Below are 72,089 nucleotides of genomic sequence, written 5' to 3'. Positions count from 1 at the left end.
TATGTCTACACAAATCATCACTGCAGCATTATCGGTGATAGCAAAAAAGAAATAAATTTGGAAACAACCTAAATGTTATTGATAGGAGACTGACAAAGTAAATTATAGGGCATTGATACAGCCATACCAGATGGAACATTGTGCAGTCATTTTTAAAATAACAGCTCTATGCATACTTATAAGAAAAGATAACTAAACCTTCTGTTTAAAAAAAGGGCCAGTTTTTGCATTATATGTGCGCTATCATTCCACTTGTATAAACATATAGACTTTTATAAATGTTTACAATATAAAGTATATTAATGTATGGTTTTACATAAATATAGTTGTATAAACATATATGATAAATGTATGTGTGTATATATACATAAACAAATACATGCATTTGCTCATGCATAGAAAGTTCTTAAGGCGACGTGTTACATCTTTTTCAAGTTATGACTCACATAGCAAAAAAACTGTCCTACACTCTGGGACAAACTAGAGAGGACTTAGAAGCATCTACATGGAAGTCGGTAAAAAAAATTATGATATTTTCTTTATAGTACAACATTATTGTAAAATCTATACAGTATTTGGAATGATATTAAATACTAAATTTAAGCTTCAAAAATTATTTTCAAATATTTAATGTATTTCTAAGGTTTTTCTTGCTAATACAATTTTTTAATATATGACTTTATACTTGAAATGTCTACATGCAACCCAATCAAGACCTTTAAAAATGATTGAAGCTAATTCTTGATGAGCACCATTTATGAAAAACTTATTCACACTAATATACAATAAAATTTTTTTATTACTTTACAACTGTGCAAAAATTTTAGCATAAATGAAAGTCTGTTTTCAATTTTAATGTCTTTTTCTTTTCTTTCATTGGTAAGTGTAATGATAAAATTTCTTTGGTGATGTGAATGGATTTCCAACTTTATCAAACACTTCCATAACAAATGTTTCACAATCTAAATAATCTCAAATTTGCAAAAAGGTGTGTGCCTTGCTACAGCAATCATCCTCAAAGTGGTCTGAATGCCCCAAGAAGGCTTGTCAGCCCCCAGTAGACAGAATTATACCTGTCGTGTCCTGGGTTGAATAATGTCCCCCCAAAATTCATGTCCACCAGGAACCTCAGAATGTGACTTTACTTGGCATAAGGGTCTTTGCAGATGTAATTAATGTGAGGTTCAAAATAAGATCATCCTGTATTAGGGTGATCCCGAAATCCAGTGAGAGTATCCTTAGAAGAGACAGAAAAGGAGGGGACACAGGGACACGGATAAGAAGGTGATGTAAGTATAGAGGCAGGGATTGGAGTGATGCATCTACAAGGCAAGGAAGGCCGGGGATGGAGGGCCACTGCTGGAAGCTGGGAGAGAGGCAGGGAGTGGGTTCTCCCTCAGGGCCGCAGGGAGGAACAACCCTGGGGACACCTTGATTTCAGACTTCTGGCCTCCAGAACTATGAGAATATACTTCTGTGACTGTAAGCCACCCCATTTGCAGTAAGTTGGCATGGCATCCCTGGGACACTGATGTACACGGGTGCCCCGAGCGACCCCCCACTGGGATGGGACGGCTCCTGGCCAGGCTGCTCCCCAGCTCTCTGTGCTCTGGGGATGGTGGGATGCACGGAGAGGCAGCCTGGATGACTGAGATCTGGACTCCCTTGAGGGGCTGGGGCTGTGAAGGACGAAGCTCCCTTTCCTCAAGGTGAGCCAAGGCTGCAAACCAACACCGAAAGTCCATTGGACTCAGCTCCACACAGGCCAGTCCACCGCCCCCACACCAGCAGTTCAGAAAACACCTTGTAACAACACTGTAAATCAGCTACACTGCAAAGAAAGTAAGGAGGAAAAAAGAAAAGAAAATTAAGAAAGAAAAAAAAGAAAAGAAAAAGAAAACACCCTGTGAGTGAACACTTAGAGGACCACTGAGGAAAACAAGGTCCTCCCTTAACTCCTGTTACAGTGTGTAACACATCTTACATTCAAGAATGAAGAAAATGATCAGACCTTTTCAGAGAAACCAGCATCTTCAACAGAGAAAAGTGTACAAATTGTAAGAAAATGTTAAACACACAGTGAATGTGAAGAAAAGATATATTTGAAAAATACCTTCAAGAGTATCAGTGCATGAGAATCTCAGTCACTTAAAACTGGTGAGGTCACGGTCTCCAAAATGATTTTGTAAGAGAGTCTTCCCAAACAAGGAGTAACTGATGAAGAAGTGGAGAAGCTGGTACGTTACATGTTGCAGGCAGGTATTCTGAGGAAACAAGAGACTCAGCCTTAACCACTTGATAGACCCCGGTGGGTTAGATGATAAACTGCTATATTACAACAGAAATGAAGATGAAGTTATAGGTGTTTAATTCTCCAGAAGATCTCTGAGAATGACAATTTAATTAAAAGATACTTACACATTTTAGAAGATGTGGTACACATATACAATGGAATATTATTCAGCCATAAAAAGGAACAAAATTGGGTCATTTGTAGAGACATGGATGGACCTAGAGACTGTCATACAGAGTGAAGTAAATCAGAAAGAGAAAAACAAATATTGTATATTTACACATATATGTGGAATCTAGAAAAATGGTACAGATGAACCGGTTTCCAAGGCAGAAATAGAGACACAGATGTAGCGAACAAACATATGGACACCAAGGAGGGAAAGAAGTGTGGGGGGGGGGATAAGTTGCGAAAATGGGATTAACATATACACACTAATATGTATAAAATAGATAACTAATGGAAACTTGCTGTATAGCACAAGGAACTCCACTTCCCTGTACAGTAGAAATTAACACAGCATTGTAAAACAACTATACCCCAATAAAAAAAATTCTTTTAATCTAAAAAAAGAACGCAATAGGGAAAAAAAATACTTATACATTTTAAAGGGAAGATATAAACCTGGGGCTTAGAGAAAGGTATCGATTTAGGGCACTCTGTAATATACAGTAAGTTCTAAAATGAAATTTGGGTATTTGGGGTAAATTTGCCCCCCCCCAAAAAAATTGACAGTTAAAGAAATGGAGAAAACTATGTGTTAAAAAATAATTTGCACAATTCTGGAAGTCAGTTTTAATACACTGCTTTGTTCTTGTGGTTAAAAGTTTTGTGTTAAATGTTAAAAAATAGTCCAATCTGGTGAATGTCTAAACCTAAACCGGTCCACAAATGTCTGCCTCACACCTGAGTTTATGACCCTTGTTTCCATTCCTTCACTGTGTTCTTCCATCTGGATGGTCTAGCAGGTAATTAAACTCCTCTGTCCAAAACTGTAATAGTAGTAGTAGCAGCAGTAGCAGTAGCAGTAATAATAATAATAACAATAATAATAATAATATACATGGAGACAAATTGGGGGCCACAGCACCAGCCAAAAGCCTTCACCAGCCCCCACACCCCCCTCCCACGCTGCTCTGCATCAGGCCCTTTGGAAACAACTGCTGCAAATTTCACATCAGCACTTCTCTCTCTTTCTTTTACTAAATTCAACTTTACACCCTACATAAAAAATAACCACAATAATGTATTTAACCCTCTCCTAATGTCTATTGCATGTAACACTGTATCCCTGAGATTTCCACCTTCTTTTGTTCCACAAAGATTGAGAGGAAGCTGGAGGTGGAATCTCAAGTTACAGCTGAAGCCTGCGGGCTGTTGCTCCCTCTGGTGGAAATTTTTCACATTACACGTGCTTTTTTTTGTTTGGGGTGTTTTTTGTAGTTTCTTCTTTTTTTTTTTTTAATGCAGGAGCACTTCATTCACAAGCCAAGAAACATCTCGTAAAGCCAAAAATAATCAGGAAGTCATCGCAAATGATCCCTGAATGATCTAAAATGCATGAATCTTATGTAGCATGAATTCACCAGAATTCTTGTCAGGGCGCTTGTTTAACAGAGATGGCTTGATAATAACTTGGAGTGGCAGATAATATTGCAAAGGACTGATCAGCAATAAATGTTTTTTTAAATATTTGTTCTGATTGATAAAGGATGGGGAGTTTGCATTTGGGAATTGGAGAGAGAGAAATCGCACCCTCACCCTGGGGGACAGGGTAGCATGGTACAACAAAGGCCACAGAAAACACATGCTAAATAAAGAGAGTTTGCTCTGAGCAATCTAAGATGCTGAGTCCCTCCCCAGACCCTTTAAATCTTCAGCAGAAACAATTTGTCAGTCTCCTGTGGAAAACAGTAAAGAAGCTGAATTCTATGTCCTGGGTGGTTTGAGGGGTGAGGGGGGCGGGGGGCTGTGAGACACAGACCCCAAGTCTGAAGGGACAGCTGAATGTAGAAGCCCAGTGTTACCAGGAGAAGCACTGTGGTCCTTCACTGGAGGGAGGTGTAAATTCATAAGCTCAAACACATCTGAGTCAACACTACAGCAAGTGGTTGAAAAGAGGCAAAAGCAGAGCTACAGGTCAGTGTTTCCCAACAAGGTGAGCACAGGAAGTGGTGACGTGTGTAGCTTGCTGACAGAGGTGCAGGGCCTCTGGCCACCCCAGACCTTGTGTTGCTTCCCAAGAGCTCAGAGGTGTCAGTATCTCAGCACCTGTGTGGCCTCCTGAGTGCCCACAGGGGAGGTTGTGCCGTAGGTTGGCTGCATGTGGGCCAATGAAGCGCCCAGGACTGGTCAACAGGAGTGACAACCAGCCCTTGACAAGGCCAAGGTCTCAGGCCTGCACCTGGTCCTCCACGATGGCTAAAATCAATCCCTCTGGTCCTCCTGTCCTGTGTCATCAGGTCATACAGGAATCTAGTCTTTACTGAACATTCCCTGGCTACTTCCGCAGAGCTGCTAAATTCTCTGCATTGACTCAACCGCTCTGTGTTCAGGCACAAGTGAACAGAACTTCACTGCTGCAATTTTGGGGGCTGTTACTCTTTATTTTTACCCTTGCTCTACCTGGTGATGTTTCCCTGTCTGAGTACTTCACTAACAAACAAAGACGGTAACACATTACACAGCTGAGAACCAGGAAGGAAGCATGAAGGGAGAAATGCCTGTGAAGAGCAGAGCTGTGTCTAGGAGTGGTGCGATGTTCGCATAATTCTGAAGCCACTATCTGAGAACAATTCTAACTTCTCTTTTTAAAAAAAAAAAAAAATTAAAAAAAAATTTTTTAACATATACACGTATCTATCCTTTTTCAAAGTCTTTTCCCAGTTAGAAATTCTAACTTCTCTTACTGCGATGACAGAGGGAAAACCTCAGCGGCTTTACGCATAAAAAGGGCAGCTTCCAGGGAACCATGCAGTGATTATTATAATCCTCCATTTCCTTAGTTATACTTCTTAGTCCACTGCACAAGGGCTCTGTCACAATTTCAGAATGAGATGAAAAGGACTCTTTACTCCCAGGATCAGTACTTCAGGACCAGGGCAGGGAGGCCTTGAATGCTTTTAACCTGTGAATCGTGCCATCACATCTCCAGCTCTCCTGCATCCCCCAAGTCCTGGATGTTCAGGCAGAGCCTCCAGATTCCCTTTGGTCAAGGACACATGAATGGGAGCATCACGTGCCAGATCCAGTTAAAAGCTTTAAGACCTGAGGGACTTCCCTGGTGGTGCAGTGGTTAAGAATCTGCCCGCCAGTGCAGGGGACATGGGTTCAATCCCTAGTCCAAGAAGATACCACATGCAGTGGAGCAACTAAGCCCGTGCACCACAACTACTGAGCCTACGTGCCACAACTACTGAAGCCTGTGTGCCTAGAGCCCGTGCTCAGCAACAAGAGAATGTGCCACAATGAGAAGCCCGCACACTGCAACGAAGAGTAGCCCCCACTCGACGCAACTAGAGAAAGCCCACGTGCAGCAATGAAGACCCAATGCAGCCAATAAATAAATAAATTTTTTTTTTTTTAAAAAAAGGCTTTAAGACCTGAGCATGATTTGTCAAATGGCCTTCCCCTTGTGTGACAGCAGAGACTGTTCCAGAGGATGGAGGTGGCCTTAGTCGGCGTCTCTGAGTGAGGCTAACATGAGACAGAGACCATCTCCACCAATTCATCGTCACCCCATGCTCTCTAGGCACCACTGAGATATGAGGACACTTTGTCACCAGAGCACTGCCTTTCCTGACTGAGGTGTATACACAGGCTAATTGTACATATAAAAGAACCCCATATCAACGGGCACTGTATCTTACACGTAGTCATAAGAACTTAGATTATCTAATGTTCAAGATTACAATAAAATAAAAGGTCGTGACTTCTGTAGGCAGATCTAAGATTGTCTTTAAAAGGAACAGCTGCGGGGGAAAAAGGAACAGTTGGTAGAAAAGAGAATACAGTTGACCCTTGAACAACACAGGTTTGAACTGCACAGGACTGAACCTAGATGTGGATTTTTTTTCAGTGAATAGGTACTATAGCTATAGTACTACACGATCTGCAGTTGGTGCTCAGATTCAGAACCACAGATATAGAGAGTGGACTGGAAAGTTACAGCAAATTTTCAACTGCATGGAGGGTCAGTGCCCCAGCCCCTGCTTTGTTCAAGTATCCATTATAACCATAAACTATAAAAAGCAGAGGGGAGGCAGTGATATAACCAAGAGTTGTTGTCAGAGAGCCACCAGCTCCATCCACCGCAATCATCTCCGAGGTAATCAGTGATATCATCATGTTACTCCTGGACCATCTGAACCCAAGATCTCCCCTCGGCAAAACCAGGAGAGGAGACTTTACTTCCGTATTCTTTTATGTCAACCACAAACATTTAGATTCCAGAATATATAAATGTCCAGTCCTGCTTTTTAGAGATGAGCCGCCATACAATAAGGGGCCACATTTAAAAATAATGGCTATGTGAGTCAGAAAGAGAAAAACAAATACCATATAGTAACACATATATGTGGAATACAGAAACATGGTACAGATCAACCCATTTGCAAGGCAGAAATAGAGACACAGATGTAGAGAACAAACATATGGACACCAAGTGGGGAAAGCGGGGCGGGGTGGGGGGGGATGAATTGGGAGATTGGGATTGCCATATATACATTACTAATAAGAAAAAAAATCAAATTGTACACTTTAAATATATGCAGTTTATTGTATGTCAATTGTATCTCAATAAAAGTTCTTAAAGAAAAATAATAAAGGAAGAGATTTTCAGATTAAAAAGATAAAATAAAATAAAATAAAAATAATGGCTACATCTTAGGACTTACTGCTTACAACAAAAAACAACACTTTTCAGAGAAAGATGACAGAATTCAGAGCTCCTATAATGTATTGTTTACAATATCTGATATACAAATAAAAAATATTAGATACACAAAGAAGCAAGAAAATGTGGCCTGAAATTTCTAAAAGGTTAAAAAGCAGTTATTATAAACAGGCCCTGAGATGACCAGATGTTAAAATCAGCAGTCAAGGATTCTTAAGTATACAAGAGAAATATGTTAAAGAATCTACAGGAAAAGAGAGACCTACTGGGTGAAGAGGTGAGAAATTTCAGAGAGAAGGGAATTCTACAAGTAAACCAGCAGAGAGTTCCAGCCCAAGAGGGCAACACAGGAGGTTCCATGGACACCTCGAATCTGCAGCTCCACACAGAACAACTCCCTCTGAAAGAAAGGCAAACCTAGCTAGATAACTCCTACACATCAGGCAAATGAGAAAAAAATCCACAACAAAACAGGTAGGAAAGGCTGCACCTTCCATTGTAGATCCAGCCCCGTGCAGTGACTGACACACAGTCAGAAGGGAACTCACAACTCCCACTGTTCCCTGAGCAGCAAGGGGTTTGGACCCAACACCTAGTGCCCCAGCTTTTAAAACTTCCACCTAAGGGATGGGCCCCCAACACATCTAGTTCTAAAAGCCAGCAGGGATTACATCCATGAAACTACAAAGCCATAGCAAAGAAAGAAAGAGTTGTTAATGCGCTTGTGAGGACTCATCCCCCCAGTGCAAGCACAGAAGCAGCGGACAGAAATGCCCATCTCCCAGTCTACCTAAAAGAGGTCTGTTTGCATTCCTTACAATCTGCAGCCTGAGGGTCAGGCCCCTGACTTAGCACATGCCGAGGGGCCTCCTCCTGTCCTCCAAGGAGACCCAGGAGTCTGATAGGAGCCATCTCTAGCATCTCCCTCCGCCCGCCTGGAAGGAGCTTGTACACACATCTGATGCCTGGCTTTTGCAGACGCGACCCAGGAGAGGCACCCCTTTATTGCCTGGCCCTGGTGGCCAGTGGGACTTGCATTTGCAGGACCTATTGGACTGTAGCTAAGAAACAGCTCGCAACTGGCTATCACCCCAGGGCTCAGTGCAGAGGGAGCAGACACAAATGCCCATCTCCCAGTCTTATCCCTGAAAGAGGTCTACTTTATACTTTCAATTATAAGATAAAGTCTGAGAATCTAATGTAAAATATGGTGACTAGTTGATTGTGTTCCATAACTGAAATATGAGACTTGAAGTCCTATTCTAAGAGAGTAGAACTTAAATGTTCTCACCACAAAAAAAAGGGTAAATATGTGAGGTGATGGATTATGTTAATTAACCAGACGGGGGGAATGCTTGCACAGTGTATACATATAGCAAAACATTAAATTGTATACTTTAAATCTATTACAGTTTTATTTCAATTAAAAGAAAAAGAATTTGTACAATGTCAGTGCAATGAGGGTGATGAGGAGAAGAGAGATTTTGGAGGAGAAACCAAAAGATTTGGTAAACAAACTGAGGCTAAAGGGAAAAGAGGAATTAAAAAGGACTCTGATTTGTAGCTTATGGTAAATGGCAAGAAGCTATAGAATAAACAAGTTCCGTGATTTCTTGAACCCCCTCGACCACTTTGAGAATAAAAAATAGTCAGAAATGGAAAGGGAGTGACGTACTTCTGATCATTTCTTTGGGGAAGAATGGGAAGAGATATTATAGCTTCCATCACAAGATAAAAAGAGGGACCATATGTTGTGAATGTCACCAAAGTTGGTTGATACTTTCATTCAAGTTAAGATGTGAGTGAAACAACACAATATACATAGTAACTCAATGAAGGACTTCTGTATCAGTTAGTCATTTTCAAATACTGAAAGAATGTCCCTTTTTTTTCCCTTTTGCTATTCACAATATAGCAGCTACAGACACAGCACACTTTTAAGTCTTAACTGCCTTGTAAACATTTTCTCCACCACATTCTTTAATTTAGAGTAGGCAATGAACAGAATAATGAATCAAGGTCTTATGTGTGGTATTTGCCAATTTCTGAGGTGTAAATACTCCCACCACAGTGAATTTCAAGCTACCAATATATTGTCACTGAACGGGCATTTGGAAAGAGGTGTACTGTAGTAGGCCATTATATGCTATTTCCACCATGTAGATACAATAGATATATAAATAATAATAAAGTGTATTTAGCATAGATAATAGATAATAAAATGTAGAGCATAGATAATAATAAAATGTATTTAAATAATTTGGAAATGATTTTGAGGATTACATTAGTTTTTAATATTTCATTGTATAAATAAATTGTATAAATAAACCATTTATTTATAATCTACATTTCATTGTATAAATCATTGAAATATTTCAATGATTTCATTGTAAATTTATATAATGTAATTTTTTTTCTTTTTTTATAGTTGATTTACAGTATTGTATTAGTTTCAAGTGTACAGCAAAGGGATTCAGTTATACATAGATACATGTATATATTTTTTTTAATTTTTTTCCCTTATAGGTTATTTGAAGATATTCACTATAGTTCCCTATGCTATGCTGTAAATCCCTGTTGTTTATCTATTTTATATATGGTAGTGTGTATCTGTTAATCCCATACTCCTAACTTATGCTTCCTCTCTTCCCCTTAATTTTTTTTTTTTTTTTTTGCCACACTCGAGGCTTGTGGGATCTTAGTTCCTCGACCAGGGATTGAACCCGCGCCATGACCATGAAAGTGCCAAATCCTGACCACTAGCCCACCAGGGAACTCCCTCCAATCCTACTCTCGATTATCTGTAGGAAACGGCACGGTGGGTGTCATCTCCATGTCACTAGTCGGTCCAGTCTCTTGTCTTCAGCCTCCCTCTCTATTGCCTACGTGTGCTCTGAATGTTCTCTTTTCCCCACTGAGCCCTTCCGTGTTGGTTTTTCTGAGTATTCTCAGTCCTCACATCTTATCACATCTCACACTGCCTACCACAGGAAGACCCACCTCCTCTGCTATCACTCATGGGCTGTCAACACCAAATCTGTATCTCCAAACCAAAATCCTCTCCTCACCTCCTACTATCTAGACCCACATTTGCAATTGCTCTGTGACGTATTTTCCCCCTAGTGTCCCACATAAATTTCAAATTCGAAATGTCCATAATACTCTCTTCCCTTGTGATTTGATGACTATGTTTAGTGTTATGTTTGGAGTCCTTTTTGCGTGTGTGTGTGTGTGTCTGTATCTATTACAGAGTTTCGGTTCCCATGAGGTTTATATACAGCAACCTATAAATATACAGGATTATTTTAAGCTGATGATCACCTAAGTGATCTCTTTTTATTTATTTATTTATTTGTTTGTTTATTTATTTATTTATTTATTTATTTATTGGCTGGGTTGGGTCTCTGTTGCTGCACGTGGGCTCTTTTTTTTTCTTTCTGTAGTTGTGGTGAGCAGGGGCTACTCTTTGTTGCGGTGCGCGGGCTCCTCATTGTGGTGGCTTCTATTGTTGCGGAGCACGGGCTCCAGGCGTGTGGGCTTCAGTAGTTGTGGCATGTGGGCTCAGTAGTTGTGGTTCACGGGCTCTAGAGCACAGGCTCAGTAGTTGTGGTGCATAGGCTTAGTTGCTCCAAGGCATGTGGGATCTTCCTGGACCTGGGCTTGAACCCGTGTCCCCTGCATGGGCAGGCAGATTCTTAACCACCAGGGAAGTCCTGAAGTGATCTCTTCTACTAAAACTACTGGGGTAAACATTTCAGGATGTATGTAAGTCAAATCATTATGCTGCGGTCTTCTCTGGTGGTGCAGTGGTTAAGAATCTGCCTGCCAATACAGGGAATACAAGTTCAAGCCCTGGTCAGGGAACATCCCACATGCCTTGCAGCAACCAAGCCCATGTGCCACAACTACTGAAGCCCATGCATCTAGAGCCCGGCAACAAGAGAAGCCACCACAATGAGAAGCCTGTGCACCACAGCGAAGAGCTGCCCCTGCTCACCACAATGAAGAGCTGCCCCTGCTCACCACAACTAGAGAAAGCCCTCGTGCAGCAACAAAGACCCAAAACAACAAAAAAATTTTTTTAAAAATCATTATACTGTACCCCTTAAATTTATACAGTGCTGTATATCAGTTATATCTTAATAAAACTGGAAGGAAATAAAGCAAAACAAAACCACAAAATGTCCATAACAAGCTCATTTCTTTCTTTTGAAGTCTGCTTCTCCCTTTCAACTCAATAATTTACAGGAGGCGCCATTTGCCAAATTGCCTAACCAAAATCCTCCATGTCATGCTTTACTCCTCCTTCTTTCATATATTCCCCACGTAAGACTCCAGCACCAACTGGCTCTGGTCCTAATGTAACACGGAAAAGCTAAATTGGACTCCATGTTGGATCTGTTTCTTTGACTTTTGCTTTTCATTACTTTTGTTATTATAATTATACACAATGGACTGCTTCGGGGAACCCTACCCACCTGTGAGTGGCTGCAGAAAAGAAGAAATCAACACATCCTTTTCCAGAGGCTAGTCATCCCAGGAGATGTTTTATAAGACATAATCCTTGTTACTTTACTTCCCATCCCTCTCTCTCTGATACTATAAAAGAAACTGGCACCCAGACCCTGAGAAGATGATTTTTTTACAGAGACACTAGTCTGCCATCTTCACTGTCTGCCGGCTTTCCAAATAAAGTCATATTCCTTGCCTCAACACCGATTTATTGGCCTGTCGTGTGGCGACCTGAGCGAGCTTGTACTCTAATATCTCTACCAATTACTGCTTTCTCTTTGCTCACTGCCACTGATGAAACTTTAATCCTGGAAGTTCCCTGGCGGTCCAGTGGTTAGGACTTGATACTTTCACTGCCGAGGGCCCAGGTTCGATCCCTGGTGAGGGAACTAAGACCCCACAAGCCACGCAGTGGCAGTGGAAAAAAAAAAAGGATTAAAAAAAAAAAAACCCTTTAATCCTACGCACCCCTCTGTTGTGATAACCTTCTAATTTCATAACTGATTCATCTTACACAGTGATGCCTCTGTTACCCTTCTAAGTCGCAAATCACTTAATGGTTCCCAATTGCCTTAGAGCAGCATTTCTCAACCATGGCTGCACAATAGAATTATCTGGGGGGTGGGGGTGGGGTAGAGGTTCAACCAGTTTTATAAATGTATGATTTACATATAATAAGGTATACCCATTTTAAGTAAACAGTTCAATGCGTTTTTAACACACACACACTATCATCACCAATAAAGATATAAAACATTTTCATCACCTCAAAATATCTCCACATATCCTTTTCAGTCAAATTCCCCAAGTTTATCCTTCCCCAAAGAGTTGACCCCAAGCAACCACCAGCTTTCTGCCAGTAAAGATAAGTTCTGCCTGTTCTAGAATCTCCTATAAATTGAATCAGACAATGTTTACTCTTTTACATCTGGCTTCTTTTACTCAAGATAATGTCCTTGAGATTCAGTCATGGTGTGTGAATCAGTAGTAATTCAGTCCTTTTTACCGTTGAGTCGTATTCTGTGGTATGAATTTCTCAAAATGTTATGTATTCATTTGTTGACGGACATTTGGACTATTTCCAGTTTGAAGCTATTATGAATAAAGCTTCTATGAACATTTGGGTACAAATATTTTTGTAAACGTAAGTTTTCATTCCTCTTGGGTCAATACTTAGGAGTGTCAATGCTGGACCTTATGATAACTGAATATGTAACTTTAGAAGAAACTGTCTATTTTCCACAGTAGCTGCACCATTTTCCATTCCCACCAGCACTTAGGAGAGTTCCAGGCAGAAAACCAGGACAAACATAGCTCATCTAGCTTCTTCCCCTTCTCTGGCACAGCACAGATCTGTACTGCCTGCAATTCAATGTCTGAAAATAATCATTTCATATATTTTGTCTAGTTTTTTCATTGTTGGGAGTGGAAGGGGAAATCCAGTAGCAGGTACACTGTCATGACCAGAAGCAAAGTCCACTTGGGAAGTGTCTTTAAAAATATGATACTTGAGTGCCCTCCCATATTAATTAAATCTGAGTTCCTGCAGTGAGGAGGGGAAAGGAGCTCTAATGTGCATCAGCCTTGAGAACCACCGGCCCAGAGGGTAATATTCAATCTCTTCACTAAGGCAAGACCCTTCAGCATCTGTCCTAAGCCTGCATCTCGGGTCTAGATCCGCACCACACTCCTCAAGCCCAAACCATCTTTTCTCATTTCTCCTAAGGTCCAACCATGCGGTACTTTATCAGCATGAACAGGGTATTTCAAACCCAAGCCTCTCCCTGTCGTCCCTTTTCGTCCAAAGTTTACCAGGAGCACTTATCCTTCAAGATTTGCCCAAAATGCCATTGGCTGTATGCGATATAAAGAAGAGCCAGGGATTTCTAGGGCAGAATGTTGTACTAAAAAGAACATCAGGTCAACCAACAGATGCAAGGCTTAGAATCCGGTACCGTCATTTACAACAGGGTGAGTTTAGCCGTTATTTGTCATCTGCTTTCCTCAGGTATTACACGGTAACAATACTTACCTGACAGAGAAACAGACGAGATGACACATATAACCGAATGCACCCAGAACACGTCCCTTCACACCCCACATTCCACTCGTAACATTTCCTGCAAAGCTCTACTGCAAATGGCACTTTATGATCTGTTTACACCTCTCCTTCCTCCACTAGATTGTGAGTTTTATAATGACCAGGACTATTTCCTTTTACCTTTGAATCCGGGGGCATAAAAGTGCCTGGGATAAGACAGGAGTTTAAATAAATCTCAGATGAATGAAGAGAATTTAGGACTCTCTAGTTCTGATCGCAAAGAGAGTTTACGGGGTTCTTCCTCCTCAGCATCAATTCACGCTTTGGGGGCGACGTACCACCCAGTCGTTGGCAGGGAAATGAGAGGATGTGACAGAGACTGGAAAAGTAAGGTGGCACTTTTCATCAGATGAAACAACCAGAGTACATTTTCACTGCGGGGTTAAAAGAACCCCCAAGACCGTGCTGCCCTCCAGGGGGGCCCCAAGGACCCTCCCGGCTTACGCAGAAGCTTCCCCGCCGCGAAATTCTGAGCCAACTTCCTTTAAGGAAAGAAGCGGCACCGCGACAGGTGGGCAGGCGCCGGAAGAGAGGCGCGCAGGGCCCGGGGGAGGCGGGGTCGCGCAGGGGCCGCCCCGCCCCGCGGTTGCCAGGCAACCGGTCCCGGAAGTCCCGGGAGGCGCATTGGTGGCGGCCCCGAGAGCGGGTGAAAGATGGCGGAGGGCGGCGGCGGCGGCGAGGCGGACCAGGAGGAGCCGAGGGCGGCGGGGCCGCGGCCCCCGAGCGCGCAGGACTTGCAGGTGCGGCGGGCGGCGGGCGGCGGGGCGGCGGGGCGCCGGGGCGCCGGGGCGCCGGGGCGGGGGCGCGGCCGGGGGCGTGTGGGGCCGCCCCGGACGCGGCCGAGCTTCCCCAGACCCGCTTGGGGACCGAACTGGGGCTCCGGCGCCGCGGGGCTCCGCCGGGCAGCGCGCCGGGCAGCGGCGAAGATGGAAACGAGTGTCCGAGCCCGGCGCTCCCGGGCCGCCCTGCCTCGTTTCCCCTCCACCCCACTTGCAGTTGAAGAAGCAGCTGTTGATTTGGAATGGCGTTTGGCTGGATCAGTTGCGTGCTTCACGGGTCGACCTTCCGGTCAGGCTTTGTGCGGAGGAAAACTCTGCGCCTGGCCGTGGGGAAACCGAGACACAGCGGGGCTGGGTTGGTCTCGCTTGGCTTGGAGGCTGTTTCTGGCTTGATTATTTACATGTAAAAAGGGTTCCTTTTTATCAGATAGCTTTTCCCTTTTAAAGGAGTGAAGTAAAAAGTATTTCATCCTGCGGCTGCGCAGCCTAGTTGTAACAGCTTACAGTCTAGAAAACATTGCACATAAGAAACAGGGAAATAAAACTTCGTAATGTTACAGGACATTGACATTAGTTAGCTAAATACCAGCGCACCAAATCTTGCTCTATCAGATGCTTCACACTACTCATTTTAGGGCTTTGAGGTTTTTTTTTTTTTTAACTGTCTCTTTGTAAGATTCAAAAAGTAAGTTTAATTATAGGGACCCGCAATTAAACATAAGTGGCACTCAGTCCACAAGCCTTGGTAGAAAAGTTCTGTTAATTCATCGTTACACCTTCATTCTGTTTCTTTGAACAAACATATGGACCACCTGCCATGTAACATACTGCTGAGCTCGGGAATGCAGAGGTAAGTAGGTCATCAGATCCACAGTTGGTGCAGGGGATAGAAGTGTAAAAGGCATTTCTACCTATTTTTCTCAGAAATAAGCTACGGATATATTTAACGCAACATTTTAAGTTGGAGTATGATTGGGTGCCAAGATAAGGAGTGCGTAAAATTACGAATTTGGAGAATGGAGTGATCAGTGTCAGGCTAGGAGACGAAGTCAGTGTAAAATAGTTCCAGCGTTCATAAGTAAATTCAGTAGTAGGAAACAAAATCAAGAAGTAGGAAGGTCTCATCCACCTCATCTTTTCTGTTGAAGACCAGTATCACTAAGAGGCAGCGTGGGCTGTTGGGGGAAAAAATGGGGTTTCTGATCAAAACAACTTCCGTTTGCATCTTAGCCCCACCACTTAGTAGTTATGTGAATATAGGAGAAATGTCTTAACCTCTCTGATCCTCGGTGCCTTTATTTGTAAACTAGAGGTGATGGTGGTGTCAAAGATGAAATAGAGAAATGTCTCTGAAGTGTCTGTTCAGTCCCATATTATCCTGGCCCAGACTTGCTTAGTAAATATTTGGTTCTTTTTCCCTTAAAGGAGAAAAATACTATAACTTTTCGCTGACTAGTCCATTCTAATGCTATTAAACTTAAAACTATGTGACTTAATATCGTTTCTCTGATTTAAATGTTTCTTCTTTTTATGTGAAAAATGAGAACGGCTTGGTTAATGATCACCCAAAACTTGACAAATTTAGACTTAATCCACTGGATTAAGATATGATTAGTTGTTGGAGATATGGTGGTAGATGTCGCTAATTATAAGAACGCCTTCCTTTCCACCATCAATTAGAAAATAGGGTGTTTTTTTTCATCTGTCTACTTTCTGGTTGGTAGTTTGGGGTAGATAACTGATTTTTTTATTTATATATCAAATACAGTAAAGTACTGATAATGCTTCCTTTAGAATTTTAATAAGAATATGAAGAATTTTCAAAGAAACCTGAAAACAACTGAAGTGATGAAATATGAAGAAATAGCATGTGTATCAGAGGTTTAAAAGAATTGAATAATGTTCTCCCCAGCTGGTTTCTTGGATATTGACTATTTTTAGATTATCTTATTGTTTAATCTAGCCATGCTTATTTTAAGCGTTACCCAGTTGGTTCAGTTTTCAGTAGATATTTCTTACTTTCCTGACAACTTGATCTAAGAGTCTTTCACAGTATCCTCAAGGAGAAGGGTGACCTGTTACTAATTGGGACAAGCAAAAGTACCACTAGGTGCCTGTTTCTTAGCTGCCGTGCAGTGTACGGTGTGTCGGCATCTAAAGCAGGAGACGTTTCCTCATTTACCATGAGAGGAGAGATGGATAATCATCTCCCAAAAAGCCTCCCAGCACCGTGAGCCTGTGACTCACAAATTCAGAAATCTCCCACAAATCTCAAACAGAGGCGATCTTTGCTCCCTTCCCTCCAAAATTGGGAACATTCACTGGGAAAGTTTGGGACAGGATTGTTAGTGGCAGTCCTCACCCCCAAAACCTCAGTGTCCATTAGTGTTTGTAAACATTTCAGAACCCTTTGTCTCTTCTGGTGCCCTTCAGTCAGTCCACACACATGGGGTTGACAGTTCAGATCTTCTGTCCCAGGTTTCCTCCAGAGTAATATCCAAAGAAAAAGATTTCTGTTTTTATTTCTTTGTTTATGTAGTTGGGGAGAATTGGGGCTAACTTCAGTACTTACTAGGGTTTGGAGTGAGCTTTGGGTGGGGCAAAGAAGGGAATTCTATCAGTGAGAAAAGAGTACAAATGTCTGGTACTGTGTTAACACTCACTCCAAGTACCCTCACCCTGTTGATATCAGTGTCCAGTATCATTGGCTCTCCATTTTAACATACATCAGAGTCACCTGGAAGGTTTGTTTAAGCACAGACACCGGACCCCATCCCTGAGTTTCTAATTCATTTGGTCTAGGGTAGGGCTTGAGCTCCTACAGTTTTAAAGGGTCCCCAGGTGATGCTGATGTTCTTCTAGATTTAAAAATCTGTATTATACCTTCTGGCACTTGTCCCTCTAAGACTGGAAATTCCAGTACTTTTAATCTTTTGCTATGTATTTGATGTTCTCACCCACAATTTCAGGTTTTTTTCACACATTTTTCAGATTTCAAATTCTAGAGAAAAGATTATCAGTGCTTAAATAGTTTATTCTCTCTGTGTAATTGAAATATCTTCATAATCTAGTTGTTTAGCTCATGGAAGTCTGTCCTGATAATTCACAATGTGTCATTACTTCACAGTGCACACATTTTTCTCTCTTTATTGGACTGAGAATTTGCTGTTGTTTTCTACAGGTTTTAACCAATACATCAGTTTATTTCCTCTTCTGGAGTGGTATCATTTGGTATGTCAAATAATATAAATTAACTTTCTTTAAAATATTTGCTTATGAACTTATGCCATATGACGCTGCAGAGACATCATGAATCCTGGCATTAATTCCCTCTAAACATCATTCATTTTCCTCTACGTTAATGATATACTGGTAATAACTAGGACTTTTCAGCTAGGTGGACTCCCTGCTCTAATATAATTTTCTCCATATTCCTATTTTATTAATATATATTCCACATTTCATGGAGTAAAAGAGCATTGTTTGCATTATTCATTTATTTTATAGAAGAAGGTTATTTGATTGACAGGATTTATTCACATCTTCTTAAAGCAAAAAGCAAGGTACAAAACTATAGCAAGTATCTCAGTTTTAAAACCTGTAACATTTATCTATGTGTCTTTTTATGATTCATGTTGAGTTGTAGTCTACATAATTCAACAAGAATTAGTTGGGTGCCTGTCAAATGCTATATTAGAAACAATTTGAGAAACAAATTATAGTGGGGGGATGAAATAGTAAGAAAAGTACACAAGTGATGACAATGTAATGTAATATAAATGTCAGTAATAGGATAGCATATGCTATGAGGATTTAGAAAAGAATTATCACTTTAGTTAAGAAAATTAGAAACGGTTTCGTGAAGGATGGCTGAAATGGGCCTTTGACATACAGATAACATTTCCATTGGTGAGGATAGGAGTAGCATAAAAGTAACTCGTAGGACGTATCATCAGCTCATGAGGAAATCCATAAAGAAATATGGTTTTGAAGAAATTTCAAGGAGGTAAAAACTTCTGAAATCAGAGTGCCGGTCTCATTTGCTTTGTGGGGTTTTTTTGTTTTGTTATGATTTGTCCTTTTGGAGAGGAGAAGAAGGAGAAGACCGTAGAAGATATATAGGTAATGCTGCAGGAAGAAAAGAAATCTTGGGGAAGATGAAACACTGATATGATCATTGTTCAGTCCTTTTAATAACATCTTCTGGTAATGGAACACTTGCCTTGTGTTTCACATGCATTATGTAATACCTCTAAGGTATTTTTTTTTTTTTTTTTTAATAGACATTAAAAGCTGAGGCAGGGCTTCCTAGGTGGCGCAGTGGTTAAGAATCCGCCTGCCAATGTAGAGGTCATGGGTTCGATCCCAGCTCCAGGAAGATCCCACATGCCGCGGAGCAACTAAGCCCGTGTGCCAAAAAAAAAAAAAAAAAAAGCTGAGGCAACTCAGGCTCAGAGAAGGTAAATAATTTGCCCAAGCTCACACAGTAAGAGCCTCAAGTTAGGATTTTAATAAGTTCTTTTTGGCTACACAGCACTTTAAAATTAGAATTTCCTGCAAAATTGCCGCGTTAGACGTATGAAAGTTGGGACCTCCCTGGTGGCACAGTGGTTGAGAATCCGCCTGCCAATGCAGAGGACATGGATTTGATGCCTAGTCTGGAAGATCCCACATGCCACAGAGCAACTAAGCCCGTGCGCCACAACTACTGAGCCTGAGCTCTAGAGCCCATGAGGCACGACTGTTGAGCCTACATGCCACAACTACTGAAGCCCGCATGCCTAGAGCCTGTGCTTCTCAACAAGAGAAGCTACTGCAAAGAGAAACCTGAGCACCGCAATGAAGAGTAGCCCCCGCTTGCCACAACTGGAGAAAGTCTGCATGCAGCAACGAAGACCCAACACAGCCAATAAATAAATAAATTTATTAAAAATTTAAAAAAAACTGAATAGTTCATTGAAAGTAATTAAATAATTATTGTAACTTTATTCTAGTATGCGTGGCACTTTGGTTAGTTTTATAAGTGAGAGACTCAGTGGTTTTCTCTTAGAAGGGAGTCATCTTCTGAAATAGAAGCCTTCATTTTTCATTGGAAATCTTTACTACTCAATGGGGAAAGCAGAGGGAGGGTTGGGGGGGGAATGAATTGGAAGATTGGGGTTGCCATATATACATTACTAATAAGAAAAAAAATCAAATTGTACACTTTATATGCAATTTATTGTATGTCAACTGTATCTCAATAAAAGTTCTTAAAGAAATCTTTACTACTCAATTACAAGTGAATTTTCTACTCAATGACTTCTCATTGTGTAGAAGGGTTTATTTCTAGTGTTTTTATACTTTATAATAAATCTTTTATTTTATAGTTGGCCTTGGCAGAATTATATGAAGATGAAGTGAAATGCAGAGCTTCCAAATCTGATAGACATAAAGCTACAGCCTTTAAAAGCCCACAAACACCACCTCAAAGGTAAGTTTTGTTTTGTTTTTTAAACTTGTGTCCCTTTTTTTGTTCACTAATCCCGCATTATCTTAAATGGCCTTGGGAATTTTTTTAACTGTAATTTCTTAAATATTTTTTAGATACTATTTCTGAAACTACAGTAGACAGAAAGCCAGAAGAAACTTATGGAAAAATTATCTTAAATACTTACTATTTTGATAGACGTCAAATAGCATGATATACTGAATAGTATTTTCAGGGGGCACTTTGGTTCTCATTTGAGTCATAGGACTTCATTGAGGATCTAATGAAAGCCACCCCCCCCTCCCCCAGAACAACATTTATGTATAATTTTGTTAGCCATGTTTAGGGGTTTGTGTGTTTCTTAAAGCCCATCCATGGAGCCCCTTATGTCTTTTGTTCTCCATTTAAGAATCTGTAACTTCAGGAATCTGTCTTTCCTTCTGTTGGCTGAAGACCTATCTAATAGTGATCTAGATAAGATTTGCTGTTCTTAAATCCCTGAACTATAAAAAGAATCAACAGTGAAGATTTAAGAGATGAGAACCAGATATATTTTCTTGTCATGAGTTTTCTTGTTTCCAGGAATGTGTTCATTAATGTCTTTTTAGTACACAAATCTCATTACTAGGGACAAACTTGAATTTTCCCATTATATCTTGTTTTCAGAAAGTATTAGTTTACCAGAAGTTGAAAAATTCACTGGAAATCATTCTTTCTTTTTTGTTTGTTACCATTCCACCTTCTTTCTTTCTGTAGAGGTGGTAAAATGACATCTGTTGGACCTGAATGGAAAGAAAGAATAATATTTATGATTTTCACCCCAACTTTTTATTTTACAATTTTTCAAATACATAGTTAATGCAAAGATTAGGGCAATGAATATATGCTGTGTCTGCTCTGATCTTCACCGTTGTTACCATGTTATAGCAGTACATTGGTGCACACTCTTTTACGCAACTATTTGGAAATAAATTGCAGCCATCATAGCACTTCATCCCTAGAGGCTTCAGCCTGCACCCCCTGAGGAGAAGCCCACACTCCTTTATAACCTTGATAACATATCGCACCTAGAAAATGAACAATAATTGCATATCATTTGATACATAGTTCATAGTCAGATACTCTGAGCGCCTTTTAGGATTTAGTATCCAGCCAAGGGCTGTGCATTCCACTGATGGTGGCTGTTTTGGCCTGCTGCACAGATGTGGGATCTTAGTTCCCTGACTAGGGATCGATCGTGCACCCCCTGCGTTGGAAGGGTAGAGTCTTTTAACCACTGAACCACCAGGGAAGGCCCTGGTGATGCCTGTTTTGAATCTGAATCCAGAGCACCTTTCTGTTGTTTGCTTTTAGCTCATCTGTATAGTCTAAAGTGTATCACGTTGACTTTGAAGAGCCTGGGCCAGATGTCTTGTAAAATGTCCCACATTCAAGGTCATTGTTTCCTCACGATTAGATTCTTGTTAAACATATTTGTTAAGAATACTAGTTAGTGATACTTTCTGCTATGTATTCTATCACATCAGGAGCCATGTGGTTTCAGGTTCCCCACTATTGGTGCTATGTTCACTTGGTTAAGGTGCTGACCACCACATCACTCCACCGCAAGGTACAGTTTTTCCTTTATGATCTGCAGGTTGGTATCTTGGCACAGAGTTTCCTTTCCTTTCATTTAATTCTTATTTGATATATATGTGTGTGTGTAGATATACACACACATATATATAATATGTGTATTATATATTTTAACTGCTTCCTTAATTTATACAGTCTCTGAAATTTTGAAAGTGCTTAAAATATTAATGTACCAAAGTTTTACTCATTAACTATTTGGCCATTGTTCCCCAATCTGAACAGATTTTTGAATGATTTCATTTGCTGGTATAACAAATCGAAATATTTGACTTCTGAAAATAAGATCAGTATATTAATATTTTCCTTGCTGTTCAAATATAATCCTTAAGATAATTCAATGAATGATATTTTTTCTCTTTTATGCTATCTGAAAGTGTTGCCATTAACAGTTATAATTTGATAATGCAATTTTTAAGGACTTTGTGCCTCAGATTTGATTTCTGGAATTATTTACATATCCAAAAGGAGGAGCTGCTTTAAATATATTGGTTGAGGCTTATACTGTGTTTAGTCTGCTTAAAATACAATGTGAAGCAAATTATTGGCAATGTTTTCTTCTTGCTAAGTGTGATATTTTTGAATACTAAATATGCAGTTCTCTTGACTTCATATTCAGCACTGACATCTGCCCAGCTTCCCTGCATGTCTGCTGCTTTGTCTGGTACAGAAAACAGTCTTATTTCACAGTCCACATTCTTGGACAATGTTAGATATCAAAACATTCATCTGTTCATTATCATTTCAAACCAGTATATTTTCACTGTGTACATAATGTGAAACTTAAGTACTCTGGACATAATGTGATCTGATTTTAATATACAAGAGGAGGGACAGGCTCTACAGAAAAACACAGAAGTTAGCCTGACACCTGCTTTTACATATTCATCCACAAAAGGTTCTCTGTCACAAACAGAACTCTAAAAATGTGAGTCTTCTTGTTCAAAAGTATAAGAACTTAAAGAAGTGTCCCCTGCAAGTCATGAGATACTAGTATGGTTTTGAGAATTCAGTGAGGTAGGTGTATAAGATGTCTAGCCCAGTATTGGTACCTAGCTGGGTCTTAAAGGATTATTAGGACATGGATAAGCACAGAAGACAAGGAACATAATAGGCCCGGAAGAAACAATAATAAAAATGACAAGAGGGGTCCGAAGAGGAGCAGCGGAACTTGGGTGGACTCGTGGCAGGTGAGGCTGGACAGGTGGGGTGCTGCTGGGCATGCTTCGTGGACGTGGGGCCCCTGTGCTCACACGGAGCCCCTCACCAGGAAGGGCCTCGAGCTTGGTTTATTGCTTTGCTGTTACTGTCTTGAAATTCTTAGTACATTTTGAACAAGGAGACTTCCCCTCTCGTTTTGGCACTGGGCCCACCTATCTCGCATCCAGTCCTGGGTACAGCCATGCCATGGCTAGCCCCGGAAGCCACAGAGAGCTGCACTGTGTGGCAGGCGGGGAAAGCCAGGATGTGTGTTTTACTGTAAATTTTACCATAAAAACTATAGTAGAGTCGTAAAAGCTTTGATTCTAGACATAGACACAGCTCAGTTCTATCTTTTTTTTTTTTCTCTGTTCTAAGAAGGTTTTGCCAGTGGACAAGTTTTTTTAATTCCCTAAGCTTCAGTTTTCTTATTTGTAAAGTGGGGATAATGCCATTTTTATGAGGATTAAATGAGCAGCTGATAAGTGTTGGTTATTATACTTTTAGGAGAGTAGGACTGGCAGTATCATATAAAATAAATAGTATTGGGACGAACAGGATAAGGAGACAAAAGAAGAAGACAACTGCAGTAATCCAAAGAGTATGGTCATAAAATCTGGGATCAGGGCAGTGTCAGTGGAGTGGAGGAGGAAGGATTTATTGTAGGCACGTGATGACATGGACTATAGAGAGTAATGAGCGGGGAAGAGAGGACTGAAAGGCTCTTCATCTGGTGTGCAGGGAAAAGGTGGTCATTAGTGGGAAGAGGTGAACTGGATTCGGTTTTGTGCTTTTCAGTTCCACACCTGAGCCATCAGTAACAGGGTCTAAAGTGGTGTATTTGAGCGTCACCTGTATAGAGGAGGTTGTTACCTACAGGAGTGGACAGACGGTGATCAGATGAGTTTAAATAGAGAAGGAGAGTCAAGTATATAGGCATACTTATGAAAGGGGAGAAAGATGGATTGTGGATCAAAATATGAAAGGAAAACAGTAAAACTTCTAGAAGAAAATAGATGCTGAGGTAGGCAAAAATTTCTTACACCAGTAATAAAAAAATCAGTGACCATAAAGAAGTTAGTAAATCTTTTCCTATGTCAGACTCTTCCTGTACGGTTTTTCTCATCAAGACTGAGAAAAAGGTACTCTGTTGCTGTGCTTTGCCAGATTAGGGACACGAGACAGGGAGGGAAGGGGTGACAGCAGGAGTAGCTGCAGGAGGAAGCTTTGCTTTTCTCCCCGTTCCCCTTCTCTCCCCCCTTCGTCCTTTCCCTTCCCTTCCTCCCTCATTGCTGCCATTTAAGGCAGCTGCTAGCAGGCTCCTTCTAGGGCCCTTGTCTTAAGAGCCCGTCATGGCAGTGTTTGGCCTTGCTATATTGTGCTGGCTCCTCTGCATATCAGCTGGGCAAGAAGGTTTCGCTTGGCCTCAGGGTATCTCCTCAGAGCGCTGTCAGCTTGGAGTCCGCCCTGCCCCGCCCCCAGCAGTTGTGAGCCAGCCTTGCTAGTGGGGTTCTGCTGGTGTTCATTGTTCTCCACTGGATCTTTCTTCCACGTACAGTGAATTGAGAGCTGGGCTGCTGCCGAGACCAGCTCGGCAACTCGGGTTGAATGACGGGTGCCACAAAGCTTAGAGAAACACAAAGACAAACTTAAGAGAAAGATGGGACCAGGGGACTCAAGACCTCTAGGATCAAGAGCTCCGCTGATTTATCCCACGTTGCTTTTATTGTGCTCTCGGCATTCAGGAAGTAAGATAGCATAAGGTTCTCACACTCCCAGTTCCGTCCCACAATCAGTGTTTTCTTTGAAGTAACCAAATTTCTTTTTATACATCTTTTTGTACAAAAGGCCTCACATGACTGGGGGCAGTGGTCTTTTGCAAGAACAGCAGAAGGACAATCAGTGCGTGTGCAAGCAGCATTCTAACTTGCGCTGAGCCGGCATTCCTAAATCCGCACCCCTAAATTCGCACCTCCTCCACTGCACAAGCAGGACATCCTGCACCCAGTTGCTCAGCCCACGTACTTTAATTACTTTTAGCCATATTTTCTGTTACATTTTCAAGGCTTCAGACAGACTTCTGAATGTTTTCCCACAGGCTGCCCTTCCCTTTCCCATTTAGTTTTGCATATGTTCTTGAAGGTGACTTCTATTCCTAGTTGCCAGTGCTGAGATACCTTTCCCCCTTTGTCTCATGAGTCAGGTCCGTGCAAATTGGGAACTTGGAGGGTATGGGTAGTTAAAGATATGAGCTTTGGTTATCATCTTATTCTGGAAGTCTCCATGTTGATATTTCATTGGTTATATTTTCTGATATTCTTGATTGGAAAAAATCTTGAAAGATAAAATAGGGTACTAATTTATGTGAAGGAAGTTTTTAGGTTCCCTAGAACCACTATGGCATAGAAAAGAGAGAAAAAACTATTCACTACATAATTAACACACTGAGAAAATTGTGGTCTAAATTATTTACCTTTAACACAGGGGGGTTATAATTTTTCAGTCAGAACTCTGAGGAGTAAACTCTGTGTAGCCCTGTGGTCTAGATTTAGATGCTTACACCATTTAAATCTAGAAGTCTCTTCACTAACCAGGTCCCACTGAATGTGGATTCCGCAGAGGAAGAGAATTAGCTTGACTGTCAGCAGTGCTTTCCCAGCCACACCAAGCTCTCAGAGAGATGCATGTGATAGACAAGCAGTTACAGAGCGTGAGGGAGGAGGAAACAAGCTAGTTCTCAGGCAGGATGCTGAACTTGCTACCAGAATCCCTGCAGACTCCATGAGAAAGTAAATGAACTAGTTACTGCTTAATCCCTTAATCCTGTTTTTAAAATTAAATATTTCCAGAAAGGCCATAGAACTGCATCTCTTTAAATAAATGTCATTTCCTAAGACTGTGTAGCTTTATGCTTTAAAGTAGTTTATGTTTGTGTTCTGTTTTTATTCATGAACTGTAATGTTTAAAGGTTCTATTCAAGTGAACACGAATGCAGTGGATTACATATAGTTCGACCTTCAACGGGGAAGATTGTGAATGAACTTTTCAGAGAGGCAAGGGAGCATGGGGCTGTCCCTCTGAATGAAGCCACGAGAGCTTCGGGGGATGACAAATCTAAGGTAAGGGCTCAGTTTTTAAAACTAAATATGCTATTTATATATTTGATCTCCTGTAGATTTTTATATAATTTTTAAACATTGTTTTTCTAACTTCTATTTCTGTTTCATGTATTTGCTTTATTTTTATAAGTGTAATCTATTAATGAAAGTTGAAGCAATTTCTTAACATTTCTATGTAACTTCTCCATTTACCTTTTTATTCTGGAATAATTGTAGAGTCAGAGGAGTTTGCAAAAAGAATACTGAGGGGTCTTCTGCACCTTTCACCCCGTTTCCCCCAGGAGTTGTTACATCTTACATAATTACAGTTCAGTCGCAAAGGCAGGAATTTGACACTGGTGCAGGGTATGTGTGTAGCTCTGTGTCATTTTATCACAGGTGTGATTTGTGTAGTGACTCACTCGACCTCGATGCTGTTCTCTCATCACGAAGACCTCTCTTCCTCCTGATGGACCCCTTTAGAATCACACCCACCACCCTCTCCCCCACCATCTGTAAACCTCTGGCCACCACTAATCTGTTCTCCACCTCTGTAATTCTGTAATATTGAGACTGTGATACAAGTGGAATCATATGGTATGTGACCTTTGGGGAGTAGCTTTTTTCACGCTGCTAAGCCCTGCAGATCCCTCAGTTATTTGAGTGTATCAGTAGATGGTTCCTTTTTATCTCTGAGTAGCGCTCATGGTGTGGATGTACCACTATTTGTTAACTATTCACTTATTGAGAGACATTTTAGGTTTTTCCAGTTTTTGGCTGTTAGAAACATAGCTACTTTGAGCAGTCATGTTTTTGTATATAAATTAATTTTTATTTCTTTGGGATAAATGCCCAGGAGTGCAGTTGCTGGGTCCTATGGTATATTTATGTTTAGTTTCTTAAGAAACTGCCAAACTGTTTTCCACCGTGTATGAGAGATATTGAACATCTTTTCATGTGTTTATTTGCTGTTATCTTTATTATCCTCTTCAGTAAACTGACTTTTGCCCATAATTCTAATGGATTGTTTGTTTTGTTAGTGTTGACTTTTGAGAGTTCTTTATATATTTTACTAGGTATGAGTCCTTTGTCAGATAGATGGTTTGCGAATGTTTTCTCCTGGACTGTAGCTTGTCTTTTCACCCTCTTACAAGGCTTTGTCACCGAGCAAAAGTTTTAATTTGATAAAATCAAGTTTATCCTCTTTTTTATTTCTTTTATGTATTTGGTATCTTGTCTAAGAACTCTTCATCTATCTATAGCTCCCAAAGATTTTCTTTCATGTTAAGTAGAGAATTGTTATAGTTTTTCTTTTTACATTTAAACTTATGATTCACTTTGAGTTCATTTTCTATAAGGTTTGCATTGAGGTTCATTATTCTCCTTATGGATGTCCAGTTGCTTCACCATCCTGTGTCGAAAAGGCTCTCCTTTCTCCATGGGGCTGTTTTTGTGCCTTAAATTCCTGTAAAACTTTTATACAGCTTTTATAACTACATAAAAGCCGGCAGAGTACTGGTTTATCAAAGAAGACTTCAAGTGTCTCTTTGTTTATAATCATCATATAGTCTCAGGATTTTCATTTCCCAACCTGAGTTCCCTCATCAGAATCATTTGGGGAGGTTTTCTAAACCACCAACTGGCCTCAGGTATTGTGGTTCAGCAGGTGTCCAGTGTGCCAGGGAGACCTGTCTGCTGACTGACAAACAGACATCTGCTGTTGAGAAGCCCTTTTGTTAAATGAAGCTTAAACTTTAGTTTTCATTTCCTTCTTTACCCACAGTGTGAAATTCCCTTCTGGTTAAGTCTCAGGTAGTTTTGATTCTTGCAAGTTCTCGTACTCTGTAAGGAAAATGTAGGGTTGATATAATTTAGCCTATAGAAAGGAAAGCAATGTGATGATTAAATAGCTCATTTATGATATGAAATGAATGGGGATTAAAAGAAACGGCATTTTTACCTCATAAGCTGTCTTACCTGAGAAATAGAGGGTTTGTATTAGTGTAACAAAACAAAGAGTGCAGTCTAGTTGGGTTGTCACAGTTAAATCAGAGCAGTTTATAAAATAAGTATGGAGCTTTTCTTCAGGGTAATTTATACTCATTTATAAAATTCTTCCTTTCTCTATGAAACCCTCATTTACTTCGTGAAATATGAGAATTATAAGACTTGTCTGTTTCTACTTATAAATATTATATCAGTGTATAAATGCATTTCTTACTTCAAGATTGGCCTAAGTTATTTCAGCTTCTGAGTCACTAATGTTTTTGTGGGAAGAAGCATAATTTCTTACTAGAGTATACATCTCGGTAACATAAGACCTTTATTTTAATATAAAAGTTTCCTGGATGGTATAAACCAGTTTGGCTAATTATAACTGATCTAGTGTTACAATATATATCACACATTATCATAACATTTTGCTTAATAAGCCATAGTGAGTTTTAGCTCACTTGCTGTGTGTGTGTTAGTCTTTTACAGGTGGAGGATACAGATTGGGCGATTCCTTTTGTAAGCGGTCTGAATACATCTATGGAGAAAGTCAGTTACAAGATGTATGTACAGTAATGAAAATGAAAAGCTGTAGATTTTTGCCTCTAGTTACTACTGTTTGTTATAAAATTAAAAATTGATAATATGATCTTTTTTGTTCTTTTATTTTTTGAAGCATGGATTAAAAAGACTTACAATTATATGTAAGTTTTCAGACTCAAATTTTGTATTTTGTATCTCAGTTGTGCCTTGCACACAGAGATACATAACTGTTTGTTGAAAGAATGTATGAGTCACTGTCAAAGTGAGCTCCCATGTATGTTATAATAATTATTATAAACGGCATACCGTCATGATATAGAATTAGTTGAGTTATAAACATAGAAATATCTAAAGTCATTCTTTGTTTTTGCCTTTTGAAATGTTGGAGTTATTGTTTCACTTTAAACGTGTACAGTTCAGCCGTGGAGGGTCGCTGGAGGTTCTGTCCTGCCCTCTGGCATGAGGAAGCTCTGCAGCAGAGTAGGATGTGGGTACAGATGACAGAGAAGGGAGAGTGTAGAGTGGCAGCTGGATGCTCTCATGATTGGCCTTCTCAGTGAACCAGAAATAGTTGTACTTCAAGGCCAGGGTCCCGCGGTGGCACCTTTGCTGTTTCAGCCATTGTCAGTTTGTTAAGTTAAATGCAAACCTAAGCAAACACCCCTGGTTTCATTTATTTCTTTATTTTAGCTGAATAAAGAATAGTACAAATAGCCCCATATTTTAAATAAAGTAAATGATAAATATCATGTTTTAAAATTAAAATTGTTTAATGCAGATGCATTCTCGTATTTCTTTTTTCCTATGCCCAAAAGGTTCAGATTTTGCTTAAACTGTGGAGCAATGGTTTCAGCTTAGACGATGGAGAACTGAGACCTTACAGTGACCCAACAAATGCTCAATTTCTGGAGTCTGTTAAGAGAGGGTAAGACATGTTACTTGGATTCTATTTGTTACGGAGGGTGGAACTCTTTTTTTTTTTTTTTTTTCTTTTTAAACAGACCACCATTCAGTAGTACTTTACTGGCTTTTAGGCGTGAGATACTGGAATATATTCTGTAAATGGTTGCTGGGGAGAGGGGTATTTTTAAGTATGTAAAGGACATGTTGCTATCTGTAAGTCACTGGTTCTTAACTTGGGGTAGGGGGGAGCAGTAGACATTGGTCCCTTTTAAAGTCCAGTGAAGCTATGGTCCCAATTCTGAGAAGAGGCTTCGTAGTGTAATAAATTAGTGAGTTGATTAGCAGGTAGCTGCCCATCCACTAAGCCACTGTCCTGCTTACTATTGACAGGGTGACTCATTGCATGTATGCCTGAAATTCAGCAACTTTTATTAAAAATCTTTTAAAGTGGCATTGCTGCTGGCAGAAGATTTCAAAAGGTTAGTTTGAAGTTATAATTTGTGAAAGTAAACCAGATTTACAGTGCTCTGACCCACCTGAAGAACGTCGTAACTCACCAGCCCTTCTGGCTAAAGGATGAGGAATCAAGTGGTGTTGCTATGATGGTAAAGGCGCTTCTGCTTTATGCTTTCACTCGCTGACAAGTGTGATCACCCCCAAGTAGAAATACAACTGGAGAGAGATGTCAGGCTGGGTATGAACTGGGAGATGTCAGTAGCAGGGAAGGGGCTGGAGCAGGAGGTTACACTCCATCCAGGAATTGAAGGTGGGGCTTTTCCAAGTGATGACATCTGTCCAAGGGGAATGGCTGAAGTGGAATGGGAATGGAACACATCGAAGTTGAGGTGCTCAAGGAACTCTAGAGGAAAGGCATTTTAGAACACTAAGTAGCATAGACCTTGAATTTGAATTCTACAAAGATTATGTCAGAAAACCAAAGAAAGGCAAGAAATGCCAAGTGGGAGGGAAATCACTGAGAAGGGGGGGCCCTGACCCGGGAGGCAGTGTGTGCTGGTGGTAGATACGTGGGTAAGAGTTGCAGTCGGTGATCGGGACTTGGAGACCCACAGAGTCGCTGGGCAGAGCTGGGAGCGACTGGGGTAGGGGGAGCACTCATCTGCCACGTGAACATCAACGTGACTGTTGGAATGACGCTTCCAGATGGAAGAAGAAAAGAGCACGTTGATGAGTGTGCTGTGTTATAGGTCAAAACTACTTTATTATGAACTGAAAACACTCGCTGAACTCTGTAGGCTAGTGTTCAGCCGTGGTGTACAAAGAGAATGTTCTCATTTGAGCCACACCATATCCTCAAAGTACAGATTATGATCAAGCACAGTTTTAGAAAAGACTCCTTGAAAAAAATGATTGATGTTAGATACTGGTTCTCAGCTGTATAATCATTGTCCCTTTTTATAACAAATATTTTGTAACACCATCTTCACTATCCTTGAAGAAGTTATAGATAATATAACCAGTCTATGCATATTATTTCTAAGAAATTCATATAAAATTTATCTTAAATAAGGTGAAGCAGTAAAGGAAGGTAATTTATCATAAAATCATACACATTTCAGTATATAAATGCCCAGGTATGACCACTACCAAAATAACAAGGTAGTCAGATAGCTTGCAGCTGTGTGCAGTCTAGCACTTCTCATGTGGCTGCAGCAAACATAAAACAGAATAGTGAGGTGTGTGGAGTTGGCAACTTAATTACCACAAGTGGCATAGCAGTCAGGGACTTGGTAAAGTTCCAGACAAAACAAAGTGCAGTGTTCCTTCTGTTTATGTGGCAGAGTTCCTGGGAAGTTCAAAGCATGTTAATACAATACCAAAACAAACACACACACAGTTTTTACTTATATGTAAGACAGAGCCTAAAAGCCTTAGGTTTTAGGCTCAGACATTGTACCCAGTGTTGTCAGACATACGACTCTCTGGCGGGGCCCTCAGTGGTCCTGTGGCGCCCACGACAGGTCTTCATTGTGTAAGACAAGTCCCTGAGGTTGGGCATATGCTGCCCCGGCCCTGACCCTGAAGGAGAGCAGCGTGGCTGCTTTTTGACCACACGATGGTAAAAATCACCCCTGTCCAGTTTCCACACTTCCTCCAAGGTGTTTAGAGGTAAATATCCGCATGAACTATTATGTCCTCAGAGGGATTTTCTAATGCTGACTTAGGTATAAATTGCTGTCATACAATTTGGCTTTCTAACTGGCAGAAGCACCCCAGCCTCCCTGTGACAACAAAATCACTAAGGAATGACGTGATACAACTTTAAGGAAGAAGTATCTACAGGAACTAATCAGTCGTCATGGAAATTTTTAAATTCTAAATTAAGCAAAAATTGCTGTTTTCAAGCTCACATCTTAACTATCACAGTCATAATAGTGTAGTCTCATTTTTCAAAAAGTTTATTGCAACCTTTTTTCCTTTTTTTAATTTTTACCTTTTGTTTTATTTTTATACAGTTTTTAAAGGTTACACTTCATTTACAGTTTACAGAATATTGGCTGTATTCCCCATGTTGTACTATAACATCCTCATAGCCTTACATCTGGTAGATTGTACCTTCCACACCGCCACCCCAATATCCGCCCCCCCTCCGCTGGTAACCACTAGTTTGTGCTCTAGATCTGTGAGTCTGTTTTTTTTTTGTTATATTCACTAGTTTATTGTATTTTTTGGATTCCACATGTAAGTGATATCATACAGTATTTGTCTTTCTCTGCCTGACTTATTTCACTTAGCATAATGCCCTCTAAGTGCATCCATGTTGCTGTAAATGGCAACTTTTTTTCTTTTTTCTGGCTGAGTAGTATTCCTGTGTGTGTGTGTGTGTGTGTGTGCGCCAGCCACATCTTCTTTATCCATTCATCTGCTGATGGACACTTAGGTAGCTTCCATATCTTGACAATTGTAGATAATGCTGCTGTGAACTTTGGGGTGCACGCATCTTTTTGAATTAGTGCTTTTGTTTGGTGATTTGTTTTTTGTTTTTTGATACATGCCCAAGAGTGGGATTGCTGGATCATATGGTAGTTCTATTTTTAGTTTTTTGAGAAACCTCCATACCATCTTCCATAGTGGCTGCACTAGTTTACATTCCCACCAACAGTGCACAGAGGTTCTCTCATTTCTCCACATCCTCGCCAGCATTTGTTATTTGTGTTCATTTTGACGACAGTCATTCTGACAGGTGTGAGGTGGTGTCTCATTGTGGTTTTTCCTTTTTTAAGAGAGATTCCCCTGGAGCTTCAGCGACTGGTCCATGGAGGCCACGTGAACCTGGATATGGAAGATCATCAGGATCAAGAATACATAAAACCTAGATTGAGGTTCAAGGCTTTCAGTGGAGAAGGACAAAAACTTGGAAGGTATAATCCTAAAATGAGAAAAATACTTTGCTTTGTTCAGCATGAATTTTCTTTGAGAATAGGAAAAGCAAACTAACCTAGAAGGTAAAAACTAAAATAGGAATTATGAAGACCTTGCTGATGGAATTAGATGTGTAAATCTGGTGATAATATTAGTAGGTAATACTTAGATAGCAGTTACCAGATTCCTGGCCCTCTAAGCACCTTTTTTTTTCTTTTCAGTATTTTATTTATTTATTTAGTTAGTTAGTCAGTTAGTTATTTTATTGGCTGTGTTGGGTCTTTTTTGCTGTGCACGGGCTTTGTTTTAATTGCGGTGAGTGGGGGCTACTCTTCCTTGTGGTGTGCGGGCTCTTCATTGCCGTGGCTTCTCTTGTTGTGGAGCACAGGCTCTAGGCACGTGGGCTTCAGTAGTTGCAGCACATGGGCTCAATAGTTGTGGCTCACAGGCTCTAAAGTACAGGCTCAATAGTTGTGGCACACGGGCTTAGTTGTTCCATGGCATGTGGGATCTTCCTGGAGCAGGGCTCGAACCCGTGTCCCCTGCATTGGCAGGCAGATTCTCAACCACTGCGCCACCTAGGAAGCCCCCTCTAAGCACTTTTACAGTGATTACCTCATGTCATCTTCACAGCAACTCCTTGACATAGATCCTGTTATCGTTCCATTTGCAGATGCAGTAGTTTGCCCAGGGAGATTGAACGAGGAAGTGGTTAGCGTGTGAGATTCAAACTGGGCGCTCTGGCTCCAGAGTGTGTGCTTTTTACCACTGTTCCATCCTCCTCTTTCTGATTACGATTGCATGGGTTCAGAGGGGGAAATTGTGAAGAGTTGTTGATTAGATAAAACAGTAGATATCTTAGATCACAGCTGTAAGCATCTCTGTGTGCCAGAGGTAATTGTTAAGCTCTTGAAGCCAAAGCAATGTGCTTAAGTTGGTTATTTTTGATAAATTTTAAGCAGCCAAATTCTTCAAGTTATGGAAACACATAGAGAGCTCTTCTGATTGCAGGAAGAGAGAACTGTCTTAGACATTTCTGAAGACCCCTAGGACTGTGCCAAGCACAGTTTAGAAACCAGTGTTCATGGAGTAACGTACGAATGGACGCCTTTATAACAGCCGTGGCTTGACTTTTCATAACCCTTGTAACATGTGCTGGTAAACGTGACCCTCCACGTGTCCACATATTCCTGCAGGTGGCATGTTGAATTGCGGCCTTGGCCACATTTCCAACGTGCCCTTTTGTGCACCCTTTGTTCCTTTTCATGTGGTTCCTTCCCTTCCGAGTTCTTTTCAGTTGCCTCCTCACACTGATTCTTTCTTCCTCTCTCCTTTCTCACATAGGAAAGAATTCAGTATCAGTTCTGTACCCCTGTCTTTCATTTTTCAAGTCTCCTTTTCTGCACCCTTTTCTCTGACTAGAGTCTGATTGCTGAGACATGTAGAGAATACAGGAACGTGTGTTGACCTGACTTTTGTTAGAACAGGTCTGCTTGGAGGTTTTCTCCCTCATCTCTCTTTACTGCCAACACAGTCAGGCTTCTCCTGAATTGTTCGATTTCTTCCCTCCTTTTGATTTTATAACTACAACCCCCATGTATTTTTTTAATATTTTTTAGCACTTCTCATTTTTCACTTAATATTTATTGAGATTATGATTTTTTAATTAAAACACAGGTAAAATGCCCAGTGATCTCTTTGCTTCATACATTTTCTTTTTCTATTATTAAGTGTATGACCAAGAATAAAGTTCGAACACATATCTTTGTTAGAAGTACAGATGACCCTTGAACAATGCGGGGGTTTAGGGGCGGCGACCTTCCGAACAGTCAAAACTCCTCTTATAATTGGATCTCTGTATCCATGATTCCTCATCCGAGGACCATATAGTTCTCTGTATTTTAGATCATGTAATAGTGTTTGCTGTCAAAGAAAATCCACACATAAGTAGACCTCCCCAGTTCAAACCCGTGTTGTTCAAGGGTCAGTTGTATAGTAAATCTAGAATTGAAATTGAAGAAGGTTGCCTAAAGGGAAGATAGCTGAGAAGACCCAGTGATTATAATTGGCAGTTTGAACTGATGAAAATAAGGAGTTATCATCTGATTATAGTATCTTATAAAGGCCAGCCTTTTTCCTTATTAAAAAAAAAAAGGAGAAAGTAATGGAGGAGAATGGCAAAGATAAGCGGTGATAATGCTGTGTTAATCATTAGCCATATTGGTCAGGGTTTTTGATTGTAGAAAACAGACTCCAAAAAACAAAACAAAACCAAAAAAACCCCAAAACAGACTCCACTTGCTGAATTAACTAGTAAAGATTTTCTTACAGCGCCTTGGATAATTTATAGAATTTCTGGAAGAGATAGCAAACCAAGCTTTCCTTAGTCAGGAGAAGCAAACAGAGAACTTTTTAGAGAAAACACCTCCTGTGACCCCATCCGTTGCTCAGAGCCCAGGTAGCTGGGGCCCAAACCAGAACATCCCACCACGGAGAATCAAATGCCTCCAGCACCTTGGGAGCCAGAAGAGCTGCATCATTTCCACTTCACAGACTTACTTTCACTGTACAAGTGTGTACTTATTTGCCTGATGGAAGTGTGAAATCCTGTAAGATCCTAGCTGCAAGGGAGTCTGAGAAATGTAGTCTTTAGAATTTCTCACTTCTAATGCATAGGAAATGTACACGAGATTAGCATGGTGGCATGAGCCTGTGTGATGCACGTGAATGCAAGTGCGGAATAGTTGGCCGCGTGTATTCTAAGAAGGTGAAGGATTACATAGAGCATGTTAGAAGGCTTCACATTAAGAAATATATTAAAATATAAAAGTTCTGACAGCCTTTGTTCAGAAAGTAACTTTCTAGTATGGCTTGTTTCCCAAGAGTTCCAGACAGCTGTTCAGTAAAGAACAGAGAAGTGATTAAAAAGAAGCAAACAAAACAGATGAGAAATGATTCCATTGTCTTGCGTAGTTTGCAGTCTAACTGCAAACTGAACTTTCCATAGATGGAAACTGACTTAATTTTTTATTGTGGGTTACAACTAATTATGCGGTAAACCTAAATGCAATAGAAATATTACCAAGTACCCTCATGTAATATTATAGAAGCAAGCAAACCATAGATATAAAACTGCAACTTTTCAATGGTAGAGCAATACAATTATTGAATAAGAATGGGCTTAGTGAGCCAGCTAGAGCTGGAAAAGCTCAGGATCATTTCGCTGGGAGGGCTAGCAAATGGGCACTCATGTTCGGCTTCTGAGCTGGCCTGTGTGATGATACAAGTCATGCTTTGGAGTAAATCTCTCTGCTTCAGAACAGTCACTGCCTGCCTGTCACACTGTGTGTCCAAAAGCTCCTATTTGCTGTTTGTCCCCAGTCCAGCCGCTACACCCGACTTGTGACTTTTTCTTGGTCCCTGGACCCTGGAAGGGTCTCTTCTCTAACGTCTGAGGGCCCCTTCCTTCCTGCCTTGGCTTCGCTTTCTGAGCCGGCAATTCCGCAGCCTCCTTGCCTTGCTGCAAGCTACTGGGTGTGTGTGCCCCACGCAGTCAGTGCGGATGGGGCCATCCGCACACCTGTGCTGCGCAGGCGCCTGGGCTGCGCCTCTCGCTCCCAAAGGCCTGATCCCACAGTGTCCCAGCTTTCCCGCAGCCCCTGTTCTACCCCTGCCCCTCACTCTCAGCAGCTTTGCTGAGGAAACAGAGCCGGACAAGAATTAGCTTTCTTAATACGTTCCTCTTAGCTTCTAAGTGTTTTAAATCTGACCTCACCACCCTCTTTTGAGTTTGAAGAAGATGGGTCTGAGGGAGTCACTCTGCTTACCAGCTACATCCTTTCCTCCAGTTTGCCTAGAAAGCTTGTTTTATCAATTAACCTTCCTTTTTTAAAAATTTTTTATGTAATTCTTGAAACATACATACAATATATTAAAAATACCACTATGGCTTGATAAATTGAATGATGAGGAGAAAGTTTGAAGTAACAAGCAGCTGTGACTTTGAAAATTAACTGTTACTGTGACTCTTTCAAGTATTTTTTTTTTTATGACACAGTAACCAGCTTGTTCACTGCCTGTCACTGTGCCTCTGAGGGTATCTTTCAGTCTCTGTAATTCAGTTTCCCTTTCCTATAAAATTATGTGTTGGCCTTAATCATCTTGAAAGGCCATTGCAGTCCTCAAATGTTATTATTCCATGTAATTTCACTTTGACACACACACATCTTACCAAAAAAACGCATGGAAGCTTTTCTTTCCTAGAGTCCCCACCCTGTACTTTATTTTCGTGTTTTGAGAAGTAGCTTACCTGGTCAGAAACAGCAGTATGAGGCCACCTGATGTCATGGAAAGACCCCGAGATGAAGCTGAGCTTTCTCATCTGTCAGTGGGGTGATAGGGGTGACTTTTCCTCCCCTGGTTGTGGTTAGGATAATGGCTATAATGCTAACAGGTCACTTTGAGGTAGTGCCAGCTATATGAAAGCACCGACGTGCTCTTATGGCTCATTAGTCTTTACAGCAGTTCTGCTGTTGTCTCTGTTTTACAAATGAGGAAACTTGGACACAAAGAGGTTAAGCGACTTGCCGAGGGTCACACATCTGACAAGTGGCAGAGTCAACCCTGGAGCCAGGCTCCTGGGTCCGTGTCGTGACCCACTAAACAACAGTGCCTCTCTCACTCCAGGGTCTAAGTGAAATAAAAAATGCTGCAGAGGCAGCACTGGTGGTGTGGTGACAGTGTGTAGACCCGGTCATAGGGATGCAGGGGGAGAGGGGAGAGGCCCTTTGCACCCATGGTCCCCTTCCCAGTATGAGGGACACTAGACCGTTGGCACAGTGACCCGGCTGGGCGCTGCAGCAGTTTCAGCCCTCAGTCCCAAACTTGAAAGAAAACGTATTGATACTACCTGAGCAGTGATTGCAGGGCATCATGTTCTCCTTTTCCATTTCTTTATCACATACATCCTGAAATTGGCTCTGAACTGTGTCAGGAAGTAGCTAAAGAAAGACGAAGTCGTAGCAGTAAGTACCGGTTAGTTTTCCCACTTTGCCATATGTGCTGAGAAAGATTTTGGGTGGGCATGAGAGTCATGATGTGCTAAGTTTACTCTAAAGCGCAAATGCTCATAGGACCTTTATACTAACAAATATGTATTTATCTTACTTTTTCTAAAGAAAATCATTTATAGGGAGTCACCTAGGTCTCAGTATTTGAGAGTATACACATCAAGACCATTAAAGGATCCTTTAGGATGACTCAGAGAAGACTAGGATGTGATGTCTATAAAGAACTGGGCCAAATATCTTTTGTTTTAATTGCTCTACCAAGAGAGCACTCTATTTTTGACATTCACTTTCAGCTCGCAATGATGGGTCATCCTGCTAGCATTAGAAGGCACTACAGTCACTAGTGACCAAGGTCTAATGATAAGAGATCGTGTCACATAAGTAAGGTTCATTATAAACTCGTCACCATATATTAAATTTCATTTCTCATTAACACTTAGGAATTACTTCTCTTTTGTAAAGCAGTAACTACTTAAATCAGATTTTTTTTATAAATTTATTTATTTTATTTATTTATTGGCTGCTTTGGGTTTTCATTGCTGCACACGGGCTCTCTCTAGTTGCTGAGAGCAGTGCGCAGGCTCCTCACTGTAGTGGCTTCTCTTGTTGTGGAGCACCGGCTCTAGGTGCATGGGCTTCAGTAGTTGTGGCACACAGGCTCAGTAGTTGTGGCTCACGGGCTCTAGAGCACAGACTCAACAGTTTTGGCGCACAGGCTTAGTTGCTCCGCGGCATGTGGAATCTTCCCAGAGCAGGGCTCGAACCCATGTCCCCTGCATTGGCAGGTGGATTCTTAACCACTGCGCCACCTAGGAAGTCCTTAAATCAGATTTTTAAAGTAATATCAATTAAGTTTAAATAGCTTAGTGCTGATGGTATGTACAAATACAGCTGATACCTCTTGAAACACTGTTCCAAGCACAATCTTAAGGACTTACTATAACAGACCTACATAACATATTATTATTTCCCATCTTATAAATGATAGAATTAGGATTCACAGAGATTAATTTTTGTACTCAAGTTCACACAATTGACAAAGCTGGGATCTGAAACCAAGTCTGTGTGTGCTCCTGGTCAGTCTTGGACGTTAACTCCAAGTTGCTCAGGTTTCTGACTGAAGACGGTTGTGCTGAACGGTCTCATGAAATTTCAGAGGGATGGAGGAGGAAGGAATACAGAGTTAAGCTTTCAGAAGAGGTTGGATAAACTAACTCAGAATCATAGGACCCAAGATAATTTTAATATAATGAAAGAGGTTGGAAGAAGAATAGGAGACCCCAGGGAAGCCATGTTCTCACTGGTGCAGAAGCCGTAGCAGGGTGACTGGAGAGTCAGCTGTAGGCTGGAGTGGTTGTTCTACTGTCTACAGGTTGTAGTGTGTCTTACGTATTCAGATTTACGTTCTGATTCTTTCATTCTTCTTTCTCAGCCTCACACCTGAAATAGTCAGTACGCCTTCCTCCCCAGAAGAAGAGGAGAAGTCATTACTTAGTGCAGTTGTTCTTATTGATGATTCCGTGCCAACAACCAAAATTCAGATCAGATTAGCAGACGGGAGCCGCTTGATACAGAGATTCAATAGTACACACAGGTAAGCTCGGGCTGACTTATCTTTGTGAAACTGGATGCGGCTTGAATCAGGAAGAATATGAAATTCTTTAAATTTACTTTTGAGGTAAGTTTTTGACAGAAAACCAAAACTTTAAAAGGGTAATAGCTGTGTATAAGAAGTGAAACACTTAGTACTTAAACATCCTCTGTAAACTGTCCAAATACTAATGCAAATGCAGCCACCACTCAAAAATAAAGAAAATTGTTAAAAGCTGTAGTTTTGCACTGTTGCTAAAACCATGAGAAGTTGAATCAGATTTTATTTACCTTAGTAAAACCTGATTTGGACTTTACTCCTTTAAAAACTTATTATAATCCTGATCGAGGTTAACTTTCTACATAGCAGACTCTTTATAACATAAATTTGTAGTGTAAATAAAGTTTAATTGTGCTGTTGTCAAGTACTTCATATGTCATTTTAACATTCATTTGTACATTTGTTGTGCTAATAAGATGTTATTTTTATTTGTCCACTGTGTCCCACTAAGAGATGCATTTATGATCTTAGTTGAGTTACTATGTATATGTGAAAGTAATTTTTTTCATTATTCTTATAATTTACAGTTTTTATAGTTATAGACTCACATTGATACAGGCTAATCTGAGGTACCTTTTTATGGGTCATGTGCTACTAAGATATTTTATACTCTGAAAAAATAGACCCTGTAGTTTAGTTTAATAACATTGCTGACATCTCTTTTATGCATAACTCACTTAAAGATTGTCTGTTTACAGTGAGAGTAAATGTTAGGTACACTCCAAAGTTAATCCTCACATTTTACCTTAAAGCCAAGATAAATCCATCCATTGAAATGAAACTAAAGAAAGTTGCAGCACATTTAAATAAGGATTAGAATTGTGATTTTTTTTATTATCTAATTTTAGCTAAAAGCTTAAATGACAATAAGACTTTTGTATCACGAATTATTTTTGTTTTATTTCTTCAGGATCCTGGATGTTCGGGACTTTATTGTACAGTCCCGTCCTGAATTTGCAGCTCTTGACTTTATTCTGGTGACTTCATTTCCAAACAAAGAGCTCACAGATGAAAGCCTGACACTACAGGAAGCAGATATTCTTAACACCGTGATACTCCAGCAACTGAAATGACATTGCTCCTCCCCATGCAGTAGCATGTGGGGACGGTAGTGTGCCATGTTAGGGAGGAAGTACTTCTAGCGTAAACAATTATTTTTATTCTTTATACAGATAAATTTGGGTTTTATTCTTATTCTATCTTCCAGCTTTAGTATAGATGAGTTTGGACTAGGAATAGATCTTGAGATAAGTATGTGTGAGGTTTTAGCTTCAAGGGCTGGCTTCTGTTGACAGCGTTTAAATATTCATGCAGACCAATTCGATACATGCTCAGAGTTCATGTAACAACCTGTGTTTGCACAGAAAACTGAACAAAACCCCATTTTGATAAATACATCTGGTACAGTTTGCACTAAAGTTTCTTGATGCTGCATTGACCAACAGCCATTAACAAATCTTCTGATCTAATACTTTGAAAATTTTTCTGTAATGTATACTGAAAAGTATCTATATTCTGATTTTGAAAAAATTTGATCATATAATAATAATTTCTCCTATGAAGAGTTTACACATCCTTTTTACTTGCTGATTTGGCTGTTTTGCTCGTCTCAGAAAATACAGTTTAGCCTTGTATTTTACAGAACTCTGACCATCGTAAACTAGGAACAAAGACATGAAGGTCAGCCGTTCCTGTGGAGATGTGTTCATAGCACTTTAAAGTAGAGTAACTACAATCCCTCACAGAGCCTGCCTTGGTCACACTCATTTATTTATTCAACACATTTTTCTAGAGGACCCACTAAGTATCCAAAACACTGTTCTAAGTGTCCAACCCAGAATGTATTCTACTGCGAGACAAAACGAGTGTAGAAATACAGGAATATAAACTCCATCAGCCAGCCTGGATCTGAAGAATTCCCAGCGTAAATGTCTGTGTTTCTACTGCGGCCAAGAGAAAAGCTTGTTCTCCCCAGATACCATTTCATCTTTGGTCACTCCTCCTGGTTAGTCTTTTACCGCTGCTGTAGCAAATTACTACAAATTTAGTGGCTTAAATTAGCCCAGTTTTCTCATACTTCTGTAGATGAGACGTCTGGCGTGGGCCTCACTGGGCTAAAGCCAGGTGTCAGCGGGGCAGCATTCCTCTGGGGCAGCTCCAGGGGAGAAATGTGTCCTTGCCTTTCCAGCTTCAAGAGGCCACCTGCATTCCTCGGCCTGTGGCCCCCTTTTTCCATCTTGAAAACCAGCAACATTGTGTCTCTCTGATTCCTCTGTCATCACAGCTGTTTGAAAACAGCCAGGGGAGATTCTCTGCTTTTAAGGACTCGTGTGATTAGATTGGTCTACCAGATAATCTAAAGTTATCTCCCCATCATAAGGTCCATAGTAACCTTAACCAAAGCCTTGAAGTCCCTTTTGTCATGTAAGGTGACATATCACAGGTTCCTTCTGGAGGCACCAGGGGTGATCTCTTTGCCCCTTCCAGCTTGTAGAGGCAGCTGGCATCCCTTTCCCTATGGCTGTATCCCTCCAGTCTCAGCTTCTGTCCTTGCATCTTTACTTCCAGCTTTGATTCTCCTGCTTTCTTACAAGGATTCTGTGGTTACATTTGACTTACCTAGATAATCCAGGATAATCTTGTTTCAAAATACTTAATCACATCTGCAAAATCTCTTTTACCATGTAAGGTAACAAATTCATTTGGTTTGGGGATTAGAACACGAACATTTTGGGGGGCCATTCTCTCCACCACAGTCCACTCCTGTCCCAAAGATTCACATTCCACATAAAAGTTGCCCCATCCAAGGTGCTCAAGTCTCAACCCACTACAGCATCAACTTAAAGTGCAAAGTCTGACCTGAATTTCACCAGCTCAAATGTCCCAGATCTCATTTAAATCACCTAAAGTATGTGTGAGCATCTGGGCGTGATTCCTGGAACACAGTTTCTCTCCATCTGTGCAGCTGTGAACCTAGAAAGCCAGTTACTGCTCCCAGATATGATAGTAAGACAGGCATGAAATCACAGTTATAGACATTCCTGTTCGAAAAAATAGAAAATGGAATGCAAAAAGGAGCCACCAGTGCCAAGCAGGGGGGACGTTCAGCCGTGCACACTCCATTAGGTTTCAAGGCCGGGGAATAATCTGTGGCTCACAGCAGCACCTTCTAGGCCTGTGACTTTCTCTCAGAGTCATCTTTTCTTTCTCATGAAAGGTAGCAGGAGTTTGCAGCTGAGTAGCTGTATGAGCTTGTTTCTGGCCTGTGGAATCATGGGAGGCTCAACCATCTTTTCATTTCATGCTGCCTCTGTCTCTTGTGGTTTAAGATGGCAACGTCTGCTGGTATAACGTTCTTAAGAAACGTGTGGCTCTTCTGTGTATGTTACTGAGGTTCACTCCATTAGACCAGAGGCTCCTCCGCAGAGCTTTCACCCAGCTCTGTTTCTGAGTTTTTCTTAGATGGCTGAGGGGCTCCGAGTCACACTCTTAATGTCTTCAGAGAGCCTTTAATGTGACCTTTTTTTTTTTTTTTTAGCTTTCTCAGGTATTAGCAGAAGGTTGTAGGCCACAATCTCATCTCTTTCCACAGAGCAGGCTTCCCTGACAGTGAATCTCTGCACTTTAATGTCTTTGCCATTTGGGTAAACTAAGAATTTCCAAGTCATCAAGTCCTGTTTCCTTGTTTTTAACAGTCCTTCCCTCAGTTTATCTGTTTCCTCTCACGTTTTACTATAATCAGTGAGAAGAAAGCAGGCTGCACCCTCCTCACTTTGCTTATGAATCTCTTCAGCTAAATGGCTTGAGTTTCTCTCTTACGCCTCTCACTTTCCACCTGGCTGCAGTTACAGTTCAGCTAAGCTTTCTGCCGCCGAATCACTAGAACCTCTTTTCCTTCAGTTTCCCACAGCACGTGCCTCCTTTCTTCTGAGCCCTCACCAGCAGCACCTTTAAAGTCCTTATTTCTAGTAACCGTGTGCTCACAGCAGTGTAGGTATCTCTGCCCCCCACGCCCCAGCCTCCTCGGAGCCCTCGCTGCCATTCGCATCCCAATATCTGCTGCCAGGGCTCAAGGCAACCATGGTGCTGTCACACTCCTAAAACTCCTTCCTCTGCCCACTGCCCCGTTCCAAAGCCACTTCTGCATTTGTGGGCATTTGGAGAGGTCCACTGTGCCGCCTCACTGCCAGTTGGCTTGAATGTGCCAAGTAGGAGCTTTGAACGTCGCCTTTCTCTGGGGGCTCTGGTCACTGCAAGGAGCTGCATTCACCTTTGTGGGGGCAGGTAGCGGGAGGGCTGCCACACCTGCCCAGCACGGAAGTGTTGGTCTCAGCACCACAAAGAACGCTTGTGCTCAGTGTCGTGATACAGGATAAGAAGCGTATTCCTAGGTCTTCTCAGAATGGGAAACTCTGTTCCTTTCCACTAATTGAAAACAACCTGGAGAATACATAAATGACAGTTCAAAAAGTCAGCCTCTGTTCAGAAAGATTACCAGGGATAAACTATGTTTTCAAGGAGCAAAATTGTATTCCTATGGAAATAACCTATTGAAACAAAGAAACATTTTAAAAAGGGCGTTGCCCTGTTTGGGGTTAACAAAATGGAGAAAACATTTACCTGTAAAATTATTTGAAATTTTATTCTTGTAGTTTCTTTTTAATCAGTTAGATGGAGTGCCTGTAGACGCACATACTAAAACGACTGCCATTTCTGTATATAAGTCTTCCAAAATAGATTCACATCGGGAGGGAGGATTACACATCCAGAGGGATGGACAGTACTTTCATGTGTTCCACGAAATGTTTTGCTTAACTTAGAGTTTTCCTGAATTCTTTTTACTGTTGCAGTCACTGTAACTTTTAAAATTTATAATCCTCTCAGAAGTGATCATTACAATAAACAGACAACCACATGTGATGTCATTTTGTCAGTTTGCATGACGTGTGTAATCGAAAAGTAAATGTCTGCTTCCCAATAAAGAATGTTTTCACTGAAAGTCATTGAAAATCCTTTTCAAATTTTTTTGACTTGCACTTTTATTTGAGTGGCTTAATGGAGTCTTTTAAGCATCAGTAACATTTCCCATGGTGCATCTTTTTGATGGGCAGAAGACTCTGAGTTGTAGTATATTATCTCAGTTTCCCATTACTGATTCTGTTCCTATTCCACCAAAATAAAGGTGCAAATTTTTCATGACTTTTGCCACATTGGATCTCTGAAAACCATGTCACAACACGTGTTGTTGATAAAGTGCCTCGTTTTCACTTTAAGAGGTTTTGTCCTTTATCAGTGATGCAAATAAATATATGCGTGTCCAATATTGTCATAAAGGCTAAGAAACATTTGCATAGCAAAGGAAACCATAAATAAGACAAAAAGACAACCCTTAGAATGGGAGAAAATATTTGCAAATGAAGCAAATGACAAAGGATTGATTTCCAAAATATACAAAGAGCTCATGCAACTCAATATCAAAAAGTGGGAGGAAGACCTAGACATTTCTCCAAGGAAGACATACGGATGGCCAAGAGGTACATGAAAAGATGCTCAACATCACTAATTATTGGAGAAATGCAAATCAAAACTACAATAAGGTATCAGCTCATACCAGTCAGAATGGCCATCATCAAAAAATCTAGAAACAGTGAATGCTGGAGAGGGTGTGGAGAAAAGGGAACCTTCTTGCACTGTTGGTGGGAATGTAAATTGGTACAGCCACTATGGAGAATGGTATGGAGGTTTCTTAAAAAACTAAAAATAGAGCTACCATATGACCCAGCCGTCTCACTTCTGGGCATGTACCCAGAGAAAACCATAATTCAAAAAGACACATGCACCCCAGTGTTCTTTGTAGCACTGTTTACAATAGCCGGGTCGTGGAAACAACCTAAATGTCCATCAACAGATGAATGAATAAAGGAGATGTGGCACACATATACAATGGAATACTACTCAGCCATTGAAAGGAACGAAATTGGACCATTTGTAGAGACGTGGATGGACCCAGAGACTGTCATACAGGGTGAAGTAAGTCAGAAAAAGAAAAACATTGTTTCTTAAGGCATGTGTGTGAAATCTAGAAAAATTGTACAGATGAACCTATTTGCAAAGCAGAAATAGACACGTAGAGAACAAACGTATGGACACCAAGGGTAGAAAGAGGGAGTAGGATGGATTGGGAGATTGGGATTGACATATGTACACTACTATGTATAAACTAGATAACCAATAAGAGCCTGCTGTAGAGCACAGGTCTCCTCAGTGCTCTGTGGTGAGCTAAATGGGAAGGAAATCCAGTAAAGGGGATATATGTATACATGTAGCTGATTCACTTCTGTGAATAGCAGAAACTGACACAGCATTTAATAAAGCAGCTGTAGTCCGATAAAAAAAAAAATGAAGGTTGAGAAACACTTTCTATAATCCTCTAATTTTAAAAATCTTTTAATGCCAAGTAAATGTTTTGCAAAAGGAGCCCCATTGCATACTAACAGTTGTGTGTGTGCATGTGTGTGTGTACAGCACATATAAATCACTTGCGTGGCTCAGAATTAGCAACATTCTATAGTCTACTTAACGCTTAACCATTTGGCCTCTTTAGAGACTTAGCTATGATCTAAGTCTCTGGGGAAAAAAAGCTGGGGGGGGGGAGGTGGTTTTTTAGAAAATTTGAACTTGATGACATTTTCTTTCAGATAAATGTTTCTATACTGTTAAAAAACAAGAGTGTAGTCCAAAACAGAGCCCCTAAATGCTAAGGCCCACATCACCAAACGCTGACTTGACTTAATTACAGCGTGGGCTCTCCCAGAAATGGAATCTTCAACCAGTCAGTTGATAATCTGATCACCACTAACTAGGTCCTCTGTCTGATAGACACTGCCACCCCCTGAAGACAGTGACCTTGCCATAACCACCCTGCTTCTCTGCCTAGTATTCACTGCCTTCTTGTTCGGGCCCTCTTCTGCCTGAAGTCTTGCAGTTTGAACTGGGAGCTCCTTTCTATTTGCTAGATTGGACGCTGCCTGTTCCTGAATCATTCGATAAAGTCAAAATCTTTAAAATTTATTCATTTGAATTTTGTTTTTCCACAATATGAAGCAAAGACGTTCAGAATCATTCTAGGGAGCTGCAACCTGAAAACTTCCTGAGTCCTAAGTGATTTCAAATGACTTCTTAGGCTGCTGAAAGGAAAGCCACGGGAAGGGTGGAAGTAAGTCCATTTTGTTGAGTGTATCAAGACGTTTCTTGCTTTCTTTGGAGATAACCGCCAACTTACTGGCATGGACCTAGAGACCACACAGTCAGCAACACAGTAGTTTTTCAGCTGGCTTCTGTCGACTGAAAAGAAATGCACAACGGAGAGTTGTGAGTTAAGTTTTGTATGGGGCTAAATGAGAACTATAGCCAGGGAGACAGCATCTCAGCTCTGAGGAACTGCTCCAAGGAGATGGGTGGAGGGGGTACCTACAGTCAAGCACACATCTCAGCAGAGGCTCACTGCCTGTCACGAGGAGCAGGTGTCACTGTTAATGATTTTAGTGCTTTTCTAGATATGAGAAGATGCAAGAATTTGAGCTCATGAAATCTTCTCTTGAAAATACCTATTTGAAGGCCTGTGCTGCCAGTTTTTCCCAGAGCACAAATGCCTCATTCCTGATCTCCACCAAGAACTCCTCTACCAGGCGGTGTTGAAGGTCTGCAGCTGCAGTGCCTACTGACTTCATCCTTGTAGAGCCAGGTGTCGAGCGACAGCTTTTGGTTGGCACTTCTCTTGAATGAAGGTAGGTGTGTTAATTAGGCAACAATAAAAGAGGCCCATGAGATTAAAGGTGTGGGGCAACTGCCTTTTTCCCTCCAAAAATTCACTTCTGCCCTTTACCTCCTTGAGTGTAAACTCACTTAGCACTGCTGTTTATTTGTGTAGATGTCAATACAGTCGTACCTGCAACGGTGACTTTCCTTGCTCTAACCCTGGGGGTAGAAGAGTGCTTACAATGAGTGGATGTCCTTTGGTTTTATGCCTCTGCGTTTGCTTTTTGGTTTGTATTTTCCTCTTCTGCATAGGGCATCTTTCAATGTCCTTTTTAGAACACCGTTCATTACGAAAGGTCCTACATGGTAGTTTCTGTATTTAACATCTTTCCCGCTTTGGTTTTCATTTTTGTGGGAAAGGCTTGTTTCTTCTGTTGATAACAGGTTTTATCATTTCCATCATAGGATCAAGAATGATAGAAAACTAAAACTTCTACTTTCTACCAGAGTCTATGTTGATGAGGAAATAGCAACTATAAACACTACAGATATTCAGAACATCTGTAGGCTTGGAAGTGAAAGCACCAACATAGTTGAATACAAGTGGGGGTCCTTCCCCCAGCCTGGGATTTTTAACTGGGTCTGGGCTTTTGAGCACAGGAGGGAATAGGGTGAAGTAACATCTTATAGAAAGAGATGTTCATCCTTCCTACAAATCAACGTCAGATTTAACATTCCCTGAGGTGAAGTGGTCACTTTTATTAATGTAGTGAACTTATATGCAAATAAAAGTTTTATATATGCATGTTATAAATACATGATAATAACACCAAGGGTGAGAGATGGGTTTTTTTCCCCCTTAAAAACCTGTTATAAATGTTTAAAATGTCAGTAAATGTTACTGTTTGAAACATTGTGTACGTAGGTGTTCTATGGCTACTCACACTAATCTGACTGCATTCTTTACTATGAAGCACGGGTGTGGTTCTTTTGCGACAAGGACACGTACGTTGGAGATGACTGCGTGGGTCTAACACTTGTGGAGGGCAGGCTCACTCGGAGCAGGATCCTGTATTTGGCAGGCAGCACGTCACTCACGGTCAGTGTCCCTCTGACCTCAGCTTAAATGTGATTCCTATGATAGGATCAAGAATGATAGAAAACTAAAACTTCTACTTTCTACCCACCCCTCGCACCCCAACTCATGCTTCAATCTAAACTCATCCCCTTGTCTCTCTCAGTCCCACTCCCCTGTGACTACAGCGTTAGCAATACCGATATCTCCGTGTCCATTTATTCAATTTTATGCCCATCTCCTAACATTCAAGCAATCTTTCCTGTTCTCCCTGTCAATTATAAAACTAAAACAATTTAGTGATGCGTTTGATGTCCTCTATCCAAGAGAAAACTGTCCATGGACTGGGGGGTACAGGGCCCCACGAGCAGTGAGGGGGGTTTGGGGGCAAGAGTGAGTTCACAGACTTCGGAAGAGGCCACCCGGAAATGGCCTGACTGGCTGGGGATGGGGGTTTCCTTACGAGGCTGGCAGGTGCCACTTTCTAGGGTGAGGTGAGTCACCAAGCTGATGGGAGGGCTGTGGTTGGTGTGTGTTGGGATTCCTTGTCAGGTGTTTCCCATAAAAGCAGGTTGATTGAGGTTTAGCTCTGTGACGGGCAAGCCCCTGGGGCCACTTCTATTACATGGGTCTCCCTAAACTAATTAACTTTATCCCCCCAGATTCTCAGAATGTGAGTTTGTGAGAGCAGGAGTTTTTCTAATCTACTGCTGTGTCCTTAGAGCCTAGAACAGTAACTTAAAGGTAGGAGTCATCCAGTAAGTGGTTCATCAGTAATAAATCAATGAATTAAGATTGGGAGCTTCTGAACATTGGAAGAATATAGGCATTCATGATTTTAAAAGGAGAGATTCCAAATAGTGCCAATAGAGTCGATACTGGTGATAGAAAACATTTGTACGTTTTGTCTGGGTTTAAAGAAAGGAGAAGGAGAAAAGTGATCTAGAAAGGTGGCCTTGATTCAGTCCAAGAGCGGGAGCACATGTACCTGTGAGCAAGTGGTCCGGGTGGTTCCCTGCTTAGAAGTGGGGTGAAGAGGACTGAAGAATATGCCCCTGGGAAGCCTGCAGAGGTGAGATGCCTGGCATGTCTGAACCCCGGTAGCAGGGGCTGTGATTCCAGAAGTTTAGCGATACAGAAGAACACTGTTCTATAAAGGCATGACGGAGACCCCTCTGCAAGCTCAATTCTATTTCCTTACACTAAATACGGTTTTTCTTACAGATTTTATCTTCATATCAGAGTTAAAATATTGCTAACCTTGTAATAGCTATTTAATTTATTAACATCACAATTTATTTAGTGTATAGTCATTGATAGTTTATTTTTTAATGTAATACCCCATCCTCATTTGTTACTTTAATACTGATACCCCAAAATGTGAAAGTTGATGTAATGAGATTTAATCACAGTAAATTGGGAGAGTGCTGAAATACATGGCAACACTCTTGTTAACCGAGAAGCTGCAGAAAATGAGGTAACACCGAGGCCTGAACTACACATCACTCATGCCTCTGAGATCAAACTAGTTTGAGGAGCTGTTGACTTTGGCTATGCTCTCAATTTGGCTGAACTTACAAAGAAAATTCACTGGTCATTATATATCGTTCTTGTTCTCCAAATTAACCACATTACCCAATCTTCCACGCAAGCAAAGAAGGCAGAAATGACCTGGAGTTACAGATTTCCAAATAACCTTTATAAACAGACAAGCATGATCTCTGCAAACATGTATGAGTTTCAGTGTTCTTCTTGAAATTATTTCTCAGAATGCTATTATAAAATCCTCTTAATTTTGATATTCCCAAATAGCACCCCTTTTTGTAGGTTAAAATACTCAACCAGTACTTAGTTAATTTGCATGTTTCATTTTTTTAACATAAGTACAAAATCTACGTATATTTGACATGAGAAATGGCACTAAAGCTTATAATGGTAACTGAAGTGGGTTGTCTATGTGCAGTCCTGGAAATAAGAAATGACTTTTAACCCGAAATGATATCCATAGGAGTCTTAATTCTTTGGGTTTAGGTGTAATGAAAACAGCAAAAAGGCTACATTTGATTCCAGGTCTCACCTAGGTGAGTGTGTGGCATGTAATTCATCTGATCTCATCTCCCCAGGTGCAAAGGACCCCTGGGCGATTCACAAACTGGATTTTTTCTTCCTCTAAATTATTTTTTAAAATAAGAAGATCTCCCTTAATCTATTAATGAAAATAAAATTATAAAAGATGTTTGCATTTCTAGAGGTTTTTATAATTTACGACAAGCTTTTTCTTTCATACCTATAAATAGGTCCCCTAGCTCCACTTTTAAATGCATGTTTGCCCAATTGAGGCTAAGATTTTACCTAAATAATTGCATTTAAATGTTTGCAGAAGTGCAGGTGTTCAGCGCTTTAAGTAATTTTCAGCATATGAAGTGATATTCTAAAGGATGTTCAGCTAATATGTTAACTCTTAGTTTCCCCACCAGAAACATCCTCAGGTGAGATGTTACTTTATGATGATTTGGTAATTTTGGTTCCATTTAACTCTCGTGTGGAGTAACTCTTGTGTGAACTAATGCAGTTCAACATTTTGTTATATTTTTCCTCAATGTTTGCCATCTTCCTAGCAGTTTTATTACATCAAGACTGATGTAACAGAAAAAGCAGACTATTTGAAAGGGTCTGACACTATTTCTACAAGAACAGTATGTCTTTATTTTCAACTGGAGGTATACATATCAAATTCTTTTTTACATTGATCTAGTACAAGAATCTAGTATCCTTATCAACTATAAGCCAGAATATCTTGAAAGAAAGCCAAAAGGATTAATAAACCTAGAACTCTGAAAAGTTCTTAGTGCAGCCTTTCGAACATCTAATGTATGGTGGGGGGGAGGATGGGACAGAGAGATGGTGTTTTCTACAGCAGATACCGTTGCCTGACAGCATTTAACAATATCATTCGTGCTGTTGTTGATTACAATTTAACTTCTTTGACAAGATGACGGCCAATCTTAAAATTAACAGCCCAGCATGTCAGAGGAGAAAGAACTACATTTCTTCCCAGCAATAGGTATGTACAGAGAGGAGCCATATGTGGTCAAAGAGTGAGTAAAGAAAAAAATTTTTTCGTATGTCATCATCTGGCAATAAGTATCTAAGTCCACAGGCCGTGTTAATCTGTACAAAGATCAAGGTGTTGCTGATAGTAAAACAAAATCTCATAGTTACCTTTGAGAAGGTAACATTAGGACATCCGTGTGTGGGAATTTGGTTACTTTTTTACTTTCTCCACCAGAGGGTGTGTGGGCCACTGGAAAGCATCTCATCATTATCCTTCACTTTGCTGGTTGGTCTGTTGGTTTATTTATTGAAGTATAGTTGACTTACAATATTATATTCGTTTCAGGTGTATGACACAGTGATTTGCTATTTTAATAAAATAAAGAGAGGATGAAAGTTAGTTGTTAAAATAAGAACTAAGAATTATGAACACATCAATATCATTTACATTGCTTTTTTTGACCTTTTGCAGTGTAGATAAGGACTACTTGGCTAAATATTATAATCAGCATTTTTAGAAGTGTAGCAATGTTAAATCGTAAAAATATGGCTAGTGTCAATGTATTGAATGGCCTGTGCTTTTCGGTGCGATATTGCCATTACACGTGGCCCAGGTGTCCCTCATGGTGTCTTACCCACTGCCCGTCCTCCCTGCAAAGCATTAACGTGCCCCATTACGGGCCTCAACTCCTGATACAACAGTCTCTGGTTTAATGCACTGCCACAGACTGACTTCTTAACTCTTTTTCCTGTGTTCTTGTTTGTTTGTTTTGGTTTTTTGTTTGTGTGGTTGGTTTTTTTACCCACACCATATCCCCTCCTGTTTTCTGTAGCTAAATTCTGATTACTCGGATTTCAGTTCTTCATTCTTTTCTCTCTGCAGTCAGTAGCTCTCACCACAGTGAGTTCTATTTTGATCTTTCCTTTCCCTCTTACAAAACTGTGCATGTACCTTTACCATCCACAGGGCCACCAACAGAGATATGGGAGGCAGAACTGTAAATGAAAAGGAGAGACCTGGCATAAAGGTGGACGTCCTAAGTTTCTCATCAGGCCTCCACCACCACCTCTGCAAGTCCCAGTTTCTCATCTCCAGAACCAGGAGATCAGAACACTGCCCTTCAGTTCGTAATTCTGATTCTTTTCCTCAGAATTAAGCACTAACCAATATAACAAGACTATAGATGTTATGACGGAGGTAAAGATGGACAAATGATGCCACTCAATGGAAACCAATAAGTAAATCCAGAGAAAATATAACTTGTTTATTCTCTTCCTTTTGGGTTGCTTTTTTGGGACTACTGGTAAGAGAATTTGAGAATTCTTATTAAAAACATTTTAGTCCAATAATATCTGCGGAATAGCCGGTAAAGGATAGCATTAACCAATAGGTTAAAGACAGTGAAAATTTTGCGGGCCAGTACAATATTCCTGGGCCTAGTGTTCAACAGCCTTTAAAAAAAATTTGTTAGAATCTAACGGCACAGACCTATTCAACAAAAATTATGGTGCCTTCATAGGACACTATTCAGTCTTTTGAAAAATGTCTAGTAGAATAATGATGTGAAAAAATTTATGATAAGAAAAAAAGTCAAGTTAGAAAAGATTCGCCATAGGATTACAGTTTAATTAGGAGAGGAAAAACTGCTTACCATTCCTAGCTCAAATTTTGCCAGAGCCCCTGAAGAAATGGCCGATTCCAGGTTAGAGAAAGGGAACTACAAGGTGAGCCCAGGTTATCTGGGGACTAAAAGCAAAGAAGCTTTCAAAGACCAATGGGGTCATGTCAAAAGGGCACGAGCCAGGTTGATGTAGTTCTCACCGGCCTAATTTGCCACCATTTGAGCCAAATTATCAAGATCAGAGTTAACTGAAATACATTGGGCCCGTGAAAATCCATAAATCATTCATGATTATCAAATGAGTCACTAAAGTCTCTTTGTCACCATTGGAGGTAGCCTTTAAACCAACCCCTTCCTTTGAAAACTTTATGTGTTTATTCTGCCTTTCCAGGAAGAACTTTATTTCTTGAAACCAGGAGCCCTAGTTGATAAGGGAAATCTGTACTTGAAGAAGAATAACAGCCAGTAGAGGTAGCTAGTGATGAACAGAAGTTGAAGTCATCATTTTGCAATTCCTAATGAACTCTGACTCAGAGGAGGATTATCAGTTGGTGTTAAAATTATTAGATGAGGGATGGATGGGGAAATGGACTTTGTATGTGCTTTGCCCAAATAACATCAAAAAAGATTACACTCATCACACAGGGGGAGATCTTAACTGTACAACGGAGGAGGAGGAATGAGACTAAAATCGTACGGTGTGAAGAATAAGGGCATCTTCACTCTAATTCAGGGACCAAACTTGGCGCCTCTAATGGTGAACAACCAGGTACTGTGCGCCCCCTGGTGGGCTGCCTGTACATCCCTACACATCACCTGGGATGTGTTCTCAACTAAAACGTTTAACTCGAATCTGTCAAGCCTTGAGATGTAACTTTCAGTTTACAGGAAATACATAGAAGAATATGTTAAAAGCTGCCACAGAGAAGTAATCAGATACCCCAGAGGATGAAACATTTTACAGGACAGATCTGTGTCACAAAAAAAAGAGACTCTTCTAGATTAAAGGAGAGATAAGGGACACCACTAGGCTGATGTAACTGGAACTGGATCCTGATTTGGACAGACCAGCTAGAACTCATGTTTTGAGGGCGACTTGTAAAATATGGACTGGGTGTATTGAAAATTGTAATTAATTTTGTGAAATGGGATAATGTTTTTAGCTGTATAGAAATATTTGATGTGTGCTAAAGTTTTCCAAAAATGTTCATGCTTATTAATACAAAAAAAAAATTAATCATGGTGAAGTGTTGGCTTGGAGATAGGCCTGGGTTTGACCCCTGACTTCACCATTTACCAGCTGGTCAAGGCATTTAAACTCCATGCCTTAGTTACCCACTGTGCTATACCTACCTATGATAGGTAATGGAAACTATATGAGATAACGCACAGTTTAACAACTAACTACTGTGCTTTTCCCATTAACCTCCTGATGTTTAACCTATTTTTCTTCTACATTTAAAAAAATCTCTTCTTTGTTCCTGTCTGTTTTAAGCTTTCACTTGATTTCATTATTTCCACTCATGATTCTTCTTTCATTCCCTGTGTACGAGGAGAATGAGTATTTCCCTTACATAATTATCCACTTCTCTTAGGTCTTTTGTCACGAAAAAATTCAACAATCCCTGCCACTTTGTCACTTTGTGGCTCTTCATTTAAGACAGTATCTTGTTTCTTGTTGACTCTTCCTAATCTCCTTCAGCTGTTTCTTTCCTAAAATAATCTTCCCTCCCTCCCTCCCTCCCTTCCTCCCTCCCTCCTTTCCCTTCTCCCCCCCCACTCTCCCCCTCTTTGCCCCTCCCTCCCTCACTCCCTCCCTCCCTCCCTCTCATTAATGAAGTGAGAGGGAGAACACTTTCTCCTCGCGTGTTCCTACACTTATGATGTCTCCATATCTCGTATATCTCGCTCCTTGGTGGGGTCTGAGCCAAGTTTGCCCCTGACGTGCTTTGCTGACCCCTGAGCTGCCTCCGTGTCCACCCTCCAGTTCTCCAGTGTCCGCTCTGACTTCTGTCACCCTCACTTGTCAGAAGCAGCGGTGATAAGGTCTTCCTTAACCTCTTCTTTCTAAACGCCATCCCAGATCCTCATTGGCATCATTAATACTCACATATTTCAGCTACTTGTGTTTAGCCTCTGATCTCACCTGTAACCATTTACAGTATTAACTGGCTTTCTTTACTTTTCCAGTAATTTATTGAACTCTTATTTGATTGCAGCCTACTTGTCTCTTATTTGCACATAATCAATTCTTTCCCATGTTTCCAACATATTTACTTTCCAATTCCTACAATTTCTGTAAAAAGAACAGAAGCATTCTATTTTCTGGAGCAAATTCACCCAGGAAGACTGACTCTGTTGAAGAACTAATATTGAAAGATAAAGTGAAAATGGTAATAGGGCAAAGGTCACTCATTCCTTTTAAATCTCCTACCTATTTCCTTAGGGATCTGAATACACAGATCAATAAATAGAGTCACTAACATATGGCAGACGAGCCTTTTACAGCATAAGTCAGCCCCCAGGGTAAGTAACTGCTTTCCAGCCGTTCTAGGGGACCCATGTTACCTGTGTGTAGCCCAGGGGAATACACATGGCCCTCGAGCCAGATCTCAGGGTAATCCCTGAGTGGCCCTGGAAAAGTGACTCAGAGCTGGCATGTCTTCATCTACAAAATTAAATAGAAGCTGATAACATCTCCCAAGGATGAAAAATTTAAAGTTGTGTCAAGATACTTACATATTTGTTAACTACTCCCTTCCAAAGAGAGGGGGAGAGAGAGAGATATACAGGCAACAAAGTACTTCTCCCAGTAGTAGCTATGGTTTCCCCTCCTTCCAGTTTCTGGGAGAGATTGGCTCTAACTTCCATTCCGAGTGCCATGAAGTCAGAAGCCCTTGCCCCAAGCTCCTTGCTTCCATTTAACTAGTGGATTTATGGACAGTCACCCGCTGCCCTCAAGTGAGTTTCCTGTCCTGTACTACATTGACACTGTTGTCAAATTAGACAGTGGTTTCCTCACCGCCCCCCAACCTTCCCTAAAAAAAGCTCAGCAAAAACAAAACTCCCTACACAAGGCCTTCTTTCTTCGATAGCCGACACTAATAAAAAGAGATTGCAGGGAAAGGAGAAAGAAATATTACAGCAACAAAACAACTTGGGTCGAACACTCAACAATTCTATTTTCAAACCTCCTTTCCCCGTCCATCCCTCAGAATTTTTCCTTTGGCCACCTTGTTCTGTGCTGCACCCCCAGGCTCAGGCCATCAGGCCAGCTGTGTGCTCCCTGTTAGGAGGTCAGTGCTCCCTGGAACTCCAAATTCTCTCTCTAGTACGTGGAGCCAGGGACTTCTTTTCTATTTCTGATCCTAAACTTAGCCCCTCAGCTGAACCTATGGAGGGCCTCAGTAGAAAGCGGTGGGCAGTTCATTCAGTCGCACTTGCCTGCCTTAGACGTTGTGAAGAGCTTGCTCCCAGTCATTACGTAATGGTTTGGGTTATCATGAAAGTGTGGCTTTAGTATCTGTTTTGTTTTTTTTTTAATGCCATTTACCTAGAGTTCATAGACCTAAGACTAGAGAGCTACCTCAGCGTAAACATAAGAAGTGGCACACACAAAGGGTCAAGGCTACATGTAAGTGCAGTTTGGTTTCAGTGTTCCCAAATAGCAGTAGTGCTTTTAGAAAAGGGCCTTAGTAAATACTGTTCAAGGTCTCCCCTTATCAGTGAACGGCCTTGATCTTGGCCTTTGGGCTCAGAGTTGAGCAGGCTGTCTATAACCTCCCGGCTCCTGTCAATTTTGGAGGTTTTACAGGTCAGGGCCAATGCTTGCCATCTCTGAGCTTTCTAATATACACACAAATGCACACTTCACCTCTACTGAGGTTTCTCTGTCCTTCATAGATATAGTTATGAGATTACCTCTTTGTGTCAATCTGTTATTTATAAGCTTTGAGAAGAGTTCCACGTCATGACGAACCAAAGCAAGAGAAGAAAATAACTCTAAATTCATGAACACGTCTCAATACAACCAACTCTGCATCCTCCTGGTCTATTTGAGATAGGTGTTTTTAAACACTTGCAGAACCTAGTGTGTGGCCCGCATAAGATGAACCCGACGTGAACCAGAGGCTGGCACATGGAGAGAGTGCTTGCTCGCTTGCTTTGCACTTCAGTTAAGCAGCCAACAGAAACAGCATCTCCCCTGATCTCATTCAGATGCTTGAACCAGCTTTCCAAATGAGTCTTCATAGATTAACATCATGGCAGTGGGCTCACCGGATTACGTGTTTGAAGTTGGGTGTTTCTCAAATGTCTGTGTCTGCTGTGTCTCCACAGGAGCTGTGTGGTGTACAGAGGCAGCGTGGCTTATAGGAGAGAAAATGACTATAGACCTGAAGCCTAGTCTTCATTCCCCACCTACCATCAGGGAGACCTTAGACAATCACTTCGCTCCTGCAAAATGTTATACAACATAATACATTTATCTTGCCCCTCCCTTCTGTTGACTAAAGGCTTCCTTGCTTTGTTCTTCAATGGTCTGTAAAGTAGGGATTATTTCTTTCAATTGTTCTAACATCTGTTTATGTCGTAAGGGCTCTGTGTTTTTGAAGTAATTTGGAATTTGATGAACAATAGTCACTCTCTTGGTAGCTGTCCTGATCTTGCAGTCATCCCCCCAAAACCCCTCTCAGCGTGTGATCATGATAATCACAAGCTGACTCAGAAGCCTGCGTGTTTGTCCCCAGATGAGAAATCAACATTGCTCAGTTCGTGGAAGATTCTTTCAACCTCCAAATGCTTTCAGGATTTCTTGAGGGTTGTGACCATAATGGAAAGAAATAAAATATAGATATAACAAATTAGTCATTTATGCCCTCAGTTAAGTATCATTTAAACTTTCTTTGGATGAATTATCTCATATGTAGCTTAGGTTAACTCCATCTAAACTCTCGTCCCCATTTTCCTAACTTTGTCGGAAATGTCTGAATTTCTTTTTTTTTCTGTTTTAGTTTTGAACTCTAGTCAGAACTCTCCAGAAGTCAGTATGGTTTGTGCATGCCCAAGCTCCCAGGTGGACCTAACCTGCTGTGTGCAGAAAGCAGGATCTCTAGGCAAGCAGAATTTCTTGTAACCCAGCATTTCATAATGAGCATCGCTTCTCGTCAGACAAATCCCAGAGCCCACCCAGACCCAAGGGAGGAAAATCAACCCTACTTCCAAAGACTGGAATATCACCTTTAGTCTGCCATACTTCATTTTCCAGAAACATCCATCTCAAACATTTTTTACCAAAACCGTTATTTCAAAAGGCCAAAATGGATTCTAAGAGTGACAGAGGCAATATTCGATCTAAGATACAGACAACTTTTTCTTTGTTTTGGATGTACGTATACTCACATGTAATATGTAATGACATAGCACAATGCCAGTGACCTATTTGGGGGCTTTATTGATATTTTCCTTGTTATATGGCTTCAGGAAATACCCACCCCAGGCTAAGTTATTTCAATAGAATTTGTGGCTGGTTGGATAGGGAGAAGAAATCATTCTTCCAAAACCAATTAATATTTGTATTCATATTCAAAAGTAATACTGAACCCTAAAAATAATGTCTCAACATCTGGTAGTCATGCCTTATCTACTTTAATAAACAAGTAACACTTGTTTTTATTTTCAATCTAGTGTCTCTCGGCTAACATCTGAGGACCAGCTAATAGTGGCTAATCAGCTGCTATTAAGTACACGTCGCCTGTGGCATTCAAGGCTTTGCAGATAAAAACAGCTACAAAACAACCACCTGAGCAAAACCACTCCGTCTTTTCAGACTATAGGTTATGCCACTTGCTTTGTCAGCTTTGTCAGCTTTGGAATCAAGCCATTGACTGAGGTAATGATCATGTGAACAGACCCAGTGGACGGGAGCTTCCCAGCAGGTGTGCGTGAGCAGGTAACTGGAGGGCAGCGAGGGCCAGCGCCTGGTGAGCTGGTTGGGTGCTGGGACCATGGGAGCCCCCAGACCAACGACCCCCAGCTTGAAGCAGGCCCTCCAGTTACCCCATGTGCCAAAATTCAATGATTTTCCATGTATACCATGATGGGAGAAAAGTAATGGATAATAGCTAGCATCAAAATTTGAAGTATTTGGGGTGGAAGATCATCTAGTCTAACATTAGACTAATTTATCAACAATTAGACTTGTTTTCTAACAACAGCAAGGTTTCACAGCATTGATTTTACCAGTTGATTTTTTTGTCCTTGTGGTGGTACAAACACATAAAATTTACCCTCACTGTTTTTAAGTGCGCCGTTCACTAGTATTAAGTACATTCACACTGTCATGCAGCCCATCTCCAGAACTCTTCTTGTGACAAAACCGGAATTCTGTACTCCTTAAGCAACAATTTCCCAGTCCTCCTGCCCCAAGTCCCTGGCAACCACCATTCTCCTTTCCATCTCTACAAATTAGACCACTCTAAGTACCCCATTTAAGGGGAATTTCACAGTATTCATCATATGACTGGCTTATTCACTTAGTGCAGTGTCCTCAAGGTGCACATGTGTTGAAGCAGGTGTCAGAGTTTCCTTCCATTTCAAGACTGAATAATATCCCACTGGGTGCATCTGCCACATTCTGTTCAACCCACTGATGGTTCTGAGTGTTTTTATCATTGATGCAAACCTACTCGACCTTCTGGAGCAAGACCAGGGTATCTAGAAGCCACTGATTATGACCCATTTTTATCGACTATCCCTCTTAATTAAATGCATCTGCTCATAAGTCAGCCACAACATTTGATCTATTTGCCTTGAATTTTATGTAACAAAAATGAGGCAAAAATGATTAGAACTCTAGTCTGGGCCAAAGCACCTGAGTGTGACATTGAACAGGACACCTTTGTTGGCTGGATTCATCGCACGACCATATGAATGACGGCTCTTGGTTGCTGGGACTCAGGGAGAATCTCACGAAATCTAAAGAGAATCTAGGACGTAGGATGGGAAGGGTTTATTTGAGCTACACCAACAGCTGGACCCAGGAGCTCAGCGTCAGGCCTCTCTCTCTTACTTCTCCATCCCTCCTGTCTGTCAGCTTCTTCTCTCTCTGTGCACACCAGCCTTCTCCACGTGGCAGAAAGTACAACAACCTCAGGACCCAACTGGCCTTCACAACCCTGAAGGAGAACAGATGCCCCAGACCCACCTCAGATGTGATCATGAGCATAAAGAGACCCACACAGAGACCTTGAGCGAGGTCTGCCGAGGGGACACACAGGCTGCAGGGCAGGGGGTCCTTACAACACCTGCCCCGAAGGTCCGTCTTTGCTGGGGGGCAGGGACCACCAGAATTCTTTTTTCCAAGTAGGGATTGACGGCCCTTGTCCACACCCTCCTTCACCCCGTCCTCAGCCGGAACATAGCACAGCAGAACCTCTCTACACTCACATCCTCTCTGGATGCCTCTAACCATGCAGCTCGGTGTCCTCCACTCCTTTGTCCCAGCTCCACCCCATCCTTCCTCCCCACCGCTGTGCCCTGAGCGCTGGGACAGGAAGAAAACAGGGCTCCTCCCTTCCTCCTTTAACTGTTTCTGTCAAACCCAGTGGGCGTTCCTCAGGGAAGAATCCCTTCACCATCTCATCAGTGACTGGTGGGTTGAGACGTAGCCTTTGGTTCGCCAACATCTTTAGTGTGTCCGTGTTGGTCCTTAGTGGCCCTGCTGGAACTCCAGACTCTCCAAAAGTAACAGTACGTGCTCAGCTTAGGCCCCGGCTCTGAGAGAAAAGACACCCACCCACAGCCAACCATCACTAACGCGTTCTGCATTCCCTTCATGCCAGCAGCGGAGGGGCTTTGGGGCTTTACAGTGGGGGCTGAGGGCTCCGACCAATAGTTGGCCGTCAGTTATTTAACTTTTAGTCCCAGTTTCCTCATCTGTAAAAAGAGATAATAGAAGTTCAGACCTCATTGGGTGGTTATGAGGGTCAAACGAGGCCATCCATGAAAGTCCTCAGCACCATGTCCAACACATAACAAGCATAAAGTTTATTATTCTCATGTCTCAGTTCCGAATATTGAATGGAATTAGGCACCTGCGATTTCAACCTGCTTTAATAAATCTATGAAAATCTCAATGGAATTCCTATCTCCCTCCCATCACTAATTAATTAATGTGTCATTAAAACTACTGTCATTAATTGCAGTAACTTCTAGGTGATTTACACATCCTTTCTCCTGAACACATCGGTTGGGGGATGGAGAAGGGTCATAAAAATCTCTAAAATTCTCACCCTGCTATGACCTGAAGAAGACATGTTTAGGGAGGTGGACCCCTGTGCCTTATGTGTGACCCTCCCAGAGGCTGGAGACTGGCCTCCAACTTGCCGCCTCCCCTGCTTCTCCAGCATGGCAGGTGAGTCCTGGGTGCCCTCCACATTTTCTTTGTTGGCAGTGGCATGTTTTCAGGTCTGGTAGGGAGGCATAGCCGTGCCCAAAGGTCAAGAGTGATTGCAGAGATATGTTTACTTTGACTTTACTTTTATTGGAATCCTGTAACCTTGGGCTACAATGGGCAGTTCTCAAATATATTTTTTTCTGAAGGGCAAAGTCAAGAGATAAAAGGGACCACCAGAAGTAGGTCAAAGCTGCTGCTCTTTGGGTTCTGAGAATTTTGTCTTCCAGGACTTTTCACGACAAGATGTTGGCTTCTGCATCCCATCCAGCACTGCCTTTCACCTGCGGCCCTTCCTGTGAGGGGAGCCTGTGCTCTGCCACTCTTCATGTTCAACCAACTTATCTTCCTTTCAGTACCATCTCTCTGTGGATAACACGCTTAAGTATATTGCCTGCTATGTAAACTAATATAGAAAGTTCCCATTTTTATCCCCAGAACACTCTGAAACCCAGGGCATTAGCAAACCCTTGTAACAATAACTGAAACTTCTATAAGGCTTCCCTAGTGCTATGCAGTGTTTTTGGCACTCATTTACTCCTCGTGACAGCTCTAAGAAGGTTGGTGCTTTACTACCTCCTTGTTAAAGGTGAGGAAATTGAGGCACAGAGAGATGAAGATTATAAGGGAAGCAAGTTGGAGAGTGGAGAAGTGAATGCAGGCATCCTGGGCCCAGAATCCAGACTCCCTGCCGCCGTGGTAGGAGGCCTCTAAGATGGGCCCAGTGAGCCCTGCCTTCCGGCGTTCATGTCCTTGTGTGGGAGCTGAATTTTTTTTTTTAATTCAGATGTAGTTGATGTGCAGTATTGTATAATCACAGGTGTACAACAGAGTGATTCACAATATTTAAAGGTTATACTCTATATATAGTTACTATAAAATATTGGCTGTGGGACTTCCCTGGTGGCGCAGTGGTTAAGAATCCACCTGTCAATGCAGGGGACACGGGTTCGATCCCTGCCCCTGGAAGATACCACATGCCACAGAGCAACTAAGCCCATGCACAACTATTGAGCCTGCACTCTAGAGCCCATTAGCCACAACTATTGAGCCCATGTGGCATAACTACTGAAGCCCATGTGCCTAGAGCCCGTGCTCTGCAACAAGAGAGGCCACTGCAATGAGAAACCCCCACTTGCCGCAACTAGAGAAAGCCCCTGTGCAGCAACAAAGACCCAACACAGCCAATAAAATAAATAAATTAATTTTAAAAAAAAAGAATCCCAATGTAGCCAAAAAATAAATAAATTTATTTTAGAAAAAAAATATTGGCTGTATTCCCTGTGTTGCACAGTGTATCCTTGTAGCTTATTTATTTTATACATAATCATTTGTATCTCTGAGACCCCTACCTATATCTTGCCCCTTCCCACCTTCCTTCTCCCCACTGGTAGCCACTAGTTTGTTCTGTACATCTGTGAGTCTGTTTCCTTTTTGTTATATTCACTAGTTTATTTTTTAGATTCCACATATAAATGATATCGTACAGTATTTGTCTTTCTCTGCCTGATTTATTTCACTTAGCTCTCCAGCTCTATCCATGTTGCTGCAAGTGACTTCATTTCATTCCTTTTTATGGCTGGGTAGTATTCCATTGTATATATACACCACATCTTCTTTATCCATTCATCTGTTGATGGACATTTCGGTGCTTCCATATGTTGGCAATTTGTAAATAATGCTGCTATTATTGGGGAGCATGTATCATTTTGAATTAGTGTTTTTGGTTTTTTGCTTGTTTGTTTTTTGGGCTTTTTTTTTGGATATATACCCAGGGGTGGAATTGCTGGGTCATATGGTAGTTCTATTTTTAGTTTTTTCAGAAACCTCCACACTGTTTTCCACAGCGGCTGCATCAATTTACATTCCCACCAGCAGTGCAGGAGGGTTCCCTTTACTCCACATCCTCTCCAGCATTTGTTATTTGTGGTCTTTCTGAGGATGGCCATTCTGACAGGTGTGAGGTGATATCTCATTGTGGTTTTAATTTGCATTTCTCTGATGATTAACGATGTTGAGCATCTTTTCATGTGCCTGTTGGCCATCTGTATGCCTCCTTTGGAAAATTGCCTATTCAGGTCTTCTGCCCATTTTTAAGTGGGTTGTTTGGGTTTTGATACTAAGTTGTATGGGCTGTTTATATATTTTGCATATGAACCCCTTATAGGTTGTATCATTAGCAAATTTAGCAAATATTTCCTCCCATTCAGTGGGTTGTCTTTTCACTTTATTAATGGTTTCCTTTGCTGTGCAAAAGCTTTAAGTCTAATTAGGTCTCATTTGTTTATTTTTGCTTTTATTTCCTTTGCTACAATTTATGTCAAAGAGTGTTCTCCCTGTTTTCTTCTAGGAGATTTATGGTTTCTGGTCTTACATTTAGGTATTTAACCCATTCTGAGTTTATTTTTGTATATGGTGTGAGAAAATGTTCTAATTTCACTCTTTTACATGTAGCTGTCCAGTTTTCCCAGCACCACTTATTGAAGAGACTGTCTTTTCCTCATTATATATTCTTGCCTCCTTTGTCATAGATTCTTTCTCCCTCCTTCCCTCCCTCCCTTCCTTCCTTTCTTCATCGATGTGTGACTGTGTGTGTTTGTGTATAGAAAATTCGCTTGCAATCTTCTCATCTGACACAAAGGAACATATTCTGACCACAAACTTTTTTCCTAGATTCCTACAAAATTATCAAATTACTTTCATCTGGATTCCGTATTTTTTTTCGATATTTATCAATTTAGCTTAGAAATACTGAGGAACTATAATATGACCATGTCCATCCAACTTGTACAGTTTATGAATAAATTTGAGCATAAGAATCTCTTCAACTTATTAGTCAATAAAAATAAAGGCCAAGGATGTATTTGATCTGTGGGTCAGCACCCTTCTTCCTCAAGCCTTTGCCCCATCATCATGAGAGGGTCTCAGCCTCCCCCTTTGAGAAGCCATCACAATTTGGGACACTCAGGAAGGCCCACATCAGTTAGTAACTTGTGGGCTTTGCCACCTGACATTTGTGTACAGGACTGAGGCACTCACCTCGTGAGTAGACACCTGTCATCATCCCAACAGCAGCATCTTAGTTCTATGTCGCAGGCATATTTTGTGGAAGAATTCTATGTCACAGTGGTATTTGTAAGTTTAGGTGGTCTTAAAAATATATCTCTAAGTGCCAAGGGGCCACTTAATCTGTTTGTTGTTATTTTGTTTCTTCTCAGAGCTCCCTGGCTTACATCATTTTTAGTTTGCCATCTAGTTTCGAGATACTTCATTATTTAAAAATACTTTTTCCTTGCTGTTGTTTTATATAAATGCAAAGCATTACTTAATTGTGTGTGTGTGTGTGTGTGTATGTGTGTCTTTTAACCAGGCCGTATTTAGCCAAGACTTTGGTTTTCTACGCTCACCGGTCAGCTTGCCACTGCCCTTAAACGACTTTAGATTCAAAGGCTGCCCGATTTACCAAAGAGACAGCAATGTTTACATCATTTCACCAGCGGTAACTAAGGTGAACACTTTGCACACAACTATTGACATTAGGTCCCCTGCCAAAATTTCAAACACCATGAGACAGCATTGGAAAAGAGCCCGTGAGAGTTTTAAGTTTGGAGCACTGAGCCCCAAGGTTGTTTTGCAGGATTCATAGAGCATACAAGGGTTGATAAGGGCAAAAGAATTTTGATGAATAAAGCAAACAGCTTCCCAGAAACCAACCCTTGGTGTTTTGTAAGTGAGCAGTCAGATAGAAGAGGCAACCATCTTGTCCCTGAACCAGGACCAGGGCCAAAGACTGTTTGCCTCCAGGCCTGATGGCAGGATTGGGGGAAGGCATCCTCACCCTTCTGAAACAGTGTCACCCATCTGCCACTTCAGATCCTCTAACTCAGGATGGAGTCTGTTCCTTCTGCAAGTAGGGGCAACACTTTAAATACCTCCACCAGCCCGCCCTGCAGAAAGTATCCTGTGATTTTAAATCCACCCTTAGGTATGTGTGGTATTGGAATTAGAGCCATCGGGGCTTCTGACACGATTGAACTGGACTCTGAACTCCTGCGGGCAGGAGCTGAGTCTCTTCATCTCTGTAAATCACCATTCTTGACACCTTGGGTGACACAGCCTGAGCCTGGCAGCCCTTAACGCTTTCATGCATGAAAGATGGACACTGTGAGATGAGAAAGGGGCCACCAAAGATACGCCTCACTCCATAATTTTGCTTTATCTTGTTTTCAACTGTCAGACTTGAATAATGTTGGGTTAGTCCAGTAGTTCAATGGGGGTCAGTCTGGTTGCATGTATGCTCTAGGCTCTGGGTGGTTACAATATTTGTTATCTGGTAGCACCTAAGAGACCCACTGCCTGCATATAAATGCAAGGTACCAGGGGAGGCTGAGGCTTGGTCTGTGGTCCTTGTAGTCCCACAATCAGCCACTAACCCAGTGGAAATGGGAGTGGGGAGGGGCCTACATGTATATAGATGTTTAGGCTCTGTTTCTCAGTCTGGGGTTGGAGTGAATGAAGGGGTGAGTTGACCACACAGCAGCAAAGATCAGGATCAGATCAAATCCATCTTCTCATAGGAGAGCTAAGCTCCCAGTGGGAGAAAAGGCTGTCCCCAGTGGTTCTTAGCCTCTTCTTCCTCATCCCGAGCAGATCAGTTGGGTCTGGGGTTGAGAGCTTCTTTCCTTAGAAAGCAATTGAGTGGACACCAGTCCTTTCTGGAATATGCCCCTCCTCAAGCATTTCACTGGTACCCGCATCACAACCAGCTCATCAAAGCATTCCTGGGAGGATTTTGGTGAATACAACTCTCTCCCCTTGGTTGCATCGTGACCACAGCTTCCAGAGCAGCTGCTCAGCCGACTTTGACTCTGATGCAGCCAGACGCAACACGGGAGAGCAGGCTGAGGTCTGGAAAGTAGAACCTCGGATCAGCTGCTTGAGAATTTGTTCCAGCTTTAGGAGAGCAAGCTGTGTAGTGGACTATTGGGAGTGAGTTAGCACATAGGACAGGCTGGAATTTCAAATACAAAGTCTTTTTTTTTTTTAATAAATTTATTTATTTATTTATTTTATTGGCTGTGTTGAGTCTTTTTTGCTGTGCGCAGGCTTTCTTTTAGTTGCGGTGAGTGGGGGCTACTCTTCCTTGTGGTGCAAGGGCTCCTCATTGCCGTGGCTTCTCTTGTTGCAGAGCATGGGCTCTAGGTGCATGGGCTTCAGTAGTTGCAGCACATGGGCTCAATAGTTGTGGTGCACGGGCTTAGTTGCTCCACGGCATGTGGGATCTTTCTGGAGCAGGGATCGAACCTGTGTCCCCTGCATTGGCAGGCGGATTCTTAACCACTGTGCCACCTAGGAAGCCCCAAATACAAAGTCTTTATGAAAGTAAATATCAAAGAAGATCTGAAGGGAAGGAAACAAGGCAAGAAACATAAATACAGTGAGTCTACGGTGATGTTAGAAAGGCTGGGATGTGCCAGCGTTTCTGTGACTTAACGTGATGCTGATTTCTTTCTCACTGATGCAACCTGCAAGTGGCTTTTCTCCATCATGTGTTCGTCTCTGACGCACCACCTGAGGTCACGACAGCAAGAGGAAAGAGTACCTGCAGATCTTGAAGAAGGTTTTTAAAGGCCAGACTGGGCGTGTCCTCCAGCGCCGTGGCCTCGTCCTGTTGGCCAGAACCCAGATGTGCGGCCCCAACCCCACTGCAGGAGAAGCAGGACTTGATAGGAAGAGGACGATGAGATGGGATCTGATGAACCCACAGCATTGTCTGTGCAATAATCCACCCTTCTGATCACCTCGGGACAATACCCTGCTTCTTCTTGTTCATAGAACATACTCAACCCCTTTCGGAGGGATTCCCCTTACGGATCCGTCAGTCTGGGGTCTCTGGCAGAGACCCCCATCAAGTCAGAGGTACCTCCTCTTGATCTGGAGATCCATGAACTAAAAAGACATGCACTTGGCTGAGAAACCAGGGTGGGGGTAGGAGCAGGATAAGCGCAAGGAAACAGTCCCGTTCAGCGTGGGGGAGCGTGGGACACAGGCAACGGTCGCTGATCTGGGGACATCCAGAAACTCCCCCGCAAGACGAGGTGAAGACCTTCCAGCACAGGTGAGGGGCCCCTTGGCTCGTCCTGGGTCACACTGTCTGCAAGGGACCCCTTGGCCATAGTTCTTTGCTCGCCGTGTCTAAAATGGGCACTGGGAAGGGCGCCCTCCTTGGGGGCTGCATGACCATCTCGGCCAGCCTCCTGTTCGAGACCTTGGACATGGGATAGAAGTGCCCTTAGTGGAGGCTGTGTGTGATGGCATTGGAACTGAGGGCCCCGAAGGCAAAAGTAAAATTCATGGGGGTGAGAATTGAGACTCCTTTGTCACCCAACCTCTATCCACGCACACACATACAGAAGGGGTGTGATTGAGGCTGGCCGGGAGCCCTGCCCCCTTCCCCCCCCCAGGTGACGGCCCCCACTGTCTGTCCCAGCCACGGCTCTTGGCCCCTCCCCAGCCACTTGGCCATGGGCAGCACTACGGCCTCTCTGACTCTCTTCTTGCTTCCTCTCCTGTCTCTGCTTATGTGAGCTGAACTGTGTCCTCCCAAAATTCATATGAAACCCTAACCCCCAGTACCTCAGATTGTGACTGTTTCTGAAAATTAAGACGTTAAAGAGGTGATTAAGGTTAAATGAGCTCATGTAAGTTGGGGGGACCTACTCCAGTGTGACTGGTTCCTTATAGGGAGAGGACGTGATCGCACAGGGGAAAGCCACATGAGGATACGGACAAGACGGCCTTCTGTGAGCTAAGGAGAGGCCTGAGGGGAAACCAGACCTGCCCACGCCTGGATCTCAGACATCCAGGCTCCAGGATGCTAAGCCGTGCTGTCCGTGGTGTTTTGTTGCAATGGCTCTAGAAAACAAATAGCCTGGTCTGTCCCATTTTCTCAAATTCTTCTCTACATCCCATCACCATCTCCCCTCCCTCTCCCCACCATTAGTGACACAGCTAAACGAAAAGAAAACAAAATGGATAAGCTTTATTTGAGGTAAAATTAGAAATACCCCCCTGCCTCGTTTCCCTCAGCAACAAACTGAGTGAGTATCTGTAACTTGGAGACACCAAGATTCTGAACCACCTCCTGTAGAGCACCTCCTTTGAAAGCACTGAGTTGACCCCTCCGAATGTCATGTTCCATCTCCCATCCTCTTTTGAGACAGCTGTTTTCAAGGTAAATTAATATTGTTTCTTAGTTGATTTAAAAGATTCTCATCTTTCAGCAGCATACCCCCTCTTTTCTCTTGCACTGCAGAATTATTGAAAACAGAATGGCCCGTGTGATGTGATGGATTAAATTAGTGTGTGTGCATTTCACAGGGAATTTAAGTCTGCATATAATGTAGTTTCCTCAATAAAATATGTTCAGAGTTCCATTCTATTCACAAGTGAATCTTTGGAACATATTGCTTGTAAATTGGGACTGTCTACACATAGGTGAATGAAAGAAGTCATAAATCTTCACTTGTTTTTTTGACAACACGCTTTTAACATTATGAGACAAGCAACTTGACCTAATTATAATAAGAGCAGAAATCTAAGAGGTGGCTGGCAGCACAGCTTCATCCTGCAGCCTGGGAAACTGTACAATGAGTGGGTTACCTCACCAGGCCACGAGCAAAGGCTGGATTATAACCCAAAATAGGCCCAGCCCCTCAGCAGGCCAAACATCACTGAAACTTCACTGAATAACAAAATAGCATATGACATGAGATATTCAGTAAACGAATGACTGAATTGGAGGACGAAAATTTCTGTCTGGTTCCCGCCCTGCCTCTGCTCCACTTCTACCTCTGACGCTGCCCCCCCTGCCCCACTCCCGACACCCTCCCCTGGATTTTAGCAAAGAGAAAACCTGCCAAATCACGCAGCGTGGGCCTGAGGGCAGGCCAGCTCTGTTCTCAGTTCTGTGTGTAACTCTTTCCCAATATTTTAATAGACGGGAGATCAATAGAGAGAAGCAGAAAGGTAAGGTCACAAAGCAGCCAAATAAAGCATTTGCAACTTATTGGCGCCTGGGATCAGAAAAACAGAGACCCCGGCATGCACACTATCTCCACACAAATCATTCGTTCCCTTCGTCACCATCTTCAAACGTGTGTGTGCCTACTATGCGCGAGCCGCCGGCTAGGAGCTGCCGTGAGCCGTAGAGCTGAATAAAGCAGGACTCCTCTCCACGTGGGGCTGGCACTCCCTGGAATCACTCTCAAAAGGGATGAAGCAAAGGCATTTATGGCCACATTTCTGAGAAACTGAATGCTGACTCGGCTTGACGGTCATGTTTCTGTGGCCAAAGCGCTCCCAGGGGCACTGCCCTTACTACTCAGGGACAAACCCATGTCCCTCTCTCCCAGGGACAGCCCTTGACGACAGGCTGTGTTACCCGAAACACTGATACTCAGGGGATGCTGTCACCAGGCTCCCTGGACCTCCCCCACTAACCACATTCTCACCAACACTGTAAGGAAAACTCTGAAGAAAAATAGTTTCCTGTATGTATTTCCCTATATGCATGTGTGTGTATATATATACATATATATATATTTGAACTGTAGAAACCACTTATTAGAAAACAATGGTAAAGTGATAATTGAATGTTATGTGAGTTTATTTTTCAGGTTCACGCTTTGAGCTAATGAAAGTCACCTTGAATTCGCCCAATGTGGGGAAAGGAGAGACCAGATCTAGTCACAGCTCTTCCGTAACTTACCTATGTCAGTGACCTTGGGAGTGTCAGAGCCTCTAGAAACCTCTGTTGGTTGAAGGATGAAGTTAGGTTATTGCCACGGTCCTTCCTAATTTTATTACTAATTATGGAGAAAATGAATTAAAGAAGCAGTCCAAAATAATGGTTAAATCAGGCTTCTCGACTTCAGGCTATACTACAAGGCTACAGTGATCAAGACAGTATGGTACTGGCACAAAAACAGAAATATAGATCAATGGAACAGGATAGAAAGCCCAGAGATAAACTACGGTCAACTAATCTATGACAAAGGAGGCAAGGATATACAATGGAGAAAAGGCAACCTCTTCAATAAGTGGTGCTGGGAAAACTGGACAGCTACATGTAAAAGAATGAAATTAGAACACTTCCTAACACCAGACACAAAAATAAACTTAAAACGGATAAAAGACCTAAATGTAAGGCCAGACACTATACAACTCCTAGAGGAAAACATAGGAAGAACACACTCCGACATAAATAACAGCAAGATCTTTTTTGATCCACCCTCTAGAATAATGGAAATAAAAACAAAAATAAATACGTGGGACCTAATGAAACTTCAAAGCTTCTGTACAGCAAAGGAAACTATAAGCAAGACGAAAAGACAACCTTCAGAATGGGAAAAAATATTTGCAAATGAATCAACAGACAAAGGATTAATCTCCAAAATATATAAACAGTTTATCCAGCTCAATATCAAAAAAAACAAACAACCCAATCCAAAAATGGGCAGAAGACCTAAATAGGCATTTCTCCAAAGAAGAAATACGGATGGCCAAAAGGCACATGAAAATCTGCTCAACATCACTAATTATTAGAGAAACGCAAATCAAAACACCTCACACCAGTTAGAATGGGCATCATCAGAAAATCTACAAACAGTAAATGCTGGAGAGGGTGTGGAGAAAAAGGAACGCTCTTGCATTGCTGGTGGGAATGTAAACTGCCACTGTGAGAACAGTATGGAGGTTCCTTGCAAAACTAAAAATAGAACTACCATATGACCCAGCAATCCCACTCCTGGACACATACCCAGAGAACACCATAATTCAAAAAGACACATGCACTCCAATGTTCATGGCAGCACTATTTACAATAGCCAGGACATGGAAGCAACCTAAATGTCCATCAACAGATGAATGGATAAAGAAGATGTGGTACATATATACAATGGAATATTACTCAGCTGTAAAAAGCAATGAAACTGGGACATTTGTAGAGACCTGGATGGACCTAGAGACTGTCATACAGAATGAAGTGCATCAGAAAGAGAAAAACAAATATTGTATATTAACACATATGTGGACTATAGAAAAATGGTACAGATCAACAGGTTTGCAAGGCAGAAATAGAGACACAGGTGTAGAGAACAAACATATGGACACCAAGTGGGGAAAGTGGGGAGGGTTGGCGGGGGGAACGAATTGGGAGACTGGGATACCAAATTGTACACTCTAAATATATGCGGTTTATTGTAAAAAATAAAAAAATGAGAAGTTAAAAAATAATAAATAAAGATATCAAAAAATAATAATAATAATGGTTAGACTGCCAACATGGACGTCAACTAGGTCAGTTTGGAGCTCTGGGCTCTGTGTGGAATCGGGGCAAGAACTTAAGCCGGCTGTATGTTCAATGAGCTAAGATATTGGAAATCTACTTGGTAGAGTAAGGGCTTAAGTGTAAAATGCATTGGCTGAGCCCTGAGCTGACCTGCAGAAGTCGCTGACTTTGTGGTCACTGACTCCGTGGTCTCTCTTTCCTGTCCTGGTCCGTCAGTGGGTGAAGCAGAGAAGTCACCATTTTGACCCCGAAGGCAGAT

At 41.5% G+C, this 72,089-nt stretch overlaps 1 protein-coding gene across 1 annotated transcript; it reads left to right on the top strand.

The window, feature by feature from the left end:
- The first annotated feature begins 14,418 nt into the window (after nucleotides 1-14,418).
- On the top strand, nucleotides 14,419-44,512 carry UBXN2B (UBX domain protein 2B). The gene is made up of 8 exons (XM_057736390.1): nucleotides 14,419-14,540; nucleotides 19,949-20,052; nucleotides 25,850-26,000; nucleotides 28,451-28,534; nucleotides 29,330-29,439; nucleotides 32,660-32,797; nucleotides 39,300-39,461; nucleotides 40,429-44,512. The coding sequence occupies exons 1-8, from the start codon at nucleotides 14,454-14,456 to the stop codon at nucleotides 40,589-40,591; spliced, it is 999 nt and encodes a 332-aa protein (XP_057592373.1). The 5' UTR covers nucleotides 14,419-14,453; the 3' UTR covers nucleotides 40,592-44,512.
- Nucleotides 44,513-72,089: the final 27,577 nt, after the last annotated feature.

The sequence above is a fragment of the Hippopotamus amphibius genome, chromosome 5, assembly GCF_030028045.1.
Source record: "Hippopotamus amphibius kiboko isolate mHipAmp2 chromosome 5, mHipAmp2.hap2, whole genome shotgun sequence".
NCBI lineage: Eukaryota > Metazoa > Chordata > Mammalia > Artiodactyla > Hippopotamidae > Hippopotamus > Hippopotamus amphibius.
The sequence above is the reverse complement of the archived record's forward strand: the minus strand, read 5'-3'. Positions and strand labels throughout refer to the sequence as shown.

Excerpts from the sequence above, each read along its gene's own strand:
- UBXN2B (XM_057736390.1), top strand. The coding sequence starts at position 14,454 with ATGGCGGAGGGCGGCGGCGGCGGCGAGGCGGACCAGGAGGAGCCGAGG. Across the intron at positions 28,535-29,329 it reads GAGAAAGTCAGTTACAAGAT|GTTCAGATTTTGCTTAAACT; the intron begins GTATGTACAGTA and ends TATGCCCAAAAG. Across the intron at positions 39,462-40,428 it reads AGATTCAATAGTACACACAG|GATCCTGGATGTTCGGGACT; the intron begins GTAAGCTCGGGC and ends TTATTTCTTCAG.